Source organism: Aplidium turbinatum, chromosome 5 (assembly GCF_918807975.1).
Source record: "Aplidium turbinatum chromosome 5, kaAplTurb1.1, whole genome shotgun sequence".
Taxonomy (NCBI): Eukaryota; Metazoa; Chordata; class Ascidiacea; order Aplousobranchia; family Polyclinidae; genus Aplidium; species Aplidium turbinatum.
This window is the reverse complement of record NC_137476.1, coordinates 24,374,527-24,446,615: the sequence shown is the minus strand read 5'-3', so window position 1 is coordinate 24,446,615 and position 72,089 is coordinate 24,374,527. Positions and strand designations below refer to the sequence as shown.

At 37.7% G+C, this 72,089-nt stretch overlaps 3 protein-coding genes across 3 annotated transcripts in view; 2 read left to right on the top strand and 1 right to left on the bottom strand.

Moving 5' to 3' along the window:
- Positions 1-394, top strand: part of LOC145771052 (52 kDa repressor of the inhibitor of the protein kinase-like) — a 2,391-nt gene extending 1,997 nt beyond the window's left edge. Inside the window, exon 1 of the mRNA XM_082582795.1 lies at positions 1-394. This exon is cut by the window's left edge and continues 1,997 nt beyond it. Coding sequence (XP_082438921.1) covers positions 1-394 — 394 coding nt within the window.
- Positions 395-13,764: 13,370 nt separating this feature from the next.
- Positions 13,765-32,820, bottom strand: LOC145770704 (tetratricopeptide repeat protein 39B-like). Its single transcript, XM_082582399.1, has 16 exons — positions 32,776-32,820; positions 32,289-32,425; positions 31,875-31,950; positions 31,323-31,378; positions 30,921-30,997; positions 30,659-30,726; positions 28,043-28,201; positions 25,517-25,691; positions 23,042-23,169; positions 22,637-22,776; positions 18,165-18,269; positions 17,792-17,909; positions 17,316-17,457; positions 17,021-17,150; positions 14,950-15,066; positions 13,765-14,009 (listed from the first exon to the last, which is right to left on the bottom strand). Exons 1-16 carry the CDS (start codon positions 32,818-32,820, stop codon positions 13,901-13,903), a joined length of 1,782 nt encoding a protein of 593 aa, XP_082438525.1. The 3' UTR covers positions 13,765-13,900.
- A 20,391-nt stretch (positions 32,821-53,211) lies between these two features.
- On the top strand, positions 53,212-64,350 carry LOC145770051 (dnaJ homolog subfamily B member 4-like). Its single transcript, XM_082581639.1, has 4 exons — positions 53,212-53,784; positions 57,623-57,751; positions 62,842-62,994; positions 63,489-64,350. Exons 1-4 carry the CDS (start codon positions 53,284-53,286, stop codon positions 63,717-63,719), a joined length of 1,014 nt encoding a protein of 337 aa, XP_082437765.1. The 5' UTR covers positions 53,212-53,283; the 3' UTR covers positions 63,720-64,350.
- The last annotated feature ends 7,739 nt before the right edge of the window (positions 64,351-72,089 follow it).

Genomic DNA, 72,089 nt, shown 5'->3' with positions numbered 1-72,089 from the left:
TCAAGCTGCTTCAGTTTACAGTGAAGACGTCGATCGGCCTGAAATGATCGTCAAAGCTGAGGTGCAACGCTGGATGGCATTAGAGCATGAAGATATTATCACCCATGCTGCCAAATCCGATTTAGAAAATGCTCTGACCGCAGCTAGAGATCGGTATTTTCCTGCAGTTTCAATCATGTTGCGCATATTTGGCACACTTCCTGTTACGACTGCTACGGCAGAGCGAACATTTAGTTCTCTAAAACGACTCAAAACTTACGAACGTTCAACATGTGGACAAGAACGTCTCAGTTCGTTAGGGTTACTTGCTTGCAATCCCACACAGCACATTGATGAAGTTAAGATTACGGACAAATACGCACAAAAGAAAACCCGACGGCTTTTGCTCCAATAAATTTTGTTTAAAAGCTTGCTTTATTGCATTAACCTTTGCATTGGAATCTGTTTACGGCTCTAAGTTTAGCTTGGGATTGGTGAGATGTAACATTTACCGTAACTGAGCTTAAGCTTGGTCAGATGTAATTACATTTTCTTCAAACGTTTTTCCTCTATTTTACAGCATATCGTATTATGTCGCACTATCATTGCTCATATTTGTTTTATCTTTTTCTTTCTTTTTAATTGCTTTTCAAATTTTGTGGCCCCCCCCCGAAAAAAACTCCTAAATCCGCGCCTGGGTGGAATACATACAACTGTAGGCTAATAATATGAATGCTAATAAAGAAAATATGGAAATTGATACTGGTACAACAGTACTGCCAAAAATTGCCAAAAAAATCAGATTCAGCAATTATACAGAGGCAGAAAAGAAGTTACTGCTTGAAATTGTGAATGATGCAACGTACAACTTCATTCAATCTAGTTTGCAAGTGGTTTCTTTGAAGCATCGAAACACAAAAGTAACCACGGTAAATATTCATTTGTTTTTTTGGAGATTGAAATATCTCCGGTAATTCAGCAATTGATTGTTGCTAAAATATGTTGTACTTCCAGTACAGATGTGACTTATTGTTTCATGTGGTAAATATACGTGTCGTAACAGAACGAAGAGGGTGATGGTTGCGAGGATCATGTGAGCTTGTCAAAGCACATCCAAATTTTGAGCGAGGAGTGCAAGAAACGATCAAAAAACATGAATGTAATTGCGGACCGGATGGAACGCAGGTTTTCAATACGCCGCAAAGATGTTTGTGAGGGAGTGCCTGCAATCGAAGAACTGATTGAAAAATATCCTGCGTTGAAACGTCCAACATGTACAGTATAAGGTTTGAAGCAACTTTAAGGTCTCTTTTTGTAAAACCGTTACTCCGACAGCTGCTATTATTGTCACATCTGTGTGAAGCAAACAAAACCAAAAGGAAGTAGCGGTAGTGTTGATTAGGTGACAACAAAATTCTGCGCTCACTTTTTTCAAATAGTTTTTATTCTATTAGTATTACTTCCAATCCGACCACTACTGCAATGTGACAACTTCTTTTTTTGACCTGGAATGGCCTCAAACGCAAGAGGAACCAAGTGTGTATTAAAAATGTAGTGTTTGGGTATCACCAGGTTCTTAATAATGGTGTTTGACAAGGCCGTAACATACTCCTTTGGTGTAGACCAATGTCACTCACGCTCTTTACAGTCATTCATTTTTTTCTGTTTTGATTGAAAGCTATTTTGCGTTGGGACCGTTCACACTACAGTTATTTTGATCGCAGCAAAGCGAACCTTTTCTTTGTTTTATTACAACCCGCATTCGCTTGGTGTCACTCAGTTGTAGTTGCTTTGCTTTATTTTCGTCCAGTTTCTGTGTGACAAAAAATAATCCTGAGCGATTTTTGTTGCTTGACTTCGTTTGGTTTTCCGTGACGTCATGTATTTTTTGGCTTGAAAGTCACTTTGCAGAGTTCCAGGTCAGACTTCACTTAGGCTGGACAAGGACATTGGACAAGTAGCTTCCTCTGTTTGAAGAGGGTGGTTAGTAGGGTGGATCGAAAAATCCAAAAATTTTATTTTTCTTAGCTAGTATGTCAAAAAGGTGCGAAATACCCATAATAACATACATGCAAATTTTTTTGGGGTTTTGACAATTTTTTGATCGCCCCCCGCAAGGTTTTAATTTCCCTAATATCGGGTTGGAGAAACTGTATCATAAAATTGGTCAAAAGCATGAACACTGTGTGACTCACTTATGCGCTTTATGATGTCATAATAAGCGACTTGTGTTTAAACAAATAGGCTACAATTGACCGTTTTATCACCATTGCTGACATACTTGGTTATGTATCTCAACAATTAGCTGATGCAGTGTTTGATTCTTCAAAAGAATTCTAGATATAAAAGAAGCTTTGTAGTACAATTATTGGAATTTGCTTGCACTGCAGGTTCCACAAAGTTTAATAAAAGTTATATGTGCTTCTTACAGATTAAAAGGCAGTTCACTTAGACTAGTACGGGTAACCCTACTGGGCGATGGCCTAGTTTTATTATCACTTGGTGCTTCCCTTCCCCAATCTTTACCATTCAGCGTATAGCAGTGTGACTGCACTGGTGAATGTAGCATTGATCTGGCGATGCGAAACCCAGGATGCTTGAATCACTCAGACACTCACGATGGCAGACTACAGCTAATTAATAGAACCCTTAGATTATATGTCAGCGATAACAATCAGTATGGGAGACGGCAAGCATTGGTTATGTTCATTATCCGTGTTGATGCTCCAATGTGGTTCGCAATAAAATCACACTCATCTTGCAAAGATGGAGCTAGACACATTCACCATATGATAACCACATCACGATATCTTAGTCCGAAGCACAAGAAAATTATCAACCCAGTTATAGGCTACACCGCAACTCATACTTTGCTCATCCGGAAAATATAATTTTGGCTATGATAACTTACCATCGACCACATATTCGAGAACTAGGCCTGCGTAGAGAGATGAAAGCTAGAGCTGCAAAACCCAGCGAAAAAATACAAAAATTTAAAGTTCCCGCAAAGCTTAATTTTGATGCAGTGAAATACTTCGAATTGATTAACTGAACAGATCTTGCTATCACGGAGCCTCATATAATTAATGCAATGACGGATGCTGAGCTTCGGCAATTCATCATGATAGATGTGACTCCCACTATATTTTTCCCCAAATTTTCATGTCACACGCAGGCTGTTGAAAGGCTCTTGGAACTGGTTACCGACGCATCTAAAGCAGTTTGTGGACCGAAATATCGAGACGGCTTCTTCATTCGTGCCCGAATTGCTTCTCGTCAGTTAATGCCAACGTTTGAGTCTAAACGTGACTTTACTCACTTCAATTTGTAACTGTTTGTTATATTGCTTGCAGTCTTTGTATGCATGAGCGCATAAATTAATAGGAAGTGACTTTGCCAATGGGCCACCTGTCAACCCAGTCATATAAAGTTTAAGCTTGTGAGTCTATAGTCGGCCATCTGATGGTGAATGTTAATAGGCGTTTACCTGTTGAAATCGCGGTTGGTCCATCCGCCAAGTCACTTTAAAAGTAATATGCTGAAAGAGGGTGAAGTCAAAACTCTTAATTACGCACATTTTCATTGTATTTGGTGTTATATTAGAACCTTTTGCCATGTCTGCAAAGCGAGTTAAAATCAAAAAAAAAATTTGCTTTGTAGTTCTTGTATGTATAAGTGACTAAATTTGAATGTCGCGGGGGGAGATCAAAAACTTGTTCAAACCTCTTCAATTTTTTACATTGTGTTTTGGTGATATATTGGCAACTTTTGCCATATCTAGCTAATTAAAATTGAAAAAAAAAATTTTTTTTGCCATTTTTGATCCACCCTAGTGGTTAGTTAGCAGAATTATTATAAAATGAATATGGTTACTTTGGACAGCGAAGTCTACACTCAGAGACAGAGTAGAAGGTGCTCAGTTTTAAAGTAAGACCAGTAGCCTAACTCAAGAACGTTACAAAGAACAAACCTAGGAAAGTTAAAGCTGCAGCAGAAAGTAGTCACTGAGTCTCAGGAAGAATTATTTGTCTACGATAACGCTGTATCTTTGAAAGGTTATGTCATTCGCAATTGATTTTGCCTAATCAAGAAAACTTACAGCTGTAGCTGGCGGTAGTTAAAACAATAACCTAGGAAGGTTATCAGAAAAATTATTCTGGCTAGCTAGAAAACTGTGGGCAAAAATGTACGTTCTTTAACAAAAACCAGAAATTAAAAACTATAATTTTGACCGTGCAGGAATTTTCATGTCAATGGGATTTAATAACACAGTCATGTCACAACAGTCGTGAAAATGCTTGGGTGCAAGTTGCAGCTTAATGTAATTATCCTAATAGTGAGAACAAATGATATAGTGTATGGTGGATTATATTCAAAATTTTATTACTGCTTTTCAAAGTTTATTGTATTTGAAGCGCAAAATATCAATGTGGGATCTAAACCCCCAGAACCCAGAAATTCATTTTTAATAAAGTCTATGTTGTTCAAACCTTGTAGATAAACGAAATGTTTAAAACCTTGTACGGATTTGTATAGGTTTTCCTTATGTGTATGTCACATTGAGCATTGCATGGCCAGTTCAATGCTAATCACTGCTTGAAGATAATGTTAGATACTAGATTTAACAGACATCAACAAACACAGTGCAATTAAAGACCACATTTATGACTGCAGTATTTGTTCCAACATCAAATTTACATTGGATTCATTGAAAACAATTCGCAACTGTCAATCAGAGTTTGAAACTAAAATTCATGAGGCACTCTAAATAAAGCAGCACAACTCCATGCTCAACAAACAATTATTCGCTGGAGGGGCATCTTTTTTGTTGAATTTGTATTAGATTACGTTTGTTTTATGTTGCTTAGTGATTTTTCCTTGATTGCCTTTATGTTATCCCGTTCACTATCTTGTCTCATGACCACACTCCCGCATAGTTTGACAGATTGTTACCCCCTTTTGTGTTTGTTCGTCAGTTGTTGCTTGTACGCAGGTCAATACAGTTTTATTTAATTTCAGTCATTTATTATTAACATTTCAGTTTTCACAAATATTTGTTTTTGTTTAGATGAAGTAAGGTATTTTCCTGACGAGGGCAGAAAGTTTTGCCGAAAACGTTTAAACTTATGAAGCTATTTTAATTTTATGCATTATATTTTGAATTATGCAATTCAATCTTATAAAGCTGTGAGCTGTAATTGAACAAGTGCTCTGATGCCTAAAGCTAGTGCCTCAAGCCGACGTGTTGATTCACTGTTGGTGAAATCGTATTTCTGTTCGCAGTTTTAGTTTGTGCAAGCCTAGCAGTTTTAGCTTAGCAAGCCTAGCAAGCAGTTTTAGTTTGTGCAGTTCTTAGTTTGTGCAATGCCTAAAGCTAGTGCCTCAAGCCGACGTGTTGATTCACTGTTGGTGAAATCGTATTTCTGTTCGCAGTTTTAGTTTGTGCAAGTTGGAGTGAAGGGTGTTGATTTAGCTGGTCTGCTGTTAACTTGAGTTGTGTTATAGAATGATTATTTATTTTGCAGATTCGAGTTTTAAGTTTAATAAAACCAAATAACGGTTACAACAATTTATTAAACTTATAATTTAAACATGGACAAGGTCTTGAAACCTGAGCGTTTGGAAACTGAGCCAAGTGCTCCGTCAGCAGTCGACGAATTCAAACATTGGCTTGAGACGTTCAATCACTATTTAGAAGCTTTGGCTGCAGCAAATTTGAACCCAAACAATTTGAAAGTTTTAATGAACATGGTGTCCCCGAAGGTTTATAAAAGTATAGCAAGTGCTAGAGACTATGAATCGGCCATGACTATCCTGAAGGGTCTCTATGTAAAGCCTAAGAATATCGTAGCTGCACGTCATCGCTTGCGCACATGTCGACAGCAACCTGGTGAAACAATAGACAATTTCGTTTTGCGCCTGGAACATTTTAGTAAAGAATGTGAATGTAACGCTGTGACCGCCGAGGAGCATCGTCGCGGACTATTGAAAGATGCGTTCATTGCCGGTCTGTCTTCGAGCGGGATACGCCAACGATTGTTAGAAAACAGAAGTCTGGATTTTCAAGATGCATATGAGCAAGCTCGTGCTCAGGAGCTCGCAATTGCAAACGCTGAGGCCTATCAAACATCTACCAGTTCCATGGCGTCCAGCGGTGCATGTGCGTAGGAGTGGCCAAACAGACAGGAACGACTTTCCAGTCAGCAAGAACCGCAGTGCGCCGAACCAGAGCTTCTTCAGGCAGCTTATGCTAAGCAACTGTGTTATTTCTGCAGAGAAGCTCGTCACCCCAGAAGGGAATGCCCAGCAAGAGATTCAGTTTGTCACTACTGTTCCAAAATCGGACATTTTTCGAGAGTCTATCATCAACGTTATGTTCGTTCTAAATCTAAACAATCACGGTGCACCAAATTGAACACTATCCAAAGCTCAGTACTATCTGCAGCTAATCTTTCAGCAACGCAAAACAATAACAACGTTTTTTGTGATGTTTTAATTGACGGTTTTACTGCAAAATCATTGATGGACACGGGGTCATCAGATTGCTACGTTACCAAAAGATTTGTCGATCAACATTCCTTAAAAATTCATCAAACATTGGGCGAAGTAATGTTAGCCGAAATAGCTGTTCGTTTGCCAATCTTAGGGCAATGCTTTGCTTCCTTGATCGTAAACAAAAATGAACATTCGAATGTTTCCTTCAACATTTTAGACAATTTGGCCACGAATGCAATAATCGGAGAGAAAATCTTTAAAGAACACGAAAGCGTTGTATTTAAATTCAATAGACATCGTCCTGTGCTGACTCTTAACGCCTTACAAAAAATGGATTCGCTTCACCCTAAGCCCTTCAACCATTTAACACAAGATTGCCATCCTATTGCTGATAAGGCCAGACTATACTCCAAACAAGACACAGATTATATTCATGAAGAAACACAACGCTTGCTACAAGACGGCATGATTGAACCCAGCAATTCTCCGTGGAGGGCTCAGGTTTTGGTTGTCAAAAACGAGCAATCAGGAAAAAGGCGCATGGTCAATTGGTCATGGATTACAGCAGAACTATTAACCGTTTCACTCAGCTTGATGCATATCCATTACTACTAATCGAAGACATTGTGACCGAACTTTCTAAAAATAGAGTATTTACCACTGTCAACCTAAAGTCCGCTTACCACCAGATCGAACTTGATCCGAAGGATAAAGAATACACCACTTTCCAGGCGGGCTCTGGCTTGTATCAATGGCGATGGTTGCCGTTCGATTTAACCAATGCCGTTCTTGAATTTCAACGAGTCATTGACTGGTTCATCAAAAGCAACAATTTAAAGGGCTGCTTTCCTTACCTCGATGACATTACGATTGCTGGGGAGAACCAAGCTGATCACGATCGGAACTTGGAAGAATTTTTTAAAGCCGCGTCGAAAGCCAACTTAACTATAAACGAGAAGAAGACACAGCACTCTTAATCAAAGGTTTCTTTATTAGGAAATCAAATCGAACATCAGTCAATCAAACCAGATCCAGACAGAGTGCAACCACTTCTCGATTTACCAGTACCCAAAACGCACAAAGAGCTCCAGCGCCTGGTTGGACTATTTGCTTATTATGCACGCTGGATTCCTAACTATTCGGACAGAATACATCCGCTTATCAAAGCTTCAGTGCCTCTGCCAGAAAGCGCCAATCAAGCCATTCAAGAAATCAAGTCAGTGCTGGCTACAGCTTCGTGGCATCCTATCGACAACTCCCTACCCTTGACCGTGGAAACTGACACTTCCAATTTTGCTATTGCTGCGACTCTTAATCAAGATGGACGCCCAGTTGCCTTTCACTCACGAACCTTGTCGACGGGTGAACACTGTGAACAGCGTCATTCTGCTGTGGAGAAGGAGGCATATGCCATCGTGGAGGCTTTGCGCAAATAGAGACACCTATTAATCGGACGTCACTTCACATTAATCACAGACCAAAAGAGCGTATCGTATATGTTCGACGTCAAACACGCAAGTAAAATAAAAAACGAAGATAACTAGATGGCGAATTGAACTCTCTCAATTTAGTTACACGATCTTGCACATGAGCTTCATGTTGCTCGGTGTCATCCCGGCATTACTAGAATGACTCACTTCGTGCGAAACAAGAATCTTCCTTATTCCGTAGCAGAAATACGAGACATGGTTTCCAAGTGCTCCGTATGTGCTGAAGTCAAACCACGCTTTGTCAGATCGGACCAATCTCAATTAATAAAGGCTACCCAAGTTTTCGAAAGACTCAACTTGGATTTTAAAGGACCTCTTCTCAACGCAACGAAAAATAAATATATTTTGACCATCGTCGATAAATATTCCCGATTTCCATTTGCTTTCCCATGTGCCGACATGACGCCAACAACAGTAATCAAGTGTTTAACGGAACTGTTTGCTACTTTTGAAATGTGTTCATATATGCACTCCGATCGCTGGTCTTCCTTTCAATCTCAAGAATTAAAATCTTGGCTGCACTCTCATGGGGTAGCTGCCAGTCGAACGACCAGCTACAATCCCAGAGGAAATGGACAGTGTGAAAGATACAATGGAATTATATGGAAGGCGGTCCAATGTGCGTTAAAATCTCGTCAGTTGCCACCTTCCCATTGGGAAGACGTTTTGACAGATGCCCTGCATTCAATCCGTTCATTATTATGCACGTCGATCAACTGCATACCACATCAACGATTCTTCCAGCATGCTCGACGCTCGGTCAACAGAACTACTATTCCGTGGTGGCTTAAACCAGGTCCAATTTACGTCAAAAGACACGTGCGTAATAAGAATGATCCTTTAGTGGACGAAGTGGAACTGCTTGAAGCAAACCCAGGTTATGTTCACGTTCGTTTAAGCAATGGACATGAAACCACCGTGTCTATTAGAGATCTCTCACCATGCAGCAGGTCTGCCGACGACGCTGCTGTAAATCTGGCGTGTAATTCTGAAAACGAATCTTTCGCCGAACCTGCTGCTGCTACTCCAGAATTCTTGTCCATCGTACCTCGAGAAAGTAACACTTCCGAGCCGTCGTCTTCAGAAACGATGCAGCCTGATGATGGACCAAGCGAAACTAATGAGAATAGCGTTGTCACTCCAAAGCTGCGCCGCTCTAAACGGAGACGCAAACCTGTTGATTACTACGGTGCTGTGCCTTACGTTTGATACAATTTGTGTTCAACTTCATGCTATGGCACATGCAAACATTAGATGTTGTAATAACGGTGTACCTTCAATTGCAATTTTAAGTTCCAATTGTTCTCTTTGTTTTTTTCAACTTTTGGTGTTGTTCAATTTTATATGGGGGAGAATGAGCTGTAATTGAACAAGTGCTCTGATGCCTAAAGCTAGTGCCTGAAGCCGACGTGTTGATTCACTGTTGGTGAAATTGTATGCCTGTTCGCAGTTTTAGTTTGTGCAAGTTGGAGTGAAGGGTGTTGATTTAGCTGGTCTGCTGTTAACTTGAGTTGTGTTATAGAATGATTATTTATTTTGCAGATTCGAGTTTTAAGTTTAATAAAACCAAATAACGGTTACAACAAGCTGTTATCAATTATCTGTCTATGGTTTTAAAAAAGTATCTCTCTACCAAAGCTATAATGTTAACCTTTTGCGGTCCAAGAACTTCCCTGGGATGCAAAATAAAATTATGTAATATGGTCCAACGCCATTCCTGGGATGATGTCTACATATCACTGCTCAACAAGGTCCAAATATGTCTGTGGGATGCTTGTTTTGCGAAAAAAGATTTTTTATCGATTTTAGATTAGAGCACTTACATTCTAGAATGCTACGAGAAATGAGGTCACCATTTTTTTACGTCTCTTATTGCAACTAGTTGCGGGTTATTTAGCAAAGCAAGGATAGACTTAGCTGGACTGATCTAGGACTTCAGCTTGTTTCTGTTATTATTTTTCTGGTATAAATACGTTAGTTTAGAGTTGAGGTTAGTAACTAACACTAAACTAACCCTACTCGTGCCGTGCTGGTACTGTACCAGCAGGGCTGGGGCAACAATCAAAATAGCGCCCTATTTTGTCGCCAGCAGTGGCCGAGTGGTTATGTATCTTGTTGCAACTAGTTGAGGGTTGTTTAGCAAAGAAAGGAGAGACTTAGCTGGACTGATCTAGGACTTCAGCTTGTTTCTGTTATTATTTTTCTGGCATTTTATTTTATGGGAAGTGGCTATGTTTACACTCTTGTTGTCATGGTTAAAATCAGGTGTTGCCAGAGTTAGGATTGGGTAAGGGTTATAGTTAGGAGTAAGGTTAGAGTTTTGATCTTTGCCCAGGACTAAAAAAATTTCCAAAATACAAGTTTTTGTTTTCATCAGCTAATTAGGGCAGAATTCATATGCATTGCATTTCTTAGCATTTTCATGTGTTCATACTCGCATTACTATGCTTCTTTTGTAGGTCTAACAACGTTTGTTTATTGCTGTTCGGCTAGCCACCAGTAGGCCTAAAATGACTCAGCGAGGCTACTATGCTGATGATGTTGTGGAAGTGCTTTCTGATTACTCAGATTCGAATGATGGAGAAGAAAGCGATTTCAACGATACAGATTTAGAAATGAGTGACGATGAGGAAGACCTTTCTGATTCTGACATGGATGTTGATGATGTAAATATACCGGTATCTCTTGACCGTGGTGGAACGACTAGTAATGGATGGAGAGCATGGCTTCCTAATGATGGAGATCTGCCTCACTGTCCTTTCACGGCTCAAAGTGTTGGAGCAACTTTGCCATCAGCACCAGAGACAGAGTTAGAATTCTTCCAGAGCTTTATGACAGATGAATTGCTCATGCAAATGGTCACAGCAACTAATGCATATGCAACAATTCGTTTGAGAGGAAAAGTTTTCAGTAACTGTTCAGTTTGGTATAACTGGAAAGATGTGTCCTTGACAGAGCTGAAAGCTTATCTTGGAGTGGTATTGAAAGTGGCCTTGACAGAAAAAAGTAATGTAAAAGACTACTTTAGTAGAGAGTGGACAGAATACTGTCCTTTTTTTCTTGATGTTTTCTCGCGAAGAAGATTTCTGCAGATTCATTGGATGTTGCATGTACGATCACCTCAGCCAACTGTGGGACCTGTTACTCGTGGCAGCAAAATCAGTAATGTTGTCGATTATGTACAGAAAAAATGCTTGGAAAATTATACACCAGGGCAAAATGTTGCCGTTGATGAGAGCACTGTTGGCTTCAGGGGAAGGATTTCTTTCAAAACATATAACCCACAAAAGCCCACAAAATGGGGATTGCGCATTTACGTTCTATCGGATAGTGCAAATGGGTACATTTCCTCTTTTGAACCTTACCTTGGCAGGCCAACCACTGATAGCTTGCCATATCCTTGGATGCCTTTCACGACACGAATAGTGGTACATTTGGTAGACCAAATTCTCAACAAAGCTCAAGGAGCAGGGTATCATGTTTACACCGATCGATTCTACACAAGCTGCATTCTGGCTGCACAGCTACAAGAGCGACAGGTTCATCTCACAGGGACAATTCAAAAAAACAGAGTTGGATTGCCTGAAGAAATAAAGAGATTACGTCTGAGGAACGGTGACATAAAAGTCTACAGGCATCAAGATGATATGATGAGTCTGGCTTGGCAGGACAGACGACTGATTCTCATGCTAAGTACATGGCATAATGCAGATACCTCTCTGCATCACAGATGGGTAAAAGGTAGAGAAGAAGATGTGCAAAAGCCTGTAGTCATCAGTGATTACACCTCCAACATGGGTGCTGTTGATCGTTCAGATCATTATTGTTCTTCATATTCTTTCACCCGAAAAACTCTAAGGTGGTGGAGGAAGCTTTTCTTTTGGCTTGTAGAGGTGTGTATTGTGAATTCGTATTTGCTCTTCAAAGAGGTGAATGGTCTTCCCAGAGCAAGACATCTGCAATTCAGGAAAAAACTGATTGTGCAGCTTGTTGGAGATATCCGACGCAATCCACACCGAGGAAGACCAAGTACCAGCGATGCAAGCGAACGACTGAACAAAAGGCCACATTTCGTATCCAAACGGCCACGTGGACATAACAGAATCTGCATGGTTTGCTCAACCAAAGAAAGCAGAAAAACAACACTATTTTTCTGTAAAACTTGCACAAGAAAACCTGGTTTCCACCCAGGAGAATGCTTCGAAAAGTATCACACGCTGGAAAATTACAAACCCTAAACATTTTGTTGAAAATTACTGTTTTGTGTGATCTTTATTGCACCGTTCGTTATTGTTACATTAAAAAAAAACATTGCTACATGCATCTACTGCATGTTTTTATGTAAATATGAGCGAGGCAATGTCAAGAGGATTCACATTTATCTTGTAAAGAGTGTGTCAAGCATGCGTTATAACGAGAAAAAACCTGTTTTTCTGCTAAACTGGGGCAAATTTTTATGGACAAAAAGGTGTTTTTTTCATTTTTTCTTGGAAAAAAGTTTAAATCTGCAATAGGCATACTGAAATCTATCGGAAAAAAGCAAAAAAGAAAATTGGACCTGTACGGACCAAAACCGGAAAAAAAAATTGGACCGCAAAAGGTTAAATACTGTGGGTAAAAATCTATGTCACCATTATCTGAGATGCAATCAATACAATTCCACACGAACTACACTTTGCAGTATTTTTGACAATTTTTTAAGCTCCTTAAAATTGATGGAGTATCTAAAGTTTAAAATATTACAGGCTCTTGGCATAATGGAAAGTAACCGCCTAACCGGGTGTGAAATTGCAAACTGAAAAGCAAAAAGGAGCTGAGAAAGGAAGACTGTGAAATCACATGAGTGCTGGACTGACAAATTGACAATTGTGAGATGAGTTGAAAACAAAGTCGTCACCGTAGCGTCATAGTTTGAATGCGCTTAAATGGTAACCTGTCCTTGAAGTTAACCACTCAACATTATACGATAAGGGTGGAATCTCTTATGTGTGCATTCAACCTGTTGAAGTATGTCAGAATTCTTTGTGAACAAACAGTGCATTTTTTCGTAATAATAATGTTTTTCAGCATTGTCGTTATTGAAGCGAATTGATTTTGCAAGTTTTGTGGCATTTTGGTTGTTTGGATATGAATTATGAAGCAGAAGTATGTACAATTTTTTTTGCAACATGAAAACATCTTTGTCATTATAACAACGTTGATTCGAAATACAGGATGGCACAGGGACAAGCTTCGTAATAATTGTTCGACATTGGATTAAAATAGATTATGACTTCGAAAACTACGATTTTAGGTGCTCTACGCCTATACACTACAGGATTGCAGGATAGCTCAGAAAACAAATCAATAATAATTTTTTATTGTATGCCACAATTTAGTTATTTCACAGTTCACACCCTGAAGAAAGCCAATGAACCTGACTGGTAAAGCATGTTGTTGAAAATGTTTAGATTTTCTGTTATTTTAATTGGTATGTTTTGCGCAAAAGGTTGACCTTCTTTGTTAGGGAACCCATTTATGAAATGTTGATGATGATATAATTTACTTCTTCATCAGAAGAGTTTTCAATCGATGATGCAGAAGGCATACGGACTTCATGCGTCTATTGAATAAAAAAGTGTTTATCTCTGAAACAGCACGAAAAAAGACAACGTACAGCTGCTCATTGACGACGTCTGTCTTGTACAGTACACAAACGTCATCGATAGATATTCGAGAACAATTTCGAGTGAGGTAAGAAAAAGATTACATGATCACATGATATCTTGTGAGACTCTCTTAAAAGTCAGTATATGGTCATACAACGTCACCTTAACAAAACTTAAAACAAAATAAACACAACAGAATGCATTTGTTTGCAAGATAATCATAATCATCGTACTCATAAATTACAATAAAAAGATAACTAAAAAAAGAAATAAAAAAAATGTCAAAACTCATGTATTGGAGGTAGAAGCCTTTGCGGATCTTTCATTGAGCCAGGACTGGGCGGCATGCATGCGAAACTGAAGACGGGACTCCATGGAATAATGGGAGTAAGTTTTCCTGATAAAAGAAGAGAGGACAAGTTCAAATAACTTGTTATGTTTGCGTTCATCATATATTTTATTAATGCAACTACTACTCCTTCTCCTACTACAGTATTATAGCCGATGCGGCCTTTGATGAACTAGATGCTCAGTTTGTAATTTTGTCAGCATTCCCTATGCGGTGCAGTATCCCAAAGTGTTCTTGATTGGCTGATTGATTTATTTTATTGAAAATTAAATAAAAATGTCATTCGTTGTCTGCCACGAGCACGTCTTCCGAGAAGGCGACCGCTTAGACAGAGATCTTCGAACTCTTCTTTTCTGATAACGTGACCGAGAAATAATTTGAGTTACCTTTGAGTTATGTTGCTCAATAGTTCCTCATCTTCATGTACCTAACCTGGTTTTAAACTAATGTAACAACTGGTAGAAAACATAGAGGTGAGCTTATGGCTTTCCACGCCAGCAAACAGTCTTTTTAACTAATGAATCGACTTTTGTAAACTCGGTCAGTATGAAAAACTATATTTTGATGCAGTTTGGATCTAAAAGAAAATATGGAAGCAACAACTTAGCTCTAACAGCGCTACAGCATATTTTTCAAATTATAATAATTATTGTACAAAAGATAAAGGAAGACAAAAACCCAACCTGGAAAAAAGATGATGACGCTAAGTTTTAGGTTTGAGGGAATGAGAGTGCGCCTTCAGAACAATTTCAGTTTTGCCTTGTTTAGTGGAAAATATTGCATTTTCACAACCTATTTTGGGACAGATAGCACACCGCTACAGTTTTAGATTCATTATTACCTTGACATTATCAGTAACCAGCTTCGCTATTTGCTGTGTGTATCAGTATAAAAAGCAGATTCTTACGAACTACCTAATAAAAACAATGAGATTTGAGGCATTTGCGTTAACGTTAATGCAACGCATTTACATGTGGCAGCCACCAACCTGATATGTTTGAGAACATCGGATGCTTCTTCGCATCTCCCTTCCTCGATGAGTATCCAGACCAGGTCTGACAATGCAGCTGGGGCGAGGTAGTGGTCTTTGGTGATGCCTTTGTAACTGGAAAGTATTGACAAGTCATTGCTAGACCATCAGTAAAGTCTACGTGGTTTACTATTATTCACCATAGGAGAATACTTATTACCTGAGAGCACATTTCATGAAAGTGAAGTATATTACCACTTTATGTTTTTGCAACAAACAAACCTTTATAGTACAGTGTATTAAAAAAACACCATTTAGCGATTGCGGTACACAGCTCTTTATTAATTTCAACGCCATGTCTACGTGGTTGGCTTTGCCTGATTTGATCACTGGTGCTTCGTGTAAATCGTAAGGTCAAGATAAATTTTATGCCAAAATTTTAAAAAGCAATTTATTGAGCTGGGGATGCCATTAAAATTCAGGTTGTGCAGCAAAAACTGACACCTGGCACTTGCGTTTGACGTTTATAGCGGCTTGGCAGTCGTTACGTAATATTTAAAACATCTGTCAACGCTTATTAATCGATGCTCTCTTGGCAGTTCAAGCCAATAAAATAGTACAATAATAAAGAAGAAAAGTCGTGGAAGGCACTATTATGTAAACACACAATTACAGACAGAATAAAAAAATTAATAATTTACATGACTTTCGCTCCTAAATTCTATCATTAAGCCTATCATTGATTACTATACAAAGCAGACAGAGTGTTTGAAAAACAGTTTTACTGCAGTGGGTATGACTATGAGATGCAACAGCCATTAAAATTAATGAATTTCACCAAAAAATTGCAAAAGCTTGATCTAAAGCTTGCGTTCTTTAGAGTACTTGTACATATGTACAATCATAAACCGAAAAGAAATCGCAGCATGCTTGTATGAATAGCACTGTTCCAACCCGGGTGGCTTCATAGGGCATCAAACTAACATCGACCGGCTTAGAATCGGGCGCCCAATATATTAGACCAGCAAATAAAAAAATTACTGTGCTTCACAGTTAGAAAATCAAGGTCTTTCGTACAGCTGGAAAAGTTAGAGATAGGGATAAGTTACTAAGATATTCATTAAAATAAGATTGTAAGCGGTGGGCGGTGGCAGATGACCAACACTAGCCCCCTAGATCGTGATGACTGGAGACTGAGGATGTGCCTTGCCAGACCCCGTCCTACCCTGATTCTAGGAAATGAGACGTAAAACAGGAAGAAGAAGAAGTAACGCGTTTGATACTTCTATTTAAAACTTGATGCGAGCGATTACGATAATTTTGAAACGTTTACACCATCCTATAAATCATAATGACTTTCTTCAAGAAGGTACACTAGCCATGGTGAAAAATGTGTCGACTTATCATGCCAACATTCTCCACCTAGCGGTCGAAAAGCTACAAAATAAAAAGTCGCACAAGGGCGCTCAACGGGTATGCAAAGTACAAACCTTTTAGCTAAAATTAAATCTGAGATATTTTGACCAACGGTGCGTTGTATTATATTTAGTCTGATTGACAGCATTCTGTGTTCATTTCGGAAAAAAAGTTACCGATAATCATTTTCGTATTTGGTTTTTCCCGTGTATAGCTGGGCAGAATTATTAGAAAGATGTTTTCTTGTGGACTTCCTGTTACAGCAGATGAACACTTAATGTATTTAGGAACTTTCGATTGTGAGTTTTTATTAAACTATACACTTCTATACGCCAAAAAAGTATAAAATCGATGCAAAGACACTGAAACGAATTCAGAATTTTTCAGTTTGTCGGAATAGTCTAAAAAACTGGGCAGTCAGAGCGAGAAATTGCCACAAAGCCTGAGAAGCACGACATAAGATAGAACTGCATAAAAATTAAAAAGTACACACAAACTTGTATCACAACTTACACACACTGTATGTTGGTGTTTTTTACTCATGTAAACTGTATCTTATCTTGTTCGTTGTTGTTGCAATAAAAATAAAAAAGTAACAACTTGAGATGGATACAAAAATTTAAGCAAAAAAAATTGTTAACATGGCCAACTTTTATTTAAAAATAAAGCTTACTTTTCTTTCACGTCGTTGAAACATAATTCAGCTTTTTTGAGTTGACTGCTGTATCTTAAAAGAGTCCCTTTCAATAATTGCAATAAACAGTGGTCATCATAGTAGTTGAATTCTTCGTCTTTAGATGTGGCTGCGAAGGCAACAACATAAGTTATTATTCTTGAAAATGAGGAAAAAATCGCGTGTCAGGATTAAGTCGCCAAATAAGCAGGCACGTCAAACAAAAACTTGCTGGTGATCAAAGTCGGTGGTAAAGGAATCAAAATTTTATAGGTATCGAAACATAAACATCGACAAAAGAAGAGATTCAACATACTTGAACTTTCCTTGCGTTCTTCCAGGTTGTCAAACGCATCGGTCACTAGGCTGAGATGCTTTTCTCTCAGTTCGGCGTTCCCTTTCAACATAAGCAAACCGTTCCAACAATACAGCATTTCCTGACGTAACAAACAAATAACGTGAATTGATGAAAATTTTTACCAATATTGGTAACTGTTGTGGCACAACTACACAACTATAACAAATAAATATTCCGGCTGTGATTTAACAGTGCGACGGTGTCCTTGAATGTGATAGACACCTTTGAACGGAGCAGTGCTCAAATACCAGTGCTCAAATATATATCTACACGCCCCTCTAGGGAAGTTTTACGAAAAGAAAGCTCATTGTGAAGACAAGATTTCGTTCATCAAACATTGTGGTTATAATAAAAAAAGTTTGGCAATTCAAGAAATTTTTGAAATTAAAATGACTCTACTAAGAAACCCTCACGTGAGCAGGCAGCATTAAGGACCGGCCTTGTTCAAAGTATTTCCTTGATTTTCTGGCCAAGAATTTCTCTAATGGAATGCTCTTTCCGGCAAACCGCTGTTTCAATTTTGGAACTTCCCTAAAAAGAAAAAAAAAAACGACATTTTTTTCTAGCTGGGATACCAGAGACAACTCATTGGTTGTTTTATTTAAAATGTCAGAGTGAAATCAGTTTGTGATAAAGCGACGAATAAAGTAAATCCTCTTTACATCCTAAAGATGTCTGCAGAGGTTGCTTGCACCAACGTAAAATGGATCGACTTATGAATTTATACTTTTCGAGATAGTAATAAAAAAAAAGAAAATTACTTTTTTCAAAAAGCAAAACACCAACCTCATTAAATTGTCAATTTCCTCTCGGTACTCGTCGCCTTTCACCATGACGAGGAAAGACGCACGGATATACGTGTACACGCACTTCGACCAATTGCTCTCCTTCCTGTCAATCACAAACTGTTTGATTAAGAACTCAACATAGACTTTTGAGGCACGAAATTTTCGTTCACTCTCTAACATGCAAATGTCAGTTAAACGTGGTTAGTAAATTAAGAAAAAGGAAATAGTTGGGTAATGGCAATTTAGTTCGTTCTACAGCTTCGTCGTCGTCGTACGCAACCACATCTTCATTGCTTCCGTTGTGCTATTAGTTTTGAATCAAATTTTTAATCAAAAAAACTAAACCAAAGATCATGAGAGATGTGACCGAATACAAAGCAAAAGCTCTCAACAAACATTGGACGGGCCATAAATTTCAAAATGAATCACAAAAAAATATATTCTCAATTTTTCTTCTATGCTAAAAAGACTATTCACATTTCAGGGTATGCAGTAGCAATCTAGGTCAGTGCAGCTACGTCCAGTATAGGGAAACCATGCATTCCATCTGGCATTTTGTAGATGAAGTACTCAAGAATGCCACAGTTAGCAATTTGTTCATCCGTGCAGCATTCCCAAGCCGCTAAAAGAGCAACTCCACATGTGCATACTTATGTGAAAGCGGCCAACTCAAGTTCGAATTCGATTGAGCTTAGCTGAGAAAGCCGGAACAGATAGACAGGTCTCGTGTTGGCGTAGCGCTACTGAATGAATTACGAAAATTTGGAGTTTGGTGTCGGTGGTAGGCCATGTTACATTCCAAGTATAGGCCTATGCCATCCAGTGTGCTGCACTGGTGTTATGATCGCTGAAGGATTGCAGACCTCTAAGCTCCCGGCGACCGTGATCTCCGAGAAGTCGTCAAATGGCCTCCAAAACTACCCCGCCGGTAGGCCACATTTGGTCGTCGGCTTACAAAAGCCACATTTCTCCACTGCATTCCCAGAAAAAAAATTATTTGTTTTTTTACATTGATTCAATATATTACGGTGATTGGTTGAACAAATGTAAAAAACGCTTGATTTGTTGTCTGGGATGGTACTTGGAACATTTTCTCCACTCGCGTTCGTATTTCAAACATTTTTTCTCCACTCGCATTTGTACTTGAAACTTTTTTCTCTTCACTCGCATATCAACCAAGCGTTAAATTAACTACTTGGCAACATGGAAAGTTTATTAATGCGGTGGTTTCCAGGTAAGACTGCTACTTGTTTGAAGACTCAATTGAAAATTCACCTACAGCACTTTCATGTAATTTTACATCGATTTGATGCAAATATGAAAAATTGCAAGCTAAGCATTGTCAAAATAGCCAAGGACGTGTTGACAAACAAGCAAACCGATACAGTTCTGAAAGTCAATAAAAGAAAGCAACACCAACAGACTTACGGTTTATTAATATTTTATCGACAAAAATGTTGCCTTGATCGACATTAAAGGAACGTCATAACGTGGCATTCAAGCAACGTCAATTTGACGTAAGTAGTTAAAACGGTTGACCACACAAAATCAAAACATTTATAATAATTAAGATTCAAAGAAAATGAAAAGATGTACCAGCAAACATCTATAGCATTGGCCCATGATACAAGAGAAGGATCCACAGAGGATGCAATCTGATATGCATAAATCAACAAATAAATAAAAAAATAACAGTAACGTCTCTCAAGCACATATAGCTCCACAAAAAGTCAAATTTGCATAAATTTGAAATTCGCTAATTGCATGAATGAAATGAAATTCTCATGCAAATTTCACTTTGTTTGGAGCTATATGTGCTTGAGAGTTTATTGTTATTTTTTATTCACTTGTTGATTTATGCATATCAGTTTGTATCCTCCATGGATCCTTCTCTTGCATCATGGGCCAATTAGAAGTTTGCTGGTGCACCCCGTCATTTTCTTTGAATCTTAATACTTATATGTGCCGCTGGTATCCAATTTCTTGTATTTTGGATCCATCTCAGATGATTGTTATGTCCTAGCTTAGTGACAAATTCCTGTATTTTTCTTAAGTTTTTATTTTTAACTAATTCCATTCATTGCTTAGCACAACTTTTCTAAAAAAAAAAAATCACACTTTCTAATTGGCGGTAAAATTACGTTTCGCTGGAGGCCGAAATTAAAAATTAAACTAATTCTCATTGGCTTATTAATATCACTTTTAGAAACCATTATCTCGAAACTTTAATACAACTCTCTACTTTCATTTTACTACGATGAAGAGATCGGAAGATTGAAACACTGGCCACTGTCCGTAGTTACTTTTAATAATGTCTTTTTAGATATTATTTTTAAAGAAATAAAAAAAGAGATACAAGTCATGTAATTTTCACTTTATGTGAAGCACTGGAGCTACAAGTACTTGAGAGGTTACTATTATTTTTTTATTCGCTTATTGATAATAATCTCTGTCTTTTGCATCAAGACACAAAGAATAACGAAAAATGGTGATTCCAGCCAGCGAAACCGTCTTTTTCACAATACAAAAAGGAGGGGTTTTGTGAGAGAGGTTCGCTCGAAAAGGACGTCCCAGAAATGCACAGTTAAAATCGTTTCATTCCATTAAAGGATAATGAAACAATGTGAAACCGGATACCGGTACTGGAATAGAAAATGGGTTCTTGAGAACTCAAGTCTAATATTGAATTCTCAAAACCACATCATTTTACAAACGGGGCAACTCAACACCAATGCAATGAAGCTTCCCTCTTCCCGCCGGAAACTTATGACACGATATTGCAGTCCGTAAGTAAATATTTTAATCGGTCTGTCGTCTGTGCAAAAATTGAAAGTATGAAACATTAAAACTGGCTTGTTTTGATGCGTAAAGCAGGTAGGTTTTAAACTTTGCGACACACTGTAGACAGAATCGTCTTATCATTTCAATTATTTAAAGATCTCAAGAATTAGATAACATTCGTTTTGAATATTTAAATTATTCCTCTTTTTCAAGTCCATGAAAATATTACACAGAGCAGCAAAGGTGAAACTTTCCAGACAGCAAAATCGGTCATTTTTACATTGATTCAACGTCTAGACGGATAGGACTTTGGTACAAAACGAAGGATTTTTCTGTGTGGGTTAGGTTAGACATGTGGTTGGGCAATTGGAAGCAGGCAACTGCATTCTTCATAAAACATCGCAAGTTTGCAGTAGCAATAACGAAAAGAGAAAAACGACAAAATCAAATTTTAAAATGTACAATCAGGGTTGATCTCTAAGTGGTCAAAACTGGTTTTGACCACTAAGCGGTTTAAACCTGGTTTTAACCGGTGAAAACTAGGTTTAAACCGGTCAAAACCCAGATAAATATTTTTATGTAGTGAATGGTCGGCTACCAGGGCTATGGGCTATTTAGGAAATATAAAAGCAGTTAAAAATATAAAGAAATTTGTTGGAATAAATTCTTGTTCTTCAGTTGGCTGTGCAAATTGTTCATCGGTCTACCAAGCATTTTTTGGTTCATCAGAAACTTATTTTTAGAATTTAAATTTTCTCAATGATTAAAATAACCAACTGATTGAAATATCAAAAATAAACAGAGAAATTGAATATTTTTTGTTCCAGATCCAGCATTTAGGTTATTGTTGATCAAAACAAAATATAGTTGAACATCATTACTAAACATGGAGGGTAATATTTTTAATTCAATTGAAAAGCAAGTTGATTCATACACTAAAGGGGTTTTGACCATTTTTGACCAGTAATAAGTGGTCAAAACTGCCCGGTTTAAACCCGGTTTTAACCGGGCGGTTTAAACCGATCAACCCTGTGTACAATTGTACATAAATAGTATTTTGGGTAGTAAGGAACATGAATGTCTGCAACTAGGACGAGAAAACTCAAAAACTACAAAACGTTCACTGTCTTTAGATATGCAAAAATTTTCAAAAAATAAAAACTATAAATCACTACATGACATTTTAGAATTGGGTGTACAATTTAGCGGTTTATCCAACCCCCACTACGCCGTATAATGCGCAATAGTTGCTTCTTCCAAGAAGTAATAGAAGTCATAATCAAAGTACCTATGCAGTACGTCATAATCTAAGCATACCTATGTGTTGAAATAGTTCGTTTAATTTTTCCGAAATAAATTTTGGAAACAAGTCAGTTTTTCTTACAATTTTAATAACAATCACTTTGCCACTGGTGTGTTGTTACCTTTTAAAGTATATGCACGTTGTTGAGTAAAAAGAAAAGTTTCAAAAGTGATGAAAATCACATATAAACCTCCTACAAGTTTGCTTTAGATATTGCAAGTGAAATTTTATTTCATTTTTTCTCAAATTTGTTTTATCAGAATCAATTTTCGTTTCAACAAAACAAATGCAAATGGCACACTGTATATAAAGTTTTTCCTTTTTAGCACAAATAGAAATTTTATTTTGAAAAAACACTATGAAAGAAACTAAGCGAACATGCTCACTTCAACAAAGAAGCATATTTTGCGGCTTCCAGCCAATTGAGCTTGAACGCGTGGCACCACATCAACTCCCAGTAGCAAATATGAGAAAAGGGTTTCCATTGGGTTTGTAAAACGACCGCTTTCTCTAAATAGGTGATCGCCTATTAAAAACATCACAGGCGTAAGTATACTTGCATGTCAACAGAAATATACTGTAAGGGGAAAAAAAACAAAAAGCCAATAGTTTAGTATGATTCGCATGATAGAACACTCTTGACACAAATAGAATACAATAAGCTTTACCGTCTATTTGACGTGCATTAAATTCCAAGTAGCAATGCAACCAATTAACGTCAGCAGATGTTGAATCAATGTAAAAAACGAATGATTTGTCACAGGTAACTTGCTCATCCATCAACTACTCACAGAATCAAAGTTTCCTTTCAATTGCTCTAATCTACCGGCGTAGAGATGGAAGAAAACTCCTTCTGGAAATCGCTTCAGCATTTCTCTTAGGATCTTCTCTGTCTCAGGCAGGTCCGCGTCGTTGGTTCCTGTTAAAGGTAAAACCTCTGCACTTTTATTGAATTAATTGATTGTCTGATGGCGTAGAAACGGCTCAAAATGGAGTGATTTTTGACAAAGCTGAAAAAGTAATATTTTCTGTGGATTGATTTTTAAAATCAGCATTAAAAATATATCTCCAAAACTGCGATGCAACCATTGCATTCGGAACACGTTAGCAAAGGTGGTTTGTGAAAAATCGCTTTACAGCCAACAAAGCTGTTCATTGATTCAATGTAAACAGTGAAATGCCAATTATTCCGGATGAGTTACAACAATACTGCAGCACTATTACAACCAGCCGATTGCATAGGTGGGTGGTGAGAGCCACAGTACGACACTCGAATGGACGCCGGCTCGACACCGCTCAAGAGCATCCTGTTGTCTGCGGCAAGACACATAATGGCATGGCTAAAGATATAACGAAAATTGGCTACCTTGCCTTCCGGTTTACATAAACTAAATCTTCAAAACAGACTGGTGTAAGTTAAAGCGTCCGAGATCCATCTTCATGGCGCCCACGGCAATGCTCAAAAACAAACACCATCAAACGTATGATGTGCATGGCAAGCAACCATAATCTCGGTCTTGCTTTAGACAATTAAACTTCACAGATATATTGTGACAAATTTCCAATTCTAACGACGTTTTGAACATCGTAAAGTTGATTGCTTTCAAAATTTGATGATGTTTTGTTATTTATTGGCTTGCAAAGACATAGCGAGGCGGCAAGTCTTTGTACTTTGGGTTGGATGCACCAATAGCGGATCGTTTACGCCGATTATGCCAATTGTCTAATTAGTTGATCCTGGGTGAGTAGTTTGAGCGATGTTTATCTGTAGATCAGTAATCGGCGATCCTAATCAGCGGATTACGGTTATAATGCATACCAAAAAGAGTTCGCAAAATAAGTTACTCAATCAGCTATCATATTTGCTTAATCGGTAAATATAATTTACTCTTGGTAGGTCCTTCGCGTTTTGTCATTGCTACTTTTTATGGACCCCTGTTATGTTACAACAAGTATTATTGTTTTTAGCTTTGACGGTAGGAAATAAAAATAAACTATAGCCTAATGGCAGATGCCCAGTCTGTTTCGTTTACATTGAACCTCAACATGTCACAAAGAGAAAGTTGCTACGTTTAAAGCGGTTTGAATAATTTATTTCTCACAGATAAAATTGACAAAATCGTATTTAGGGTTTTGAAAATTTAGTTTTTATTCCCAGCACAGATATTTTGGAATATTTTGTGGAGCTGATTTTTAACATATTTTATCGTTTCAGCAATTTTTATGCAAATTGCAGTAACAGTAACAATTTGGGTGAGCTTTCAAAACCCAAGTGAAGCCGAAGAAAGTGCAATTAAATGGTAGGCCTACATTACTAGGCACCTTAAAAGTGGGAGAGCAGTTCATGTCAATTGAGACATAAAATTTACCAAAACCACAATAGTTCTAATTACGGGTGTACACATAATTTACCAAAAAGGGAACTAACGGAGATGGCCCATTCAATAATGAAAAAAACCAAAAACCATCAATTAATTATATATAGGCCTACTTTTTCTAAATGAAGCCAGGATGGGGAAAATTTGATATGAAACAGGAACAGCACAGTCAGTCCGGCGTTTTTGAATCAGAACAAAATGCCAATTTTACATAAAATCACAATTGGCTCTTGCAGAGGAAGTACAATAACCAAATCAAGTTTGGTTTGCGCTAAAAATAAACTCATGTGCACATGACAAACTTTGCCATACCAAGACGGGGAGTTTCATATTTTGCGCTGTAACCCACGAATGGTTGCTGCGGTTGAAAGTTAACCATGAAAACAATGGCACACTCTCACGTAGGAGCAGAACAGCAGAGGCCTTCACACAAATATAAAAAAAAATCTTGATAAGTTGTTTTGCAATCTTCAACAAACTAAAGTTTTGGCAAAAACCGGACATTAGGTTAGGATTTCAACGTTTGGTTGTGATTTTTGTTCAATGAGACGGACGTGTTGGTGCGCTTGATACGGAATCGTGCTCTCACAGCACGTTGTGTCAAACATGCCTCTGTTCGGAAGACGTTTCACTGCTAAGCAAGTGCTGTAAACTGTGTAGCCTTCATAACCATAAAATTGACCAAAACTAAACAAACAACAATGGACGTTCTGTTTATAAGAACAATAATATAAACAAAAGACAGAGGCTAAGAACTTAAAGTAAGTATCTTTTACAAAACTTTCAACACACCAATAAAGCAATGGTGACACATAAAGCAGTAAATGTTTTGCTAACTAAGCATTTGTGAGCTAAAATACATTCCTCTATCGTACGTAGTATAGCTACCTAAATGCACAGTGAGGAAGAGATTGTAGGACAAAATGAAGAGTGATATGAGAGAGCTTCGTAAATTGCTGTCTGTGTACCCCTGTGCGAGCTGCTTCATGCCTTTGTGTTTGTCCGAAGTAAATCCAATCCACTCCAGCAAGGAAAGTATGCGAGGCGGTAGCAAAGACAACCCCTGGAAAAAAAACTTGAATTAGCTTTTTGGTAATGAATTGAATAACCTCACGATTAAATTACGTAAGTCATTTAAAAGATACAAACAGTTCTTTTGAAAGACTGAAAGTGACAGACGCCAACATAATCAGGAACTATGCATGCGGATGACACCGGATTTTCCCCATCGGCTCACTTTGTCTAAAAACAACCCTAAAACAAGCGTGTGCTTCGTATTTCTAAATGTCGTGATTTCACTAGTAGCGAATATTAATTGACTGCTACTTGCTAGCATAGTAAGCAATTGTGCGGTCTCGCGATGTACATGATGAGAGTTACAACTGACATGTAAGTTACAAGTTAGTAAGTTACAACACAAAAACTTTTGTTTGATCATATAGACTACCGGTACTAGTCTACTATGTTGGCAGTAACATGGCTACATGGAAATGCGTTTGATTTGTCACAATTTTAATTGCCGCTACTACTAATGTCTGACTGAAATGTTCTACAATCATTTTTTTTTAACTTTTTGCTGACTCGGATTGATATAATACAAAAGCCTTTTGTTGCTTTGGGGAATTAAAAAACCTCCAATCTGACTGCTAGCAAGTGGTTAACAGTTTCACTAAAATTTTATGAATCAAATTGTCTTTGTTTTTTTTTTACCTTGATGATGTGAAACTCATTTTTTCACGTGGGCTGAGAAAGACAGTTAAAAAAGTTAAAATGTAACATTTATTTGACATGTGTTTCTCGGCAGTCGAGTGTAGCAGGAACTCAGCGATAGACACGTGTTTCGCCCATTAGGCTGGGCTCATCAGTACCGCACCACTAGTTCCTGCCACATAGTTCTCAACCGCTGCCGAGAAACACATGTTTTTGGAAAAGTCTTGATGGCTAGTGTGGAGGCTACACCGGTATGGTTAGCGAAACACAATGCTCGCTGTTCTATAGTGAGTAGTCAGGTAGTGCTGACGCCAGGAAGATCGCTCCTTCTCAACAATTCATTTGACAGTTACCAAAAGTTGGCAAAATCAAGAAAATTCTACAGAGTGTGACAAGTCAGGGCGTATCTCTAGGTAGCCATGGCAGTACCAAATAATTTATGTGCATCGTTGAGCATGTCATACATTTTGCAGTAAAGCAAACAAAGCAAAGCAAGCAAATATCTAAAACCAGGAACAGCAACGTAAAATCCATTAAGCAAATATTTATTGCAGTACTTTAGAGGGCAAGCAAACCTTTACAACTTGAAATTGCAATGCTGCACTGCCGTTAATCACACAGAAAAACATGACATTTTCAAATTGTGTAGAGTTTACGTTCAAATTTAGCCGAACAATGCAATTGAGTCGATTTTTGAAAACTGAGAGTTGACATTAAAAAACAATGACGTATTTAGAACTAATTACATTGTTATTTCGTTAGGGTAAAATTTTCTTGCAGCATTGAAACCGCCACAGTCCTCGTAAAAACACATTAGCGTGGTTTCAAAAAACTAACAATGGTTGTTTCTGGTGATGTCATTAACACAGCTTCTTGACACTTGCAGCATGAAAAAAATATATGTTGGTGGTGGAAAGGTTGGTGGAAGAACAAGTGCTTAAATATTGTATTGATAGAACTTTTCAGCTAAAAATACAAGTCTTCACACACAAACCACTTGCATCTCAAGTTTGTTGACCCACATTACAAACACCACGTTGCAACTTATTTCAAGCATCGACGAAACTCGACCAACTTGGTCGATAAAGTCGCCACCAAACTAAACGCAGTGGGGACTAATGGCATCAAATCGATTTCTCAGACATCGACCACAAGTTGAAGCATGGGATTCATTAAGTCAGTTATATTGTTCAAGTTGATTACGACTTAGCAAAAAAGTTGCCATTTTAAATTGCTTCAACGTCGCAAGATGTAACTAGACGTAAAATGGTAAATGTCGCCGCTAAATGGTACTTCTCTAGGCCTGCCAAAAACACAGCACAAAAAAATTAAAGATGAAAAATTAATTAAAAATTCGCAAATTCTTGCATAATTCACATGGAGAAGCGTTACTTGTCAAATCTGCAAACCCGGCGACTCGACAAATTCACTTGACTTGTGAAATTCGAACCGTGTGTACCAGACGATGAGATTTAACTACATTCTAATCAGATGAAGTTCTGACAAGAGATGATCTACTCATTCTTTGGATTGTCACACGGCCGTAGCCCAGAGCATCACGTAAGCATTTGCTCTACCGGTAAACTAGGCCAAGTCTTGTGCACAGCGATGATCTCTACTATGACCATTCTACCGGCAACAAGTCATTTAAAACCTCCAAGAAAACAACTATGCCCAATCAGAAGCGTGCACCATGCAACTCACAATGTTGAATGAACCACAGCCAAGAAGCACTCCTCCGATGAAGTGCATGTTGTTCTTTGTGGGTTCCATTTTATCAGACAGCTTCAGGCAATAGTTGTAAGTTTGATAGCCAAGCCGTATCTTCAGAGCACCGCGGATAAAACTGATCAAGTTTTCATCCTGATAGAAATATCGGAATGCTTAGACTTGCGAGAGACAAATTTATCAACATTTTAGGAACTAAAATAATGCAACGTAACAGCCGTAGCCGGAACGACTAAAATTAAAAGCATTTGCATTGTGTAATTAACAATCAGATAATTACTTCGGAATATCGACAGTGGCGAGGAATTCATTGTCTGTCACCAGCTACCAAAATACGACAACACAATTTTCTTTTTTAAATTGACCGACCTTACGAAAAATTGACTAGGAGTGAACCATTGTTTCTTGTATTTTATATTTAAAAAAAGGCTACATTAAAAAAAAAAATAAATTAGCGTAAAAACATTGAAATCCTCAACAAAACATATTAGTCTCATCTGGAGGCTACATAAACAGGCAAGTCATTCCCGGAATGGCCCGTTTCGGTGAGTCCGATTCGGAGAGTCCGATTCGGAGAGTTCCCTATTCGGAGATTTTTTGAAATTTTTTTTGAAAATTATCGGGTACCGTAGCCTAATTATCATTGCCGCTTTTACATCGTTTTAATGTCGCTAAACGTTGAAATCGTGCAGAAAAAAAATAGAAATAAAATGTTTGAACAATTAAATGAAAATTCGTCATGTCAGTTCGGTTGAATTGTTTTTATTTGTGACCATCATATCAAAAACAATACACGTCAACATAGCAAAGGTAGAAGCGACAAAACGCGATCGTTAAAACGTGCTTGTGACCGAAGTAAGTGATTGAGTTGAAAGAAATTTGGCACGGCCGCAACACCTTCAGAAAAATTTAAGATATGAAGGGAAAATAAAAAAAAGATGTTACAAAAAAAAATCATGTTTATGTCTATAAGTTAGTACTTTTGAATAGTTAAAATGATTACCGGTAGTTTGGATCAACAAATGTGTGGCCTACGGCTTGGATTGAAAGGAAATTATCGGGTACCGTAGCCTAGTTATCCCGACCAGCAAAAATTTGTTCCAAGAACCCAGTTAGTCTAACAGTTCATTTTTACATTGTAGTAACAGATAACCAAATGTGTGGCCTATCGCTAAACGTTGAAATCGTGTATAAAAGAAAACTTTTGCTGACTAGGATACGTTGAAACTGGGAAACATTCACAGAAGCCCTTCGATTTGTTCCAAGAACCCAGTTAGCCTAACAGTTCATTTTTACATTGTAGTAACAGATAACCAAATGTGTGGCCTATCGTTTTAACGTCGCTAAACGTTCTTTGCTATGAAAATTCTTTCGTTACTTCGGTATTTCAACGTTTAGCCACGTTAAAACGATAGGCCACACATTTGGTTATCTGTTACTACAATGTAAAAATGAACTGTTAGACTAACTGGGTTCTTGGAACAAATTTTTGCTGGTCGGGATAACTAGGCTACGGTACCCGATAATTTCCTTTCAATCCAAGCTGTAGGCCACACACTTATTAATCCAAACTACCGGTAATCATTTTAACTATTCAAAAGTACTAACTTATAGACATAAACATGATTTTTTTTGTAACATCTTCTTTTTTTATTTTCCCTTCATATCTTAAATTTTTCTGAAGGTGTTGCGGCCGTGCCAAATTTCTTTCAACTCAATCACTTACTTCGGTCAAAAGCACGTTTTAACGATCGCGTTTTGTCGCTTCTACCTTTGCTATGTTGACGTGTATTGTTTTTGATATGATGGTCACAAATAAAAACAATTCAACCGAACTGACATGACGAATTTTCATTTAATTGTTTAAACATTTTATTTCTATTTTTTTCTGCACGATTTCAACGTTTAGCGACGTTAAAACGATGTAAAAGCGGCAATGATAATTAGGCTACGGTACCCGATAATTTTCAAAAAAAGTTTTCAAAAAATCTCCGAATAGGGAACTCTCCGAAAAAGGCTGTCTCCGAATAGGGAACTCTCCGAATCGGACTCTCCGAATCGGACTCTCCAAATCGGACTCACCGAATAGTAGCAGACCCACTCATTCCACAATAAACATCATGTTCACCAAAAACAAGAGTTGAAATGTGACATAATGTTCAGTTCAGTCGGCCATAGCCCTAGGGCTGTAGGTAATTCTCCCTAGAGCAGCTTACTGTTGATAACCATCATGAGGGAAATCACGAGCTATTGTCAAAGGGCGGAATGCCCCGTTTCGGTGAGTCCGATTCGGTGAGTCCAATCCCTATTCGGTGATTTTTTCAATTTTTTTATTTAAATTATCGGGTACCGTAGCCTAATTATCATTGCCGTTTTAGGGTTAGGGGTTAGGAACTCACCGAATAGTAGCAGACCCGTCAAAGGGGCACCCACTGCGCAACCCACGGCACGCCTTTCAGTGTCTTGCCAAAAGACACAGCCACGTGCTCTTGAGCGGTGTTGAACCGGCACGTAACTAACTTTACATGCCCTACTCATAAATAAGAGTATGCAAGTAACCTAAAGACTGCAACATACTGAAATAAAACTCACTTGAATAAAAGTAAGAGCAGCTCTAAAGAGATTCAATTCAGCAAAAATAAGTTCGGCATGTTTCTCCTCTGGAAAATAGAGAACAAGTTGTGAAGTATTGTGACAAGCATGACCTTTTTATTCAATTTATGATGTTAACTCAGAAAAGTGAAATTACAAAATTAGTCACAAAACAATGTAACTCTTACTCCTCAGTGCAATAAGTTAACTCAATTTTTTATATGTAGCAATAACGTACCAGTTAAAAATATTAAATACATACCTTCCGTGAGGTCGGCAGGAGTGGCCAAGCCGAGCATCTTTCCAACCGACACAACCATGTTCTGTTTTCTGCGAAATCTAAATCAAAGAAATGCAATGAATCCTTTATTAAGCTTACTTTTTGGAGCTGTTGCATAGACATACAATAGATTACCAACGGTACTGTACAGTTTATAAATTTTGTTACACTTTTACACAGTTCTTTTTTTAAGTAAACAGCAAATGCGCAACCAAACTTGCTGAACAGATATTGCACAGAGCAAATCATTCTGGACAAATTATATGACTCAAAAATTGACAAAAGAATCTACATAGTAGTACATAATATATACGTACAATTACAAACATTTTTTTAAGAGTATGCACGTAAGCACACACAAACGGTTCGATTGCGTTGACTTACTGATTACAAAACTGAATAGAAGTTTTAATGCTTGCCATAGCTTCAGCAATGTCCTTCTGCAAAATACAAAACATATTATATATAATAGACTCATTACAATGTTGCAAAAGCTTTATAATTTAATGTTTAATTGAATTAAGTTAGAGTTGATCAGAGTAGCAATAACAGCAAATAAATGGGGTATTGATCCAAAATGTAAAGTGATGAATCAAATATTTATCCTTCTTCACGTCTATGAAGCTTCTTTCTGAACAACTTAATCACAGCAGTTTCACAGTCTACGTATACAGGCTTTGAATACCTTACACAGGTCATAGCACCGTTGAGTTGTTGCATTATTTAGTTTCTTTGACTTTGTGAGGAATCTTTTTGATATTTTGTTAACAAAAATTTGCAAAGGCATGAACCAGCAGTACTTAATCTTATCTGCCAAGTATTTCATTCATATGCAACATGAAATTACATAGGATATTTTCGGAAATGTAATACAAACTTTGAAATAAATACAATTTCATCCACTAAATTTTACTCATTATGTAGCAAACAACTCACAGCTTCAAATGTCATTGCTGCCTCCAAAAACAATAGCGTACTGTATCCAATTGAGTGATACATGCTGGTATTGGATCTAACGTTTTAAAACAAAACAAATATCAACCCAATATTAAATTAAACAGATTATGATCACACAAATTCAGGACTTTAAATTTTGTTAGAGTTGAAAAGAGCTTCAAATGTAACGCCCATAAAAAAATACCAATATTATAATTCCCATGAAGACTTAGTTGCATACCGTAACTCATAAATCACTTTCCAGATGACTTGTATAATATGTACCATATCACTACCATTATAGTAAAAGCATTGTTAGCATCAGGTAGAAAAATTTCACAAAGATGATATTTTTTTGTAGTTTGAAAAAAGGATGAAATGATAGCCTATTCAACATCAACTTTTGAACCATACCTTTCTGCAGTAAGTTTCTTAGCCTCTATGAACTGGTTGTTGAAAAACAGGCTGATAGCTAAATTTACTTCTGCAATTGCACGAGACAGCTCAACATGATTCTCTTCACTTGTGATGTTACTCTGAGCATCTTGAAACTAAAGCACCATATAATATCTGATCAAAAACGTTGCTCATGACATGCAAACATATTTCAAAATATGTATTTAGTAAACTATGCATACAGCAATAAAACAAACTAATTCTTTATAATCCATTACTGAATGCACTAAAAACTTTCTGATATGTTATGAATGCTTGAAATTGAGAAACAGATTTTAAATTAAAAAAAATATATTTTCAATTGCCAAATGGTGATGAGAACAAAGTTTAATCTACAGAAGAAAACAAAGCTTTCCTAAATGACTAAACAGTGTTTAATCACATTTTTAAATATTACTGTATAAACTGGATTCAATACCAAAAATTCAGTCTACACAGTACACACCTCATCATCCGAATCAACAAAACCTTCTGTGCCTGTAGAGTCCATTACAAAATTCAATCAGAGTTAATAACAATCTTATCTTACAGTCTGCAGTTCTTTGTGTTGAGAAATACTAGTGTACCCTACAAAAAATGTTACTTTTTTACTATTCTACAACTTTCTCTCAATTACAAAGAATTCCTCAAGATCAGCAAACAAACGTTTCGAAAACTATACTGTCTTCATCTTCAGTGTTATAAATCAGTATTATAAAAATTATAAATTTTTGATTAGATTAACCAGGCGCTCCAACCATTTTGTTCCTCAAGATGTTATGGAAAAAACACAGAATTGTTGATATGCTCATGTGTAAATTTTAAGGTAAACATAGTTTTAAGGTTTGTATTTAATATATCTTTGATGTTCATAAACCTATATATATATATGTGGCAGTATACATTTAGAAGGATATTTTTGCAACCTAATCTTCACTGCTTTGAAACATTATAATACAAACAGGATAATTAGTGGAAAAACATTTTTCAAGCTATCGAAAGGCTATGATCTGGAAATAAACCACTTGCCGGCTTTTTAACTTATAGCTTTTGGCCTGACAATTCAGGGTGCTCTTTCACAATCCGTCCGCTTGGTTAACTGGATGATGATGTCATCATACGTCACACACGTTGGAATGGACTCTTATAAAGGAGGAAGTAGGAGGTGGAAATGCACTGAGTTGGGATTTACTTTAAATGATAAAAACATTAAACGACAGCCAATTAAAAGAACATGTTACTGTGTACTGTGTTACTAACCCTAACCCTTTATAATAGTCCATTCCAACGCGTGTGACGTATGATGTATCATCATCCAGTTGACAAACAGGGCGAATTGTGAAAGAGCACCCAATTCACTCTTACAACACAATGGCTACTTGTGCAGAAAGTATGGGACTGCAAGAAGTGAAAAAACAGGTTTTATTTAAAGTCAGCTACCGGTAGGCTACTAGGTAGTTGGTAGCCTACCGTTAGTCTTGCAAGACCTGGTGCGTTGCGTTCTGAAATGGCTTTGCCCGTGGTAGGATTTCTTTCAGAGGTTTTCTTTGCCTACCTTGCTTTACGTGATGAGCTAACGCATAAAGAGTGTTTCCCTCAAGACCATCAACACTTTTGATAACTCACCAAGTTCGATCAACATAGCAACTGTCTTTTTGTCTTCCTTTTTTGTTTATTTTTTTACTCATATATATATATATTATAAATTGTTAAAAAAAATTCACTAGCCTTTATTTTTCTTTTTTTTTTAAATTTATAAAAATCTTATTGAGGTGTTGCAACCGTGCCATATTTTAAACTGATTGTTGGTTTGGTTTTGAATCTTTGTCCTCGGACTAACAAAGCCTTGATAGGTTTTTCCCGGTAGTTTCGCATGACCGTACTTGTAGACTCAGGGGTTCCCAACTTTTTTTGCTGCTTGTACCACTTTGTCAGGTCAGAGAATTCTTCGTACCCCCAAAAAACTCTGATTGGATTTTTTAGATATACATTGCTAAATTAAATTGTTTTTATAGTTCAATTGAACGTTAAATCGGTATTTAACACAAAAATGCAAAAGTCAAAAAAAAATTAAATGTCAGTTATTTTGTTTGTCACCTCTCAGTGAGATATTTGTTCAGTTCAGTGAGTTTGTGTTTATTTCTGACAATCACAACAAAAAAACAATATATGACAAACACAGCAAAGGTCTAGAAAAAGATAGAAGCGACAAAACGCGGACGTTATAACGTGCATGATACCAAAGCAGGACAATCAGTTTGAAATATGGCACGGTCGGCCAGTCGCAACACCTCAATTGTTGCTGCTTCATTGATAAAATTCGCTCAAACGATGGTTCGATTTTACTCAAAGCAACACGTAAATCATCTTCCAGTTGTAGACAATTTCTGTTTTTATTCTTGATATTATACCTCATGGTTGAAAAGCCACCTTCACAGTAAGCCTAATAAGTTGTTGAGAAGGGGTGCAACCTAGTTCGTACCTTGAACCATTCGTACAGTCAGTTCGTACCCTGAAAAGATCGAGAAAAAAGATTAAAAAAAGCTGAAGTCGCTGATCGCAGTTTAATAACACAAAGCTGAAGTCGTTGATCGGAGTTTCCCTAAACAATTTGAAACAAACTCGAGGGTTAGGGTAAGAGGAAACTGCGGAAAAATGTTTGTGGAAACTGCGATCAGCGAGGGTTAGGGTTAAAGCATAGATTACTCTATGGTTAGAGTTAGGTTAAGCGGAAACTGCAGTTAGCGGAAACTGCGGTAAAATGTTTGCGGAAACTGCGATCAACGAAGGTTAGAGCATAGATTACTCTATGGTTAGGGTAAAGGTTAGCAAAAACTGCGGAAAAACTTTGCGGAAACTGCGGAAAAATGTTTGTGGAAACTGCGATCAGCGAGGGTTAGGGTTAGAGCATAGATTACTCTATGGTTAGGATAAAGGTTAGCGGAAGCTGCGGAAAAATGTTTGTGGAAACTGCAATCAGCGAGGGTTAGGGTTAGAGCATAGATTACTCTATGGTTAGGGTAAAGGTTAGCGGAAACTGCGGAAAAATGTTTGCGGAAACTGCAATCAGCAAGGGTTAGGGTTAGAGCATGGATTACTCTATGGTTAAAATTAGGGTAAGGGTTGACGGAAACTGCGGAAAAAATGTTTGCGATAACTGCGATCAGCAAGGGTTAGGGTTAGAGCATAGATTACTCTATGGTTAGAGTTAGCAGAAACTGCGGAAAAATGTTTGCGGAAACTGCGATCAGCGGACTTCGGTTTTGAGCTATTTTTTCTCTCGATCTTTTCAGGGGGAAATTTTAAAATGATTGCGGAAATTGCGATCAGCAACTTCGGCTTTTTTTAATTTTTTTTTCGATCTTTTCAAGGTACAAACTGACGGTCCGAACTGTTCATGGTACGAACTAGGTTGCATCCGTTGAGAGGAGAATTAACACTGTCATGGCTTCCATAACAAAACTTGGGAAGGCTTTCATAGCAACACACCAAAAATCTTCTTTGATTTGTCAAATAGCAGTTTCAAATTTTAGCAGCTTTTTATTTTGATGATGTTCTTCTTCAACTTATCATCATCCGACATTTTTGTAAAGTCAAAAAGAAATGGATTTATAATCCAATGCTGGAAATAATTCAATTCAATGTCAGCAGAAATGTAACCATTGAAAGAATCAACCAGCATCTTCAAATGGAAAATAACTTCATTTTTGACGTTTTGTACCAAGCAGTTATTTGCAATTTTATCAAGAGAAGGAAAATTAGCAAGGTTTACATTTTCAATTCTTAGAGACCACAGGGTAGGTTTTGCTTGAAAGCTTAAATTTTTTCACAAGCTGTAACCACATTTATCTGTTGACCTTGAAGCGACAGGTTTAACTGGTTTAGAAGATCCATGACATCAACAATATAAGCCACGCTTTGAACGAATTCATCACTATTAAGTGAGGCAGCCAGATTAGAACCGAATTTCGATGTTGTAACTACAACTTGATTGTTTCTCGAAGTTCAAAAAATTGTGACATCACTTGACCTTAAGATAGCCACCTTACTTCAGTGTGGTACAGCAGAATGTCGTGTTGATATCCGATTTTGGCACGAAAAAATTGAAAAATTCTGTGACTTGTGTCACTGTGTGTCAAATCTGTTTGAAAAGCTGCTCTGTGGCCCAAGGATCTTCGTACCCCTTGATGTTCAATTCTCGTACCGGTACTCCTGATTGGGAATCCCGGGTGCAACCTAATTTATACCCTGAACCTGAACAATTTGTACCCTCGTTTCGTACCCTGAAAAGAGCGAGAGAAAAAATAACACAAAGCCAAAGTCGCTGATTGCAACAAAGACAAAGTCGGTAAAATTCAAAGCTCATGCAAAAATTTTAAAGTTAGGGTTAAGCGGAAACTCCGATCCGTCTGCTATTTTGGCTTTTTTTAATTTTTTTCTTCATTTTTTCAGGGTACGAAATGAGGGTACAAACTGTTCAGGGTACGAATTAGGTTGCATTCGGGAACCTCTGTTGTAGAGGCTCTTAACACAGGGCCGGTTACCGAGATTGACAGAGTGAAGTTTCCGATTGTTGAAGTGTTGTTGCCGGGGAATTATTCCATTCACTAGGTGCCGCTGAATAGAGAGCAGTCCTGAAATGCGTTGCTCAAGCACACACCCCGAGAGTCAAACCAACGTCGCGTGATCTTGACCCGGGGACATAACCACTGAGCTAAAGAGGCGGTTCTGCTTTTGTATCATGCACGTTATATCATAACGTTTGTCATATATTGTTTTTTCATTGTGATAGTCAGAAATAAAAACAAACTGAACTGTTTCCATGCAGTAAATCTGGACTACCATACTGCATATTTCTCATCAAAGCTTCCATTAGGGTTGCCAGTTTGTTATCTTGAAAATAGCAAACGTTATGAGACTTAACGTCTTTTCTAACATGTGTATGGCCGAAAACGTTTGTAGTTTATAGTTTATGTTCAGTTTAATATATTATGCTAAATGCCGTGTGGTTGCTTGGTTTCATCTGTTTTTTATGTGACTAACCACTAACTAGGGATAGTAGAACATAGGGATGCGAAACTTCATCCGCTTTTGGCTTATCCGCAACATTAGAAGGGTTACGTTTTTTTCCAATTTACAAAATATTTTACTTTTTATGGGTTATATAAGAAGAGTTAAGTTGGTTTTAAAGTAATTTAAGGTTTTTAGTTGAAAGCAAGCCTGCAGTAAAGCGTAAAAAAAATGTCAAATTGGCAATTGACCCTTCTAATGTTGAAGGAACAACGGAGTTGCGCGTCCCGTAATATACCGTCCCTACCACTAACCCAAGCATAAATTACTGCCAAACCTTAACCACTTTACCACGTTTAAATTAATAATACTGCCTCCTAAAAACTACTCTTGTTTTGTAATGCTACAGCACAGCGCATAGCCGCACATGGGCTCTTCCAGTCGCCCAGCGGCCTCTGCGAAACATTGAGCATCATGACGTAATCAATGCAAAGAGCATTGTGTAACACAAACCATATGGGTGTAGTCTCCACACTCGCCATCAAGACTTTTCCAAAAACATGTGTTTCTCGGTAGTCGAATGTAGCAACAATTGACAGCGATAGAAACGTGTTTCGCCCATGATTCTGGGCTAATTATTTTTGCACATGGGCTCCGTTAGAGGGGAGGCCGCGGGGGTGATTACCCCCCCACCAATCGGAGTGGGGGGGTAACTAATGCAAAATTACCCCCCACTAATGTAGAGATAAAAATATCATTTTTAATAATTGTTTTACTTTTGTGTTTTATTTTCATGTTTTTATTTTGTTGCACAATTTTTGAGGTTTTTGCTTGGAAACTCCGACTCGCAAGACAGCGCCAAGTCATCTACACAAAAATATATGCATCGCAATGCGCTATGTGTGACGTCATGGTTTCTCACTGCTACAAACTGTTTAATTTCGCTTTTACCACTCACGAACGAAACCCACCACAGTTGCACTGTTTCAATGTCTTTATATTTTCGGTTGTTGTAAAAGTTAACGCATTTTAGCTTTTTTTTTGTGAATTGAATGTAGGCCTGCCCTACACCCTAGATCAGCGCTACTCAACTGGCGGACCGCGATCCGAATCCGGACCTTCTGGGTGTTGAAGGTGGATCTCGGGCTTCTGAAAGAATAACCTCATTGCCACATTTTAGGGCCTCTTTAAACAGATTTCCATTAGAGAAAAGCGATTTTTTGTGATTATCCACGGAGCTGGGGGCTTCACGCCCCCAGACCCCCTAATGCTTTGCCTAATGCCCCTAATGCCCCTAATCTTCTCTGATGTGCAATCCACACAGCTACACTACAAAGAAACACAATACATTTTTTCCTTTTTTTATTTCTTTGTTTGTGTCAGTCAAAAATCCAAGTCGTGTTACATACTAGGCTATACTGAAAAGTGTTTCGGTGCTCGTGGGCTACTGATTGTTTAATTTTCGTGGTTGCATATGAAATATTCATAATAAATAAATGGACCTTTGCTAACATGAGTTGAGTAGCCCTGCCCTAGATGCTGAAACCTTTTCTTTCACTGCGGATGTTATGGCACAGGTTATCGTGTTGTAAGTTATTCATGCCATTGCAAATTAAGTTATAAAAAGCTTTGACCTTAACGCTTTTGATCTTTTTAATCTAACCATTTAGCGTCTGAAGTACAAAATTTGGAGGACTTGAGCTAAGGAAGAATACAGAGAGAAATTTTTGCGTAGGCCTACGCCCCTCTTCTAGTCAAAATTGTCTAAAAACCTCAAAAAATGTGGCAAATGTTAAAGAGCTTTTGCTCGCTATTTTAGATTCGTTGAAATAATTTTTCGATTTTAAATCGTGCTGAAAGGCAAAAATTTTGCGCCTTCGGCACGAAACATGCCGCCTGAGACGCTGTATAAGAAACTGAAGCTTTCAGTAATGCGAAGGAGGGTCTGGGGGCGACCTCCCAGAATGTGATGCGATAATTCAATAAGCTCACTGTCGATGTCAAAACATCGTTCTCGCCACTGCTTAAATTACCCCCCCACTCTCAGGAAGTGTCCGGAGCCCCTGGTTTCGCACCACTAATTCATGCCACAACGTTTGTTAATTTTTGATTCTTTTCGTTATGGATTATTTCGTACAAGAGCAATGATGCGTAACGAAAAAATAAATTTTGTAAGTCCATTGTTTTTGATTGATTGAATTTTTATGTTTGGACTGGAAAAGCTTCATACAGAGCTTAATCCTGGGCAGTTTTGCATACTTTTAGAGGCTTTGAATCACTGACGCAGGCCCGGTTGCCGAGATTGGCAGAGTGAAGTTTCCGATTGTTGGAGTCTTGTTGCCAGGGAATTATTCTATCGATTAGACGCCACTGTTGAATGGAGAGCAGTCCACGTGCGTTGCTCAAGCGCACACCCCGAGAGTCGAACGAGTGCCGCTTGATCTTGAAGCTTCTTCGTTCCAGAAGTCACGCGTTAGGCAACTGAGTTATCGGGGCGAGCTTTGTTCCAGCAGTTTTTTACAATATAATAAAGTAGGACACAGTAATCTTGGTGTGTAAACACATTTTTTTCATTTTTGGTAGTGCAATGCTACTAATACTAACTGTCTAACTGATGATGGTTGAAACGATTCTAGGTTGTTGAAGTCAGAAAGTACATTTTTGTATTGCGCCACGTGTTGAAGCGAGCAGAGTTAGAAACATCACGGCCTTCTGTCAGAAGTACCGTATGTTGATCGAAAAGAAAGCTTCATGCTACGCGAATCATATTATATATGTTCAAGCGATGAGACGTCAATGTCTGTGTTTGAACCAGTGCTGCCAGTCACAATGAAGATGAACTAAACTTGAAGGTTACAAGTTGAATGTGAGGGTACTGGACTGTATTGAATAAGTGGCCGAGTGGTTAACGCGTTGGGCTCGCAGTCGAGAGCCTGCATGTTTGGCTCCAGCCACCCACACTTGCTGTTGTTTCTCTGGGCAAGAAACTTTACGATAATTGTCTCTACCTAGTGATCGATTTCGAGTAATGGGTAGTACCAAATTTAAGTCATAAGTAGAGTAGACAACCGGAAACAAACATTGCAGTCGGCTGCAACGTGGGTCAGGTGTACGTCGGAAGGCGTACACGATACATAGCACTCAAGTCCGCTTTCCGCAATGCAGGATAAAGATAATAAAACAAAACAAACAAACATAAAAGTGTACAAATGCAAAACTGCAGTCGATACAGTAGCACAACGTTGAGTTGTTTGTGGTTATTGTCATCTTTGACGCATCATTTGCTACACTGCATAACTTCATAAACCTTTGCTTTATCTTTTGTTTATAAGTTAGGCTACTTCGTAGCCTACTCTAGGGTCTAGGTAAGCAAACACGTTTTTTCAATGGATTTTTTTGTGATTCATGGTGTTTTTTCATACGTATTTCTTGATAGTCTGGTAATCTGCTTGTGTTGTCACCAAAATACAGCTTTTCAATAATAATCAACAATGAACAAGCAAAATCTTCCTTAAAAGAATCCCATCTAAGTAGGCTATTGCTGGTGTTAGTGTAAGATCTCCTGTTCGAAAGCAGGGATGTTCGAAAGCATAGGCTTAAGCATTGTCCAGACTGTAGGCATACACAGAAGTCAGAACATACTAATATTTCATTTCCCTGCAATGATAGGCCTACGTGTGTGGACTTACCACCAAAATAGTAAGATTTGTAGATACTCCTACTGGCTTTCTGGTTCTTGCTTTTTGTTTTGCAGAAATCTTTCCATCCTCTTTGACCAATCGTCATAGCGGTGGCCTGCGGTGAGCATATGCTCCAACCAGTTGTTTTCTATTAATATCTTGGACTGAATCGTCACGCCATTATTTGTTTACAACCTTCTTTTCAACATAATACCAAAGAGCAAGCAAAAAAAATGCATTACAGTTTTCTTATTACGCAAAGCAAGCACAACACTGGAAAAATATGGAAAACCATAAATGACATCATCAAGTACAAACATAAGCACACAGCTCACATACCAGAAGAAATAATTAGCACTGACAATGAAAAAATATCTGACCCTGCACAAATAAGTAACTGTTTTAATGATGATTTCACAGAAATTGGTCCTTCCATGGCATCTAAAATCCCTCTACCGTCTCCTGGCTCATTATTGAAATTGCAAAGTGTCCCATTCTCCTTTTTCCTAAAACCTGCCAATCAAGAAGAAGTATTAAAACATCTTAATAATCTTTCTGTCTCTAAAAGTACAGGACATGATGGAATACCTATAAGATTTGTCAAACTATCCTCACCAATAATCGCCCCTTTCCTCACCAACTTATTCAATGAGTGTATCGATAAAGGTGTATATCCTGATGTACTAAAGGTCGCTCAAGTTACCCCAATCTTCAAAAGTGGCTCCAGGAAAAATTGTTCCAACTATAGGCCCATATCACTATTGTCCCCCTTCACCAAAATATTCGAAAAATGCCTGTATGAACAAATGTACAATTATCTAACAAAAAAAGACCTGATCACACCACATCAGTATGGATTTAGACCACAATATTCCACTTCGTTAGCTGTGTCAAACGTTTGTGATAACATCTTAACTAACCTAGATAATAAAGATACAACTTGCTCTGTATTTCTTGATTTAGCTAAAGCCTTCGACACAGTTGATCACACTATTCTCATACAGAAACTGCAAACATACGGTTTTCGGGGCCTTCCATTACAATTGTTAAAAAGCTATATCAGCAATCGTCTACAGCACACGGTCGTCAATGGAATCTCTTCAAACTCAAGACAGGTTACCTGCGGTGTGCCCCAAGGATCGACATTGGGACCCCTTCTTTTCTTACTGTATATAAATGACTTACCAAATTCAACAAACATGAATGTTAAACTATTTGCTGACGACACCAATCTTACGATGAGCGACAAATGTGAAATAAATTTGCAGAACAATGTGAATGCCGAAATGCAAAAAGTTTACAACTGGTTGAAGCTTAATAGATTATCATTAAATTTCTCAAAAACTGAATACATGCTAATAACAAATAAAAAACACATAAAAAATTTTAACATTAACCTTGGTAACACAAGCATTCAACAAAAAGATCAAATAAAATACCTTGGCGTTTACATAGATAACAAATTAACATGGAAATATCACATAGATAAAATTTGCGGAAAAGTAGCAAAAGGTTCATGGGCGTTGCTTAAACTCAGAAATTATGTCAACACAGACACTTTAAAAGATGTGTATCACGCTTTGATTTACTGTCATTTGCAATATTGTATTTCAAGCTGGGGAAAGGCCTGTGACAGTGCACTGGATCCATTAATAAAATTACAAAAAAAGGTTATAAGAATAATTACGAAACAAAATTACTATGCTCACACTAATTTTTTATTTTTCAAAATGAACATCTTGAAACTAAAAGACATACATAACATTGAAATAAAAAAACATATGTACAAAGTTTATATGAATGAGTATCCGTCTACGTATTGTGATTTATTTACAAATGCTTCATCTATTCATCAGCATAACACAAGATATCAAACAAGCAACAATTATTTTATAAACAGATCAAACACAGAATTTGGCAAGAAGTCCATGCAGGTATTGGGACCAATGCTCTGGTCAGAGGTTCCAAGTAGGCTAAAAAACTTATCATTTCATTGTTTCAAAAAAGAGATCAAAACGTTAATTTTACAAAGCTACAGTGCATCGTAAGTGATATGTTATGGAAACCAACTTGTCAGTTGCTTCGGAAACTTTATTATTTTCTGCTTGCTTCATGGAATTTTGTGTTTAGGCCTACGTTATCATCAATATGTTTTTTTTTGTGCGTATGCTGTTGTTGAAGCGCGGGAACGTTTCAATTATTATTTTTCTCTTGTAAGCTTATTTTAAATGGCAAAATCGTAATTTCCGTAGGGTGGCAATTGACTAGTAGACCGTATGGTCGTCTCGTTGTCTCCCTGTCGGTATGGGAACTTGTGTAACTTTTGTACTGTGTATATTGCATATTTCAAACATGTACCTATGTTCCTGTTACTGACAAATAAAACAAACATTGATTGATAATGTTGGTTTAGCTACTTTTTCTGTTTAGCTTTAACTTATAAAATTGATTGATTGATTGATTGAATCTTTATCCTCGGACTGGGAAAGCTTCTTGCAGAGCTTAATCCTGGCAGTTTCGCATACTTGTAGAGGCTTTGAATCACTGACGCAGGCCCGGTCACCGAGATTGACAGAGTGAAGTTTCCGATTGTTGAAGTCTTGTTGCCGGGGAACTATTCCATCCATTAGATGCCGCTGAATGGAGAGCAGTCCTTAACGTGCGTTGCTCAAGCGTTGCGTTGCGTTAACGTGCGTTGCTCAAATATAACCCAAATTTCTCATTACTGTGACATGACATTAGGCTACTACGTCTTAAAATCATCACTTTATCCACGTAACTTTATATTCAGGGGCGCCGGAACGGTTTTTGACTGGGAGAGCAGGATTATGAAAAAAAGACACTTTTGTTGCTGAAAGGCCAGTTTTTTTTTAAGTTTTAAGATAAGTTTTACAATAATGCTCATCCATCAGCTCATCATTGAGTAATGATACAAGTGTTCGGTATACAAACAACAATGGCACGAGAGGGCATCATGCTATGTTATGATGATGTAGGCTAATTACCTACCGTACTGTGATACAGAATTTTTGTCGTGAATATTACTTTGAGGCAGAAATAAAAGATTATAATTACGTACTAGGCTAAAAGCTAATAGCTGAAATTGTTATATCGTATTGCAAAATGTGCAGTAACTTAGCTTACATGATCTTAAAAGGGCATCCGCCCCCCTGCCACCCCCCCCCCGCTTTCGGCGCCCTTGTTTATATCAAAGCACGCTTGATATCTGTGGCCGAGTGGCCGTGGCCGAGTGGTTAGCGCGTTGGGCTCGCAGTCGAGAGCCTGCATGTTCGACTCCAACCACCCGCACTTGCTGTTGTTTCTCTGGGCAAGAAACTTAACGATAATTGCCTCTACCTAGTGATCGATTTCGAGTAATGGGTAGTACCAAATTTAAGTCATAAGTAAAGTAGACAACCGGAAAACAGACATTGCCGTCGGCTGCAGCGTGGGTCAGGTGTATGTCGGAAGGCGTACACCGATGCATAGCGCTCAAGTCCGCTTTCCCGCAATGCAGGATAAAGATAAACAAACAAACATAACTTCCTTGGATAAAATTGGATTTCAGCAAGATGATTGTGTTGTTTTTGCTTATTTTTTCATATTTTTTCTGTCATTGTTTCGTATCGTCAAATTGTAACAATTTTGTTAAGTCGTGCAACGGTGCAAGGCCTCGTACGTTGCGCTTGGAAATGGCTTCGCACTCGCTCGTGGTAGGATTTCTTTTAGGGTTTTTTTTTTGCCTGCCTTGCTCTTAGTTGCTCTGAGCTAATCGCATCAAGAAGTGTTCTCCTCACCAGAGCCGGATTTAGCTGATGGGAGGCCCGGGGCACTTTTAGATTAGGGGGCCCCCGTCCAAAAAAACTTTGCGCGAAAAACCACTTCTATGTCCTCTACCTTTAAGTAGCATTTATCCAGCACTGCACAGTGCACAGCATTTTGCAGAAACTTCAAAGGCTGAAAGAAAAAGGAATAAAAACACAAAATCACATTTTTTCTACGTCGGGTTCTACCTTTTTCTAGACTCTTGCTACTTTGACGTGTATTGTTTTCGCTGTGACGGTCAGAAATAAAAAATAAAAAAAAAACAGAACGGAATTCTGCATTCTGCAATCAGATTTAGCGAATGAGAAACTCTGGCTCTGACTCACTTTGTTTATGAAGTCATGCAATCAAGCGGAACTGTTATCATGACGTTTTAGATGCGTCACAAGCATTCTCGAAGTTTCCCAAAACCCTGAGGAGTTTCACAACAGTCGACCTATTAAGTTAGGGCCAAGCTAATTTCTTAGAGAACTTTTAAAATGTTTTAATTTGTAAGGGCTAGTGTTTTCGGCCTTTTAGCCAGGAAATGTTATGGCTGGTTAATGAAGCTGATTGATCATTTTTATTAGGCTTTCAGGCAATTTATTGGTTATGGACAGATATGAAAATGAAGTAGGCTATAGTTTTAATTCTGTTTCAAACCAGCCAAGTGTTGAGTGGCTATCACTTTTAACTCTAGCGCTAGATTTGGGTTTGAACTCATGCCTGGTTATATCAAAAACTTTATAAGCAGTCTGTACTGGTACCAATTGTTGTTTTTTACGTTTAACCCAATGGAGATCAGTTAATTTGGTGATCTTATAAATATGATGCAGAATTGAAGAATAGGCCTACCTATGTCACTAAAACCCATTGGCTGGTGGATGCGGGTATACAAGTCTCCGTCCTTATTTCATCCCATACCGGTATGTGTTGGTGGCTTCTAATCTTGGTTATATATCCAGATTATAACATTTATGACCAGGGTGGAGCTGGGTTTTTTTCTTGCTAGACTTTTTGGCCATTTGTCCGAAATGACTTGAAAAAATTCGGTCATTTTTTATTTTTTTCGGTCATTTTTTCTGATGAAAATATTTCCTTTCAAGTAGGCTAGGCCTATAGCTGAAACAAACCAAAATTTGCACTTCCTGACTAGCTACAGCATTAAGTTTCGCTAAGAAACATTGTCGTGTTTCTCAGCAAAACTTTGAAACAGCGTTGTGTCATTTTGACCGAATTGACTTTTCGACCGAATTTCGGACAAATTTTTTCAAACGTTTTGACCGAATTGACAATATTTTTTTCGGACATTTTGCTAAAAAATCTAAAGAATGACTGAAAAAAAGCCAGGGGTGGAGGCTTGTTCATCAGCTCTGGTTATTGTAGAGTGACAACAAATAAACCATAGCCTACAATTATTACGGTATCAGTTTATGAAAAGATAGAAATTAGATATAAAGCTAAGTATTTTGTATATAATATATAGTCCATGTGTGTATTTGCAACCATTGTTTTCAAGGACCTTTGAAAATCGTATTTGATAGGCAGTGGCTATTTGACCGGCTCCGGTCTTTTAATCTTAAACACTATTTGACCGGTCATGAGTCATGACGTTTTTTTTTCTCTGTCACAGTTTCTTTCTATCTCTTACCAGGAAAGAGGCTTGAAAAGGTTCAATGACCTAGTTTAATGAGATATTACCAAAAAGCATTCAATTAAATGGGGTGCAACCTAGTTCGTACCCTGAACAGTTTGTACCCTAAAAAGATCGAGAGAAAAAATACAAAAAAGCCGAAGTCGCTGTTTGGAGCTTTTGCAAACTAACAAATTGAAAAAATCGATAGAAAAAAATAGAACAAAGCCAAAGTCACTGATCGCAGTTTCCGTTTTCCCCCAGTTTCCGCAAACATTTAAAAATTTTCGGTAATGATCCTAAGAGTTTTCCGAAGTCGCTGTCGCAGTTTCCGCAAACATTTTAAAAGGGTTAGGTTTAGGAAAAGATTGAGAGAAAAAAAAAGAGTCAAAGTCGCTGATCGCAGTTTCCGCAAACATTTTAAAAGGGTTAGGGTTAGTAAAAGATTGAGAGAAAAAATTAAAAAAAGCCGAAGTCGCTGATCGCAGTTTCCGCAAACAAACAAACTGAAAAAATTGAGAGGAAAAAATAGAACAAAGCCAAAGTCGCTGATCGCAGTTTCCGCAAACATTTAAAAATTTCCAGTAATGATCCTAAGAGTTTGCCGAAGTCGCTGATTGCAGTTTCCACAAACATTTTAAAATTTCCGATAATGATCCTGAGAGTTTTTGTTTGTTTGCGGAAACTCCAATTAGCGACTTCGGCTTTGTGCTATTTTTTCTCTTAATCTTTTCAGTGGGAAAATTTTAAAATGTTTGAGGAAACTGCGATCAGCAACTTCGGCTTTTTTTTATTTTTTCTTTCGATCTTTTCGGGGTACGAAGTAGGTTGCATCCAATTAAATGTCGGATAGTTCTACTGGTGAAATAATAATGAAAATTCTTGAAGGACTTTAACGAACGGCTTCTCAAATAACTCTAATTTCGAACACAATTTTTATCAGCACCAATTCTCATCTACTGTACTTGTATTCAATTACTTCAGCTTTCAATTGGTTTCGGCTAGTCCATTTCGGCTAGTTCCTTATTCCGCTACAGTTTTGAAGTGCATTTTGTATTTTATTCCAGAATATCGTTTTTTTGGCATTCCAACAAAGAAAAATTAATTGTTCAAAATGAAAAGCGCAAAATGTTTGAACTATTAAATTGAAATGTTTGCTATACCGGTACATATAAAATCGACGTGTATCCTACGTCACCGTCTGTATACAAACTTGTTGAAGAACATTCCCTAAAGAATTTTTTATTATGGGGAGTTACAATTGGCCCCCAACCAGGGTTGAGAAAAACCCGGGTTTTTTGGGGTTTTATTGGGTTTTTTTAAAAAAGATGCAAAAAAAAGTAGATTCATGCTTATTTCACCTCAAAACTACTTTTTACGAGTGAAGTGCCTTTCACTCACAGTACATGCTTGCATAACTCAATAAAATAATGCACTAGGGCTGTTGTTGCTTGAATGTTGCATCATCCATTAGTTTTAAGATCAAGTTGGATGTTGCATCATCCACTGATTTCTATATTAAGTTGATGCTACCGTGGTAGAAATCACATTATTGCATCATTTGTTTAGATTTGAAGGAAAGGAGCATTTATGCCATCATGTTTAAATATTTTTTATCATTTATATATATATTATATATAGTAATGGATGAGCAATTGAGCGATTGCGTGGCCAATTAGGCAAATGCTCTGAAACAGCCATGCGTTAGAATCCAGAATCTGTAATTGGTAAATAGCCTCCTAAATTGCATTTCACATCATATATACAGACTACAGTAGAGTAGTACTTTCACCAATTTAACTATAAGGCCTTCTTGCATAAATGAGTTTTAGTGTAGTATACACAAAGTGACATTACTTGATTTTTGTGAACTGTGCAATATCCACTGCGCTTTCAGTTTATTCTTGGAAATTACTTCACAATCACATCCTTAAGTCCTAATTTAAAGTTTGTTGTAAGTGCCTTGTAGTGTTTTTGTAAATTTTTTTAATTTTCCAATAAAAACTGGACAAATATGATGTGTTTTTTTATGGGTTTTTTTAAGTGGGTTTTATTAAAAAAACCCACCCGGGTTTTTTTAAAACCCACCCGGGTTTTTTTAAAACCCACCCGGGTTTTTTTGGGTTGGGTAAAATACCAACAACCCTGCCCCCAACTTACCTCTTAATAGTTGAGTGACAAAGTCAGAACTTTGTACACAAGTACCTTAGGTAATGTTCTTCAAATGGTAAAAAGATTATTTTGTAAACACTTTTTACGGGGGTATTTTTATACCACAAGATAACGTTATTTTGGCTTTTTTGCAGGGAAAGAGCATACATGATCAATATAATAACCATCCTACTTTTTATAAAAAAAGTTACAGACTTCCAAATATGGCACAAAATTTGTTTTTGGTGAAGAAAAGAGCTACTTTGAGGCTTGATTACTCCATTATGCTGCAGATTAATTGCATTTAGACAATGCAATCATGTAATATATATAGCTAAAAGTGAATCATTTTACCAAAAATAAACTTTATATAACCTTTGGAGAAAAAGATATGGTTAATTGAAAATGGTCCAAAAAATCGAATGCGGAAAAGTTTAGGGGGTACCTAAAACTATAAAGCATCATATTTCCAAAACTATAATAGGCTTGATACTGAGCTAAAATATGAGTCTGTATATTGATACTGAGTCTCCCCATCGGTTCCCCTCAAGGAGACAGCCTCTCCCCAATACTCTTCACCTGCTACCTATCTGCAGCATTGAGCTTAGTGCGAGAGCAGTCCTCCAGACCAAACCCCCCTATCTGACACATGCATGCCTTTGGAAATGGAGTATGCAGACGATGTTGAGTTCCTGGATGTGGAAAGACAGCCACTTGATATGCTACAATCTATTGCTACAAAGAACCTGAAAAACTACAATCTTTTCATGAATGAGACTAAAACTGAATTCACCCACATATTTCTTGCAGACACAAATGAAACTGATACTGATAGCCTACCGATTCGAGGAAACGAAAAATGGCGTATACACAAACTTTTGGGATCATTATTGTGCAGCACTGCCAATGTCAAATCCCGCTGCAATTTAGGCAATGTCGCTTTCAGATCACACTGGAAACTATGGAGCAAGAGATCGAGAACCCCATTACAGTTGCGACTAAGATTGTACAACGCATACTGCATCCCAATTATGATCTACAACTGTAATAGCTGGTCTGTTTCCAAAGGAAGTCTTGAAAGATTGGATGCCTGTCATCGAAGACATTTACGTGTCATAACTGGTCATACTTGGCCAAACAGTCTTATCTCGAACAAAAATCTCTACAAAATATGCAACAGTGAACCATTGTCTTGCAAGATCTCCACCATGAGATGGAACATGTTTGGACACATTCTGAGACTTCACCAGGACTCACCTCCCCAGAAAGCCCTTGAATTTGCAATAATTGGCAGCAAAAAGTACCAAGGCCGAACCGGACGTCACCGTACCAATTTATTACAGCTGCTGAGATCTGACATCAGAAAAGCTGGCCTGGGATCCCTGCTCAGCACACCACATCTCCATCGATTGCAAAACATCGCAAAGGACAAAACAGAATGGAGATCCTATCAACCTTGTTGAAAGACTGATCGAAGCCAGCGGATGCCAAACGATTTGGCTACACTGGCGGCGGAGACAGTTACAATAATAACTGAGCTAAAATTTGTAATGCATGGCTAAATCATGCCAAATAACATTTTGAAGTTTGAACAAAATCGAAGAGGATCAAACTGATAGGTCTAGGACGCTTGCGTCGCTTGGCATGGAATGACCCCTTGCTTAAACGCACACACAGAGAGTTGAACCATGGTTGCTTAATTTTGCCATTTCTCGTTCACAATCGGTCGCTCAACTGGATGGGCTACCTTTTATAAACAGTTGTGGCTTTTGTAATTGTATCATTCAATCATTCTATTTTTCGTCATTAACGTGTCTGGGACGAAAAAGATACTACTAACTACAGTAGTCGATATAGACTTACCAGCACGTTAATGAACGGGAAAAGATGGTAAAACCTTGAAAGGTTTAAAACGTGCCTGAATAGAAAATCATGTAGTAGGCTGTATGTCTGTAGTTAGCACGGCCACAAAACCCAAAAACAAACTGCAAAAAGTATGTGCTATTGTGAAACATTAAAAAGTATGTGGCCACAGTTGCAACTCAAGTTTGCTTCAGACTGTTAGACTACATGCTGCCAAAGGTTGTAACAGACACTCCAGACAAGCTCATGCCTCAATGTTAAAAAGATGAGCTAAAATTGCCAAAGCATGATTTGTCGTTAGGGTGTTTCAAAGCCCAAAGCTCGTCGTTAGGGTGTTTCATTTGCTCCCTTTATTTGAAGCAAATGAAACACCCTACTCGTCGTATTAGCCAGACATATTTTGACCTCTTTGTCTCAGACCCGAAAGGGCACTGTCCCTGCATAATAGATATATACTTTTATGTTCTAAGTGCATATTGTCAGAGATTTTTAATATGTTTCACTTTCAGTAACTGGTAGATTTTTTGGGGATTGTCCAACCCTAACTTAACAATCCCTGAAAATATCAGAGGATTGGTATTTAGAGGTACTGCTTGATACAAGATGAACATCTATATGTATGTATTGTCTTCATAACTGCAGACAGTGCAGACCATACGCGCCGACTTCCGGGGGGGCGGCGCCCCCGTAAATTTATAGTTGAGGGGCAACGAAAATGGCAATTACAAGTGGTGTTTCAAAGATAAAATACCTCGAGAGAGATTTAGATCATTTAAATTTTAAACGGACTTGAAGAATGCCGAAAGTGAAAAACAGCAGCTGATCGCATGGCTTTCTCTGGAACGTGAAGTACTACTGAGATGCGCACGGCACGCACGTTCACAGTCACACACTGCTTATCTTCCCGCGCGTGAGGAGCAACTTCAAAGTCAAAACGCGTGGTAGCGAATGCGAGGTTGAATGTTTACTCTCATTTCACAAGTAATCCAAACGTCTGTAAGATTTTTTGTGACTTCAAACATGAAATCGATTTTAGCAAACTTCATCGAGTTGAAGCTATGACACAACGAACAATTACGTGAATACAGCTTGGAAATCATACGGAATGGGAATTTCAAAGTAGAGCGTAGAGTAACTTACGCTGCTGGAATAGTCACGTAACTAGTCATGGCAATATTAAGTAAACCAGCTAAATTAGACTACCTATTTTCAACAAGGTCTTCCCCCTGTGAGATCAATTATGATTCAACAGAACGCATTGTTTTGTTTGCAATGTGTGAGAATTAAATTGAAAACCGATAAAAGAAAAGATGTTTAATGGTCTTGGTCACAGATATTGCCTGCATTAACGACGTCTCCTACCGCTATTATCACCTAGCCAACCTGACATCATTGTTTTATGCGCCGCTAAGGTTTGACATCGACTTCAACGATCATGGAATGTTACGTAATAAGAACGATTATATCCTACACGCAAAAATAAAAAAATTGATCTCTTAAAACAGCTCTTTCTGCTGTTTTGTCTCGTGAGCTTTGTATTTTGCTCTACAAGTGAATAAAGTTTAGAATTGACAAGGAATCATTAAATTTGAAAATTAAGTTTGAATCTTTGCAAATAAACGTATTCAAAACTTTTACTTCGGCCGACGTCATTTCACAATTCGTAATCTACGTCGACAATAATTTTGATGCTGCAAAAATGCGTTAATTTTAAAAACTGCCGAGCTGGAGACAACAGCTTGTCCCATGTATAAGTCGAACCTGTCTTTTTGAGGTGAAAATCACTTGCGAAATGCGAACATCTCGACCTATGCTCGAGTATATACGGTATCCGATAGAAGACTATAAAGACTTTCGATAAAAAACAGAAGAGAAAACACTTCGCCGTTGTTACCGCTTTGAAGGTAAGTAATTAGCAAAACGAGGTAAACTGATAGCGGGTTTCCACTCTGCTTTAGATCATGATTTTTTGCGTTTTATTTCGATAACTTCACTGTCTTGGTTGTTGTTATTCACTCGCACGAAAAGGAAATGAATCGACTTGTTTTCCAACTGTTCCAATTATGAGCTAATAATATTAAAATTTTACGACTAGGCGTACTGCATGCGTAAAACTAATCGTTTCAAGCAGCGGTTCTAATAAATTCGGTTTGCGACCTAGGTGTCAATACAGTATAAACAAGACAGTAAGCTTAATCAAAGGCTGTTTTTATTGAGTAAAATAACGTTATGGTTATGACGTCACCTTTCTTGCGCCCCAAAGTTTTTTGAAAAGTCGGCGCCTATGGTGCAGACCATTTCGGCCTTCCGGCCTCCTCAGTGCAGTAGGTACACTGGGTATGGCCATGGAGATATATATCTCCATGTGATATTTTCCCGTTGTGAAATGTAAGCTCCAAAAATGGTACTACTGCCAACCTTGCCAAAGTGCTCAAACTGCAAGCAGTGAGCTTTGTGCAATTTACATCCATAAAAATTCACTTTGTATATCATAGCAAAACCTACACATATGGACATTTGATCATAAAAAGAATAAAGCAATATTATATAGAATGTGGCAACAAAAGCAGAAGTATAATTTTGTGTATGGCACCGTCCCTAAAAAAGAATATGTAATTGTACGGACAGTAGCGGACACTGTTGTGGAGAAACCAATTTCGTTTGAATGGAGGTTGGTGCAGTTTTTATGTTTACTCTGAGAAAAAAGCAAGATAATTTTTATTTTTTTACACATTTTTGTTCTATTTTTTTAACAGAAAACTTTTGTTATTATAATTATTATAAATCTTATTTACAGTATAGTGAAATTTTAACCATTTTGTGAATAAATTAAATGATGGGAAAAGATTATTACAAAACTCTCGGCTTGACCAAGTCTGCATCAGACAGTGACATCAAAAAAGCTTATCGCAAATTAGCCTTGAAATATCATCCAGACAAAAACAAAAGTGCAGGAGCAGAAGAAAAGTTTAAAGAAGTTGCTGAAGCATATGAAATATTGAGTGATCCCAAAAAGAAACAAATTTATGACACGCAAGGAGAACAAGGTCTTCACAACAATGCTGGTGCTGGCAGTGAAAACTTTTCGCACTCTTTTCATGGGGATCCGCGAGCAACATTTGAAGCATTTTTTGGAACGTCGAGTCCTTTTTCAAGTTTTTTTGGTAATGGAAATTCTAGAGAAGGTGATGATATGATGTTTATGGATTCATCTGACTCCTTTTCAAGTCCATTCAGCAGTATGTTTGGTGGACATAATAACCAACACATCAATATTTCCAACGCACACAAACGACGAGTGCAACAAGATCCACCAATTCAGCATGATTTAAAGGTACTGTGTGTTGGTTGGTTTTGAATATATCCTTGGACAGACAAATTCTTTGAAAGCTTATTCCTGATAGTGGCGCATACTTATAAAGGGGTCATTCCATGCCAAACGTCCTGAAATTTTGAAACTTCCCAGTTTGACCCTCTCCAAATTTGCTGAAAATCGGTCAAAAGGTTGGATAACATGATTGAGCTAAAAATTGAAAATTTTAGCTCAAAATTTATTGTACTTTTCAAATTATGACATTTTTAAATTGGATACACCCCTGCGCTGATGAGCGCTCGGTCATTTTCGGCCATTTTTAAACAAGCATATCTCTCTCATTGCAAATTTAATCTACTTCATTTCTGGCAAAATGAGACACTTGTAGGTATATTACATGAATCCAGTTTCAAAATTATATTGTCTCGAATCATTTTGAAAATATGGAGGCCCAAAGTGTCCCCATTTTGATGCGAAGACAAACTTTGGACCATATTAAAAAAGCTGTAGCTTCCATACAGAACATAGCATTGCTCTCAAATTTATCCTGGAGGCTCCACTTCTACTGGATTACAACTACAATGAATTTGGAAATAACCACTGCTTTCATTAAAAAGTTATTTCACGTCAAAATATGGACCAGCAGCAAATTTTGCTAAAATACGCCATCTTGTGGTGAAAAAATGACCCCGTCAGACACTGTTTTGAAAAAAAATATTTGTTTCATCTCAAAGAGATATTCATGAGGAACTCATCTTCTGAGTTTCAACTTTGTTCCGCAACTATTAAGGGGTGAGATGCAGTGATGTCTAACCCCTCTTAATATCCATTTCAAGCAATGAGAAAAACATGATAACTTTTAAGTTAGCCAATTGCACTTGTTGTATCGTAAATGACATAAACAACTGTGACAGCACATTGTACAAAGGAAGCCAAGAACATTCAACCTAAAATGACTGGTTGCCTTATAGGCTACTCGAATTTGACTTTCTCGTAAATGTAAAACTTGTAAATGTGTTTGCATGTTAATTTTCCTCCATGTTTGGGTCTTCACAACTTTTAATCTAAAGCATTTACAAAACTGAAATTTGGTAGTGTGAGTAAGAAGCAGCCCTAGTTTTCATATCTACCATCAAAATTGCCAATTTCAAATTAGTTTTAGAGATAGAACGTTTCAAAAATTGAAATTTTTTACATTTGAAAATTTTTTAGCAATTTTTGATGTCTGCTATCTCCCAAACCAATAGTCACAAAACTACCATTTTCCATATCATTAATCTATACTAGTTGGTAATTAACCCTCATGAGACTGACACCAAACAAAAGTGAAATTATTGAAGTTTGAAGGGTGCAAAGATGAAGCCCGAGCAGAAAATCTCAAAATGCGCCATCTTGTGGTTAATATTTGACACTGTGGACAGTCATTCAAAAAGTCGAAAATTTCAGGAAAAAATCTTCTTTGCCTAAGCTATAGACAGTTCAAGTTTGAAATATGTAACCTAACTCCTTTAATAGTAAATGCAGCTGTGAAATCATGAGCTTGACCATCACATGCAAAAGTCTCGGGGGTGGGGGAGATAGGGTGGCTCTTATTTGGCAAAAAATGAAAATTTTGCTGAGGACACCCTTTTAAATGGTGAGGTTGTCAGAAAAAATAACTCCTGCAAAAGTCTTGAAATTGATTTAGGGATGGTCCTATTGGCCCTCCCCCCCCCCTAAAGTTCTGCGCCCTCCCCCAAAATACCATCTGCATATCTCAAAAACTGCTTCAGCTAGAGATATGGTTTTTGTGTCAAAAGATGCAGAAAACATGATTTCCTATCTGCTTTCTGAACAATGATTGTGCCTATCTTGAGTAGAAAAGCAGTTATTTAGTAAATAGTTATTTAAGTTTCAAGTAAATTAGTAAAGCAGTTATTTAGTAAATAACTGCTTTTTTACTCAAGATAGGCACAATCATTGTTCAGAAAGCAGATAGGAAATCATGTTTTCTGCATCCTTTGACACAAAAACCATATCTCTAGCTCAAGCAGTTTTTGAGATATGCAGATGGTATTTTGGGGGAGGGCGCAGAACTTTAGGGGGGAGGGCCAATAAGACCATCCCTAAATCAATTTCAAGACTTTTGCAGGAGTTATTTTTTCTGACAACCTCACCATTTAAAAGGGTGTCCTCAACAAAATTTTCATTTTTTGCCAAATAAGAGCCACCCTACCCTACCTCCCCCACCCCCGAGACTTTTGCATGTGATGGTCAAGCTCATGATTTCACAACTGCATTTACTATTAAAGGAGTTAGGTTACATATTTCAAACTTGAACTGTCTATAGCTTAGGCAAAGAAGTTTTTTTCTGAAAATTTCGACTTTTTGAATGACTGTCCACAGTGTCAAATATTAACCACAAGATGGCGCATTTTGAGATTTTCTGCTCGGGCTTCATCTTTGCACCCTTCAAACTTCAATAATTTCACTTTTGTTTGGTGTCAGTCTCATGAGGGTTAATTACCAACTAGTATAGATTAATGATATGCAAAATGGTAGTTCTGTGACTATTGGTTTGGGAGATAGCAGACATCAAAAATTTGCTAAAAAATTTTCAAATGTAAAAAATTTCAATTTTTGAAACGTTCTATCTCTAAAACTAATTTGAAATTGGCAATTTTGATGGTAGATATGAAAACTAGGGCTGCTTCTTACTCACAATACCAAATTTCAGTTTTGTAAATGCTTTAGATTAAAACTTGTAAAGACCCAAACATGGAGGAAAATTAACATGCAAACACATTTACAAGTTTTACATTTACGAGAAAGTCAAATTCGAGTAGCCTATAAGGCAACCAGTCATTTTAGGTTTAATGTTCTTAGCTTCCTTTGTACAATGTGCTGTAGTTGTTTATGTCATTTACGATACAACAAGTGCAATTGGCTAACTTAAAAGTTAATGTTCCTGTTTTTCTCATTGCTTGAAATAGATATTAAGAGGGGTTAGACATCACTGCATCTCACCCCTTAATAATTGCGGAACAAAGTTGAAACTCAGAAGATGAGTTCCTCATGAATATCTCTTTGAGATGAAACAAATATTTTTTTTCAAAACAGTGTCTGACGGGGTCATTTTTTCACCACAAGCTGGCGTATTTTAGCAAAATTTGCTGCTGGTCCATATTTTGACGTGAAATAACTTTTTAATGAAAGCAGTGGTTCTTTCCAAATTCATTGTAGTTGTAATCCAGTAGGAGGGGAGCCTCCAGGATAAATTTGAGAGCAATGCTATGTTCTGTATGGAAGCTACAGCTTTTTAATATGGTCCAAAATTTGTCTTCGCATCAAAATGGGGACACTTTGGGCCTCCATATTTTCAAAATGCTTTGAGACAATATAATTTTGAAACTGGATTCATGCAATATACCTACAAGTGTCTCATTTTGCCAGAAATGAAGTAGATTAAATTTGCAATGAGAGAGATATGCTTGTTTAAAAATGGCCGAAAATGACCGAGCATTCATCAGCGCAGGGATGTACCCAATTTAAAAATGTCATAATTTGAAAAGTACAACAGATTTTGAGCTAAAATTTTCAATTTTTAGCTCATTCATGTTATTCAACCTTTTGTCCAATTTTCAGCAAATTCGGAGAGGGTCAAACTGGAGGGTCCAGGACGTTTGGCATGGAATGACCCAAAGGCTTTTGATACAGAGCTGGCCACCGAGATTGGTGGAATTGAGTTTTCTGATTGTTGTTGAACTGGCTCTTGACTTTGGATGAATAATATGATAGCTTTTAAGATTGCGATACTGTACATTTAAAAAGTAAAATTACTTTCTTTAGACTTGTTCTAAATAGTCTCATTTTGTGTCAGGTTTCATTGGAAGATGTCAATACAGGTTGTATAAAAAAAATGAAAATTACAAGAAGACGCATTCAAGCTGATGGGTATTCAGTTCATGAGGACCGGATTCTTGAAATTGAAATCAAGAAAGGGTGGAAGGTGAATATTGGTGTAATCTGGGGTTTTTTTTCGGTCATTTATCGGTCATTGACCGATTTTTTAGCAAAATGTCCGAAAAAAATATAGTTAATTTGGTCAAAATGTCCGAAAAAATATATACGCTAGTCAATTGACTATATACAGGGCTTCTCAAACTATGGGTCGCGACCCCAAATGGGGTCGCGTAATGAAATTTTGGGGTCGTAATGAAATTCTAGTGCCGGTGGGTTGTAGTCTTGCCGTGATGTCAATTGACCGCAACCGTCGGTGCGAAATGTCGAACGATAAAATATAATCAATCGTAACAATTGATGCATTGTTACGCTATCATTGCTGTAACGTGCTGACCAAAAGTAACCTTATCGCTCGCATTATGATTTCAGAGTAGCTTATCAACTAGTTTCTGAAGGAACCAGTTACAAGATTAATTGACTATGGATCAGTGGTTAGGTTCCGTAGATTCATCCGGTAACAATTGCAAGCACAAAGAAAACAATTGAAAAGTCAGAAAGAAAAAGAAAATATAATGATCAAAATGATCCGTTTTAATGTCATTAACGTGGATGTCCCCATAATGCAACAAAACTTTAATTGCAACAAAACTGTTGGTGTTTTATTTAAATCCAAGATGTTGAAACTTGACTTTAATCCGATCATATATTTAAATGAAAAACGTATCTGCTTTGAGACCTAGTGAAATATTTAGGAGTAATAATTAACGACTTGCTATCCGATGATGAAGACACGAAACGACAATTACGGTCGTTGTATTGTGCTGGAAACATGTTAAAAGCAAGGTTTTCCAAATGTTCGATTGCTGTTAAAAATGTGTTGTTTCGTTCCTATTGTATTCCTTTTTATGCCTGTCAACTATGGTGCAACTATTTTTCAACCAATAGTAATCGCTTACGTGTTGGATACAATAATTGTTGCAGAATGTTGTTTAATCTGCGGAGACGACGCAGCATCACCTCTGCATTCGTTGATAACAATACCACAACTTTTCAAGCTCTCATTCGTAAAAAGTTATACCAGTTTGTAACACGATGTAACTTGTTTTCCAATTAATGAAATAATGCCAACAGACTGTTACTATCAATCTTTGTATGTGGTACAATGCAACTCAGCTCTCCACAACTTTGCAAGCTCTCATTCGTAAAAATTATACCAGTTTGTAACACGATGTAACTTGTTTTCCAATCAATGAATTTATGAAATAATGCCAACAGACTGTTACTATCAATCTTTGTATGTGGTACAATGCAACTCAGCTCTTCGGAGTTGAGTATCTGCTTTGTTTCTACATTTTATGTTTGATTGTAAAATGGACCATGTTGAGTCTGATGTAAATAAATAAATAAATAAATAAATGGGGTCGCATAGAAATATATTTTTCAAAATGGGGTCGCAGAGCAAAAAAGTTTGAGAAGCCCTGGACTATATGACTAAAAATGACCGAATTTTTTCAAGTCATTTTGGACAAATGACCGAAAAGTCTCAGCGAAAAAAAAAATCCAGGGTGTAATGGTTCAAGATGGTTACTTAAACAAAAAACGATTTGCGTTTGCATACAACTGAACAAAGTTGTGTATGGTATAATGTTAAAGAATGCAATTCGCTGAGCCAATGCCACATTGTAATGGGTCTGCTACTATTCGGCGATCTGCGAGTTCCCTATTCGGCAATTTTTTGAAAATCCAACGACGCCTTCTGTAAATCCAACGATTGAATATAAATTATTCAATATTCAGACATTGAATCAATGTAAATTGTAAATACAAACTGTTAGGCTAATTGAGTTCTTTGAACAAATCGAATGGCTTTTGTAAATGTTTCTCAGGTACGGTACCGTACAACCTATACCTGGTCAGCAAAAGTTCCCTTTGTACACAATTTCAACGTCTGCGACGTTAAAACGATGTAATTGCCTTTACATTACCGGTACATTCAAAAGTTGTGTTGACATCAAAAATTCTTTCAATGTTTTGAGTTACAGCATCGTTTTGTGAAAAAGGTTGTTTTGATGTAAAATATATTTGAAATATCATATAAAATCAACAAATAGCTTATTTAAAAAATAAATGACATGACATAAACATGATGCAAAGAAGGTGGACGATGTAGGATACATGTCAATTTTTTGTGAGCAAACATTTTAATTTAATAATTCAAACAGTTTTCGCTAAATTTTATTTTAATTTATTTTTCTTTGTCGGAATGCAAAAGAAACGATATTGTGGAATAAAATACAAAATTCTCTAAATAAACAGAAGGGGAGCGTTCAAATATTATGTAACGTTGTTCTTCCGAATTTTTGACCCCCATGTGACGCCAACGTAACGTTTTTGTCAACCCCCTTCCCCCACGTGACGCTTTTCCATTACAAAGCCCATTTTGCCAGTTTATATCACAATTATGACGTGGAAACACGTGCTGATAAAATATCTTGGTTTGTATGCACCTAAAGCATGAAGTTTGAGGCGTGAAATTTTAGCTATATTCTTTTTTTGGAATTAAAACGTTATGTACAGTAGAACTCGGTTAATCCGGATTCGATTTGACCGGCGATTCCATCCGGATTAGGCGAAGATCCGGATTAACCGATGACGGTTTTTATCAAGCCTGACGTTACCTAGATAGAAGGGTATCGGTAAAAATCACCGAAGTTGAACGCATTAGTGTGGTCATCTGTCAATTCCGAGACGCGCGATCACCATATTAGCGATAGAATTCTTTTGAAATGCAGTAGCCAATGCATGTAAAACGATTGTATTTGTAGACTCTGCGTCTAACGCAAGAACACACTGGCAAAAGTTATATCTTCAGACATGCGTGTCGGAATAATCTGTAGTCACTCAAAACTTTTGAAAACAGTTACGGAAGACGAGTTTCTTTGGAAAACTTACAAAAAATCAAACATTAGTCTTCTATTGGAAAAACATCACCGACATACCGCCGAAAATTCCACCGACATATGTATCGGTATGGGAACTTGTGTAACTTTTGTACTGTGTATATTGCATATTTCAAACATGTACCTATGTTCCTGTTACTGACAAATAAAACATTGATTGATTGACATCTTTTCAAGTGACAGTACGAGTTTGGGCATTTGCGCACGAATTTTGCGTTAGGAGGGATTACTGTTCATGAAAAGAAGAAATCCGCAATAATTTATTGCGTCACATTAACGGAACAATAGATAAGAAATTTCTCGCAATAAGCCACGTTACGTTTTAGCATAAAATGGCAAAACTGTCGGGAAAATCCGGATAAAGCGATAGAGAAAACGCAACTGTTGTCCGGAATAGGCGAAGATCCGGATTAAATAATCCGGATAATCCGAAGCTGTTTCTTAAGAAAAAGATTACAAATCATTTGTACTTCCAATTTCATCCGGATTAGGCGAAGATCCGGATTAACCGAATCCGGATTAACCGAGTTCTACTGTATATAGTTATATACCTACTGAAAACTTTTAGTAGCCCACCGTCCAAAATGTTTCGATCCAAACCTTTCATTGTTTGGTTATTTATTGAATAAAACATCACGAAAGCGCAAAAGAAACCGCAAGGAAAGCTGAGCATCTTCGAATGGGGTCATCAATGCTTCAAAAATGTTTCTATATATTGGAGCAGTACTCTCGCTTGTGTGGTTCGAACTTCATGCATAATTATCTTCTTCAGACTCGCACGTATGAATGTCTTCTACCTGTTGAGAGAACTCGGTTCAACTCAATAGAACCACCCTGTCCAGTGTCCACACCTAACACATTCTCTACTCTCTAGTCTATATGTCTCTACTTAGTAATTAAAACGGATATAGTTCAGGGTTTAAGTGATGATAAGTGATACTTTTATTTGCAATTTACTTAAAATAATACTTTCTAAACTGGTCAACATTTGCAGCCATAAAAAGGGCCAAATAAGGCCAGATTTTCTGGCCTTATTTGCATCAATTTTTTTAAGCCAACTGCAATTTAAAAAGGCCAGATTTTTTGAATTTGGCCTTAAAAAGGCCATCTGGCAACCCTGATGTTGTTCACTCACATCAAAGCAAGCTTTGTGATGTAAGAATGCTACCTTGCAATTTCGCAATGCAACGTTTTAAGCACTTAGAACCTGTATGGAATTACCGGAATTACAGTACCGTAGTTGATACGTGATAGAGATTTTGTTGGTGCTGAATTGGTGTTGTTGGATATGATTTCAGCTTAATTTAATATCCAAACGACGATACCAGCCAGCACAAATGAACTACCGTACTCGTAAGCGTTACATAACGTTTTGCTTGAACCCCCTCCCCCCCGATGTGACGCTGCTAACGTAACGCTTTTCATAAACCCCCCTCGGTAGCGTTCCGTAATATTTGAACGGTCCCAAGGCGTCGTTGGATTTTCAAAAAATTGCCGAATAGGGAACTCTCCGAAAAAGGCTGTCTTCGAATAGGGAACTCGTCGAAACGGGCCATTCCGCATTGTAATAAACATCAGTAACCATCTCTTCATGGTCAAGAAAATGATATTCTCACAGATGTCAAACTACAACAATGTTTGACATGAATGACTCAATTGCATGTCTTGTAATACAAACAAGTTTATTTTCATGCGAGTCAGTTCAATCATAGACAGCTAAAACTCGATTTGTAAGTGCTAAGGCTAGCAGATTGATTTTCAGTTGTTTAAGTAAAAGGCAAAATGAGGAGGAGAGCAGCAAGGTGGGCTTGACAAGAAAGGACGCGTTGTATAATGTATAGGTTGATGTAGAGACATGGTGTAAAGGCGATAGCGGCATTTTGAGATGACTGCAGCCACCTTCGGTAATGGGGACACTACTATAGTTGAAACTGGACTACTACTATAATTGAATTGACTCGCGTGAATGTTTGTTTATATCTCATTCTCTTCATTGTTTTAAATTAAAACGAAAACACAAGTTTTTATAAACAAAAGTTCTTTGTTGAAAATTTACAGCTCAACACACGGCTATGCAATGTTGACTTAAAAGTAAGAACAAAAATTTATAATTAATGCATTTATTCATGATGCTTGTGTGATTTTAAACTTATAAAATCACAATTTTTTTTTGCAGGAAGGAACCAAAATTACATTTTCTAGAGAAGGTGATGAAAACCCTGGTAGAATTCCTTCTGACATTGTCTTTGTAGTGAAAGACCTGCCTCATTCCCGATTTAAAAGAGATGGAAGTAACATCATTTATGTCAAAACAGTTTCTTTGAAAGAAGTAAGTATATATTTCGATTATTCAATATAGTTTGAACCATCAGCACTGGAATGACGTCATGAAATCGTCTGACTTATGCTTCAAAGAAAGTTGTTCTGACTCCTAGCTAATAAAACGTGATGGTGAAACGCTTAATGACATTTTCATATGTCAATATTTACACTAACATCTCTTGTCAGCTTAATTTTAAACTATCACTAAGGTAAGGCTCAGTATGACAATGATATCAAAATATGTTCGAACGCTTCTTTTATTTAAAAGCTTCGTCATGTCGGTTTTTTGTGATCTTACCGTCTTTCGTTGTGGTATCAATTTTCATTCATTGATCTCTGTGAACTGTTTTTGATTTTCTGACATGTGCCGCCATTCAATTAGAAAAAAGGTGCCTTTTTTGAGCTAGGTTGGGACGAAAAATTTAGATTGTAGACGTATTTGTTCTGTTGTTGAAAAGAAGTGCAGCGAACGATTTCAATTAACTTTTTATCATTCATCAGGCCTTAAGTGGGTTCACCGCCATGATACCAAGCTTGGACCGGCGAAACATACCCGTTCCTTGCACTGACGTCATAAAGCCAGGCACTCAAAAACGGATCAGAGGCGAAGGATTGCCATTGCCGAAGCAACCTCATCGTAGAGGAGATTTAATCGTTCAGTTTGATGTCAAGTTTCCGGACGTGTTAACGCAACGACAAAAAACAGCATTGCGAGAAGTGCTGCCTGGGTGAAATACACCTTTTCACGAATTTCAATCGCAGCAGCTACGAGCAAGTTGTACCTCAAAATTCTTTTGTCTTGCAAAAGTTTTTCTTGAAATGTTCTTCGCTATATTTTTTTCTATATTATATATAGGCTACGTGATCTTCGACACGTTGCGAAACTTTACCGCAAAACATGTGTTCATTTTCACTGGGCACGCCAGAAACAAATATAGCCAGTGCAATATTTTCTTCCATTTAACTATCCTGCTTGCTTTTTTCTTTTAGTTTCACTTCAATGGAATGTTTATCAAAATGTTGATGCGATTTTGTATATTTTACTTTGCGTTTCGATTAAATTCCTGCATGATTCAGTTATTTTTTTCGGATGAAACTTATTCATTCGGTGGTAGTCGTCGTTCAATTGAGCTGAGTTGCTGACTTCAAAGGGACTAACATTTGTTTTAAAATCAGAAAACAACTCAAATTATCACTTAGTTTTTTGATCAGTGAAAGTTTTGCGCATATTGAAAAGGTCGATGCAGCTGACGATTCTACCGTAACCCATTGTTTGGAGATAAAATTTATCATCTTTCTACTCGTTGGAACGTGCCTATTGCCAGTGGTGCCGATGTTAGTTGAATATTGGGGGGGATAAATCAACATTTTATCAAATTTTAAACGATTTTGAACATTGGGAGGATGCATATTTTGTACACAATTTTAGTGGTAGGCTACCCGTATTAAGTTTATTAAACAATCACCGGACCTCGGTAAATTAGCTGCTAACAGCATAATATATGGACAAGAAATCATGGAGATAAAAGTGCTACCAGTGCTCTTGTGAATGACTGCTGCAAGATTAAGAAACAAGCAAAGAAAAATTGGCACCCCCAGCGGGATTCGAACTTATGACCTTCCAATGAATACTTAAATTTTCAAAAAAAAAAGTTATACTTTGCTTGTCCTCTCTTTCACTAGAATCACAACACTTAGTGCTCTAGTCAGGAGACTGAAAACAATCGAAGCTACAGAAGAACATCCGCAAATTTATGACAAAATAATAATCTTCAAACACATCACAAAAACTTGTTACAACCAAACATATTGCGTCTTACGGTAGTGCGCATTGAAAACTCATTAGCAATGTCATTTATGCTGATGTCATTAAGAATGTTTTGGTGAATGTTGCAAACAATGCTAGCATTAAACCTTTCCTGTCCCAAAGTATTTCTCAGCCTGGTTTTCAATTTACTAAGATTGGAAAACGACCTCTCACAAGCAGCAGAGCTTACCTGGCAAACTAAGAGGATCTTAGTCAGCTGGAGTATTTGAGAATAGAGAGGTTTTTCCAACTCGGACAATGCCTGGTAATCTCTTTTAGCATCGTAGAGATTTTGCTCCTGTTGCTTTTCTGAATGAATCAATTTTATAACTCATTGATTGTCTACTCAGCTCTGGATAATTTTTGACCATTTCAGGAACTAAGCCGTTCTTGAAAATTCGTGCAAGTTTTTTATACTTTGCCGAATCGGAATTTAGGCTACTTTCAAACCGTTCGGTCAGTTCAGAGCTAGCCTAACTCTATCCATCAACTGATTGTAAAGTATTTTATAATGCAGTTGAGTATCTGCAGTAGCTGATCTTTCAGTGACTTTTCTTTGCCGTGGTGCTTGCAAAGGCGTGATAAAATTAGCAGCAAATTTTTCAGGATGTGAAACTGCATTTTTGTAATTGTTCTCAAGCTCCAAATCACGATATTTCTCTAGAGTGATTTTAAGGGTCTGAAACAGCTCTTCACGAGAGTTAATGCCAAGCTGTTCTCTTTGCAACGTGATACTAATTGCTTCTATAGGCTAAGTGCCAAAGGCTTCAAAATCAGCACAAGTTCCAAATATGTTTCAGCTTTAACTAAGCTTGTTTAAATTCCTTGTGCTTTTATTTTTACTTCTAGCATAGACAGTAGACCAAGGTCCTTCATTGTCTAGCGTCAAATCTAAGACGATTTAGAACGGTGATCAAACATCAATAAAAGAAAAACAACAGCAATTCGACATGCTTGCAAACAACTAAATCGAAGTATAACTTCATAGCAAATGATTTTTTCTATATTATTGGGGGGGATGCTGACAAAATATTGGGGGGATATATCCCCCATTCCCCCTACTTAGGCACCACTGCCTATTGCACGTGAAGTATTATTTTGAATTAAACACTTGAAACAAGGTCTCTGGAAGGGGTAGCACCTTTCAGCAGGTGATGCGCAAGTCTAGCCTTTCCCTATTCACTGGTCTCCTCATCCCAGGTTGTCTAATAACAAGACCGTCCCAGAGCCTAGCGTACTCGTGGCTGCTTTGGCTAATCTGGGGGGATCTAGAGAGGGCGAGCCTCGATAAAACACGTAGGCGCTCCAAGCAGTCTTTAGCCCGAGGAGTGTCAACCATTTCCAATGGCATCCGGCCATAAAATTGTGCACCTAAAACTTATATGCACTGACTGGTCGATCCTGATCGACTACAGCCCGCGGGTCAGAACCGGCCTGCGAAATGATTTCATCCGGCCCGCCACGTGCTGCGGAAATTACAGCTGCACTACAATTCTGTACATGTGCTTCCCTTGGCATTAGCAACCGTTTTTGGCTTTGGCATTAGCAACCTTTTTCTATAATAGAGACTTTTTTGTTAAAATTGTTCGTTCTTATAGTTCGTTATTGTAGGTTGAATTTGTAGCCTACATTTTCCACCAGGCAGCCTACATGTTGGTGGTTTGTTTTTATCATTAGGCTACCCTACCACAAATGGGGACAGCCTAGGCCCAATTTGGAAAGATGTAATGTTTTTTTCAATAGCACGATGCCCTGTCACAGCAGGGGATAACTTTTCCAACAACCTTTCGATTTTCATCACAACTTTGCTATTCCACGGTTGACTTTGTTATTTATTGTGCTCAATTCAAGTCAATGGAAATTCTAAATAGTTGTATATCTTCGCAATTTGCATCCGGCCCCTAGCTGTTAATCTCGCAGCAATCCGGCTCTCAGAGAAAAAAGTTTGGTGACCCCTGGTTTAGGCTAATGTGTTTTACCAAGAAAACCACACTTAGCTGAACGTTTTCATTGTAGTCTTTGCTGATTTGGCTTTCTGAATGAAAAATAGAAGAACCATTTTATTTTATTGTAATATTCAAGAATATTCTTCATTGCAAGCTAGAGTTAAAAGGTTTGGAAAAGATTGCAGTTTAGCTTAATCCATTTTTGTCTTGATAATAATAAAAAAAAAACATTTCTCTTTTTACTACGCTGAAGAGATCGAAACACTGGCCACTGTCCGTAGTTACTTTTAATAATGTCTTTTTAGACATAATTCTTCAAAGAAATAAAAAAAAAGAATCAAAAGTTATGCAAATTTCAGTTTCAGTATGTATGGAGCCAGACGCGGATCTATGGGGGGGGGCCCGGCCCCCCCCCCGAAATTTTGTGAGAAATTGTTGAATAGTTTGATATGCTTCTAAACAGCTGATATTAGTCCCACAGCGGACTTATAACCCCCCTTTGGCACGCGTGTAACGTCACGATATTGAGAATGATGCTTTCAGTCTCCATGTCTCTAAAACAAAGTTTGCCTAATTTTAAGCGAAACTGCATTAATAGAGCGAGTTTTGCCAATACCAAAACATTCAAACATCTCAGCCAGGAATTAGCAACAAGAAAACATAGAGACTTAGCTTTATTACCGAAAAAATGCCGAAGAAAACATGATCTTATCCTTTTGTTATGCCACCGGACAGCACCATTTCACAGGAATATTTATACCCATATTTTTGTTGAAAATGCTCTCAGAATACACCAAATTCAAAGTAATTTTTCAAAATTTTTTGGGGGAAGCCCCCTACCGCTGGGTGTCGCCTTTGGCAAACACGCCGTCGGGATTCGCCCGCCGGCCGTCAAACCCCCCAAATTCCTGGCTACGCCACTTGTTCATATCTGTTTTTTCTTTTTCTCTTTATATTTTTCTTTATATTTTTCTTTATATTTTTTCTTTATATTTTCTCTTTATATTTTTTATGCTTGGATAACTTTCCCACAAACCTTTGGTCAAAATTGTATTAAAAATGAAGGTGCAATGAGGATTTATAGTGCAGGCCCTTAGGGGCAAAAATGAGCATCTTTAGGCTAAACGTGTTACACGTTGTTTTTTTGCATGTTTTTGTAGTTGATGAATCTAACTTCAATTTTAGTGGGTGCCGCAACTTTTTGGGTTACGTGATCATCCCCAAATCGGGGATTCCCCCCAAGTCAATTTTGAGCTCTTTTCACGGCATTTTTATGCAATTAGATACGTTATTTTTTTACATTTGGACTGACTGCCACTACAAAATACACAAGATAAAAATGACACAAAATTATGTTATTAATGACGTCATTGTGACGTCATGTATTATTTTTTTGCTTGTTTTTTTCTTATTGTAGTCGCTTGTTTGTTGTTGGTGTTACTTTTTTGGTTACAATAAGTTACCAATGGTTTTTCAACTGATTTGATTAGTATTGAGTGTCAGTACTAACATATTCAAAATCTTAAGGAATCCAACTTCCGAAAAGTGGTTATTTTCAAGATAGCTTCCAAGATGGCCGCTAAACCATTAAAATAACAGTAAATTGACCATAACTAGGTCATCCTATGACCAAAGCATGTAGTTTTGGTGTCTATATCTAGGTTTTTATACCCTGTAAAGTCAATGAAACCATTTTCAGAATTGTTAAATCATCTGATAGCCTATAAATTCAATATGGCAATCCAAGATGGCCGCTAAACCAATAAAATAACATAGTAAATTGACCATAACTAGGTCATCATATGACCAAAACATGTAGTTTTGGTGTCTATATCTAGGTTTTTATACCTTGTGAAGTCAATGAGACCATTCTCAGAATTGTTAAATTATCTGATAGCCTATAAATTCAATATGGCAATCCAAGATGGCTGCCAAAACAATTAAAAATGTACAATAACAATGTGTTACGGCCAATCTCTGTACAAATCAAACGTCATATAAAACCGTTCAAGTCTACTGAATATTACGTCATGGAAGTTGCTAGAAAATGTGCCAAAATTGCACCATCGTTCATAGACTTGTGTCAAACTCGTTAGGACTTGTTTGGGCCTGTTTAAACAGGAAATATTACATTAGCTTTAAACACCTGTTGAAATGACTTCATAATTGTCTTTCATTATTGCGTCACAGTACTGCATACGTGAATTTGAGATATTGCTATCTATTCTGGTCATTCGTAAAATGATTGTTTGAAAGTTGGCCGCACATTTAACTGTTGGCTTAGTGCTTGCTAGCTGGACAAAGGTTCCGTCTTTTATCCAATTAATCTGTATTGTAGTGACAGTTTTTTTAGAGGTGTAGGCGTTACACCTATTTTCGATAGCCTCGGGCTAATTTTACTGGAATACACTGTTTGAATAGACGTTTCGAAAGTGTGTTTATTTTTGGGTCATTGCATGCAGACGAACGGATTTGGGAATCTTACGTTACAATTTTCCCACGAAGAAATTATGGTTTACCGCTGTGACCATAAAAAAATAAAAGACGATTCTCTGTCTAGTGTTTGGCACAGAAGCACTTAGAAGTAAAAAAAATAAAAGACGATTCTCTGTCTAGTGTTTGGCCAAGAAGCACTTAGAAGCAAAGAAATAATAAAAGAAGATCTTATTGGTTGGTAGTCTAAAGAAGCAAAGAAAATTAAAGACATTTCTTCTCGGTAGGCAACTGAAGAACTTTAAGCTAAAAAGTAAAGACATTTCTTCTCAGTTTGGTACAGAAGAAAAATAACTTGACATTTATTGGCAAGAAAGAAGATTAAAGGCAATCCATCTGTGCTTGAAGATTCAAGTCGAAGAATCCAAGCAAGTTTTGTGGACTTTAGGACTTCATACTCGTACAGCTACGGTATCGTGCATTTAAATTCTTTTTTGTATTTTTACGGTCTTTGCAGTTAAGTTTTTTATAACTTAATTTTGTGTGTTTGTGTAACTTAATTTTTTTAATTGTTAAATTTAGCCCTAACATTTAATATGTCTACACTCGGTGGCGACAAGGACTCGACCGCCGTAGACTCGACTGAGTTTAAGCCTGATGATGTTCTTTGCGGTCGGGCAGGCCATTCTGGGGAGGGACCCATTAACGATGAGGCTAAGTCAGTTCGAGAGGCCCGGCATCTTAGACGGGATATTTTGACTCAAATTGGGAAACTTTCTGTGGCCCTAGGTTCTTTGAGTGATAAGCAGGAACTGTTAATTTTTCGATCTAAGTTATCTACTTTAGAAGAGGAATTACGGCATTTCCATGCTCTTTTGACTAAAATCTTTAACTCTGCAATCTTGGCAGAACTTCGTGATAGGGTAGATCCCGAATTTAACTCGTTAAAAAATAACTTTGAACAAAAAGAAAGTGAGTTCTCAGATATGTTGGATGCTGACATACATCCTGAGGATAGCGCCTCAAATGTAAGCACTAGGATGTCTAGGACTTCGTCTCGGATAGTGGCACAAATTAACCTGCAGCTAAGACGAGAGGAGCTCCAGATCCAAGCTGAGGCCGAAGCAAGAGCTGCTGAGGCCATCGCGAGAGCTGAGGCCATTCGAGCTGAGGCTGCCGCGAGAGCTGAGGCCGAAGCGAGAGCGGCTGAGGTCGCCGCGAGAGCTGCTGAGTTCGCACTCAAAGACGCTCAGTTGAGGGCTGAACAACGAAAAGAGGTAGTTTTAGCTGAATATCGATCAGAGGCGGGCTCCCGGCGTAGCTCTAGGAAGGGCTCTTCTAGGCATTCCAGAAGTGAACATCAATCACAGTTTAATTTACCTAACCTTTTCCAGACGCCTGTTCAATCTGTAAGTGGACCTGTACAATCCACATGTTTTCCAGCTGTTTCAGGAGGTCTCGGGGCCGCGGCTAAGGGTCTTCCGAAGGCTGTAGAGCCAAGGTCTGCAAATTACAACCGAACTCCTCCCCCAGAGCGTACAGGTCACGGGGCCGCCATTAGCAGTAATGCTTTGCCCCCTTCACAGTTTTCTGCGCCGCTAGTTTTTGATCGCCCAGCTACACGTAATTTGGGTGGTTGTGAGAGGCGTATCGCGTCTCCTGATTTTAACGTGTGTGAGGATCGTGATCGGGCTGTGCATGTGACTGAGCCCACTCAGCCCCTTAAGGGATATAGCTTGTCTTCTCCCGCTAAATCGAGTTCTCAACAGCAGGATTGCTTTTTTGAATACCAAAATAGTAGGACGTTCTTCGATAAGGCGGCCTTGATTGGTTACGATGGTAATAATATGCCATTTGTCTTCTTTAAAAATCGTGTTATGGCCTTGATGGCAGCTTCGCCCTTTAAGGGAACTCGTTTGACTTTGTTGCAAGCAGCTTGTGTTAGAACAGCTGCACAAACGATTGCTAATTTGGTTTCCGACACTCCTGGCTTGTCAGAGGAAGACAGGATAGAAATGTCGTTAGCTCGCTTGTCCCAACGTTTTGGAGTTCGTGGAGGTCTTTTCGCAGAACCAGAAATTAGAAAGTATCGCTATGGTAGCAAATTGACTTCGATCTCTTCCAGTGATTTGAAAGAGTTTAAAGATGAATTGTCGCAGTGTTTGCTTTACGCGAAAGCTTATGGTCAGCGTGATAAATTAGAAGGACGTTTTGTTTTGGATTTGGCTAAGCGACTCCCGTTTGACGCTAAGCAGCGTTATCTTGACTTTTTAGGTGATCAGTATGGTAGCACTGAGGAACCTACCTTTCAGAGTTTGTTTGAATTTGTAGTACGGGAGGAAACGCGCAAGTCGACTGATTTTAGCATTATGCTAATGGGCGATTCTGGTGAGTCGCAGCATTTTAAAAAGTTTGGCAAAGGAAAATTGCCTTCATGTCCGGTTAGGCAGACGTCGGTAAAACCCCATGATAATGTGATTTCAGGGAGTTCGCAGTACTCGACTGCTGTTGGCGCACCGCGCGGCGGTGTGGCCAGACGTAGTGACATACCGGCATGTTTTTGTTGTTCATCACGTGGTCAAGTTGAATATCATTTTTTGTCTAATTGTAAAGAATTTTTGCGCTTGACACCTAAAGGTCGGAGAGATGTCATTGTGAAAGCTGGAAAATGCTTGAACTGTTTGCGCCAGCATATGGTTAAGGAATGTAATCATGCAAACAACTGTCGTCAGTGTGGGCCTAACAACGATAGGAAACACTATTTTCTTCTGCATGATTTTTATGTGACGTCACGTGATTCTCTGGATTCGGTCGGTAAAGATGATGCTGGTGCCAGAGTTCCTGTGCGTAATGTTAAGATTGGAAATGTTAAAGCAGCCTTTAACCGCGTTACTGCTGCTCGTGTTTTGAATCCAA

Coding starts and splice junctions, on each gene's coding strand:
- LOC145770704 (XM_082582399.1), bottom strand. CDS start 32,820: ATGGACTCTACAGGCACAGAAGGTTTTGTTGATTCGGATGATGAG. Junction 22,777..23,041: donor TGAAAGGAAACTTTGATTCT/GTGAGTAGTTGA, acceptor TGTTTTTAATAG/GCGATCACCTATTTAGAGAA. Junction 17,151..17,315: donor TATGTTGAATCTCTTCTTTT/GTCGATGTTTAT, acceptor TTGCCTTCGCAG/CCACATCTAAAGACGAAGAA.
- LOC145770051 (XM_082581639.1), top strand. CDS start 53,284: ATGATGGGAAAAGATTATTACAAAACTCTCGGCTTGACCAAGTCTGCA. Junction 53,785..57,622: donor CAATTCAGCATGATTTAAAG/GTACTGTGTGTT, acceptor ATTTTGTGTCAG/GTTTCATTGGAAGATGTCAA. Junction 57,752..62,841: donor AAATCAAGAAAGGGTGGAAG/GTGAATATTGGT, acceptor TTTTTTTTGCAG/GAAGGAACCAAAATTACATT.